The sequence below is a fragment of the Vicugna pacos genome, unplaced genomic scaffold (genome assembly GCF_048564905.1).
Source record: "Vicugna pacos unplaced genomic scaffold, VicPac4 scaffold_20, whole genome shotgun sequence".
NCBI lineage: Eukaryota > Metazoa > Chordata > Mammalia > Artiodactyla > Camelidae > Vicugna > Vicugna pacos.
Genome location: NW_027328741.1, coordinates 46594003 through 46666091, shown reverse-complemented (window position 1 = coordinate 46666091; position 72089 = coordinate 46594003). Strand labels below are relative to the sequence as shown.

Sequence of the window (72089 nt, the reverse complement as noted above, 5' to 3'; positions counted from 1 at the left end):
GGAAAATTATTGCCTGGTCTGATCTTAACATTTTTATAAAAATATTCTTAAATTCACTCTAGATTGAATGTAACTAAGCATAATAAAAGCCATATATTAAAAACCCATTATTTACTTCAATTTCAATGTTAACATACAGGAAAGTTTTCCTCTCGTCCAGTAATAAGTTAAAGATGCTCATTTTCAGAAGTCCTTAATTACACTACTAGAAGTCCTAACCAGAACATCTAGTCAAGAAATAATATAAAATTCATCAAACTTGTAATAAATCAGTGAAGGTTTTACAGATGACATAATTATGCCTAGATAGAAAACTCCATAGACCCCTCCAGTGACTGTTTGAAATAATGAACAAATTTAGCAAACTTGCAGAATATAAAATCAACACACAAATATCTGTTGCATTTTTCTATAGTAACAACACATTATCAGAAAGAGATTTTAGCAAAACAATTGTGTGTAAATTTATACCAAAAAGAATAAAATAGGAATAAATTTGATAAGTGAAATAAAAGTTCTAAACATAGATCTATATATTACAGGTGCAAAAAATATAAGTAAACAAAATAAATAGAAAGATATTCTGTGCTCATGGATTGTATACAATGTGAGGAAATATTTTAATCTATCTTTTACATGTTCAGTCTCCCCAGCAGTAATTATTGAGGAGAATGTCTTTTCTTAATTTTATACTCTTACTTCCTTTTTCATGGGTTGATTGATCATAGGTGTGAGAGATTATATCTGGTTGCTCTATCTATTCACCAACTGGTGTTGGGAAAACTAGATAGCAGCATCAGAGCAATGGATTTATAACACTCCTTCACTCCATACACAAGAATAAACTCAAAATGACTTCAACAATTATATGTAAGTCAAGGCACAGTAAATCTCCTAGAAGGAAACATGCACAAAACACTCTGAGATATATCGCAGCAATGACCTCCTAGAACAGACTACCCAGGTAATGGATGTAAGATCAAAATTAGTGAATAGGACCTAATTAAATATATAAGCTTTTTGACAACAAAGGGAACCATAAACAAAGCAAAATTACAACCGATAGGATAAAGAAAATATTTAGAAGTGATGCAACTGACATAGGCTAAATTTCCAAAATATAAAGAATTCATACAACCTAATAATAATACTTAAAAAAAACAAGAAGCCAATCCGTAAATGGGCAGAAGTCCTAAACAAGCAATTCTCCATTAGAGACATACAAATGACACACAGATATTTGAAAAAAGTATTGCTCGCTATCATTATCAGAGAAGGGCAATTCAAAACTATAATGAAGTATCACCTCACGATAGTCACAATGGCCATCATCCAAAGTCCAGAGACAATAAATGCTGGGGAAGCTGTGGAGAAAGGGAACCCTCCTACAGTGTCAGTAGGAATGTAGTTTGGTGCAGTCACTGTGGAAAACAGATGGGGATTCCTCAAAAGAATAAAAATAGAATTAACATAAGATCCAGCAATCCCACTTCTGGGTATATATCAAAGAGAACCCTAATTCAAAATGTCACCTGCACCCCAAATTTCTTAGCAGTGCTATATACAATAGCCATGATATGGAAGCAACGTTATTGTCCATCAACAGATAACAGTATACAGAATTTATGCCATATGTGCACAATGGAATAATATTCTGCCATAAAAAAAATGATAATACAATGACATTTGCAGTAAAATGGATGTCCCCATATTGTGTCATTCTAATTGAAGTAAGCAAGAAAGAGAAAGAAAAATAATACATGACATGATATATGTAGAACCTTAAAAAAATTTGGATGAGAACACTATGATTTCATCTATAAAACTGAAACACACTAACAGATCTACTTAATAATCTTATGGTTACTGCTAAAAGGGGCTTGGAGAGGATATATTTGGGAGTTGTAGAGTTATAAATGTTATCCACTATATATAAAAATAGATGTTTTCAAAATTTCATTTGTATCACACAGGGCAGTATGTTAAATATTGTGAAGTTAAGTTTAATAAGCACACAAATATATGCATGAAGTGGGACACATTGCTAAACACCACAGATTGACACATTGTAAATGGCAGTACTTCAATGATAAGTAAATGAATAAATACGTTAATAATTAAGTAAATAAATAAATAAATAAATAAATAGTATTTAATAATAAAAGAAATACAAAGATTCACAGTACTTAACTTTACACATCAAGAATCTAGGAGAAAACAGAATGAAGAAGAAAATTGAATGAATGAGAGTAAGGCAAATAAGAAGGGAAACAATTTAAAAGATAAAAAAAAACGAAGCCCGTTTATTTTAAACATAAATTGGACAAACATTTAGGTTGGCTAAGAAAATAAAAACTCAAATAAAATTAGATATAAAAGAGAAGATATTACAACTGATGTTATAGAGATGCATAGCATCATAAGAAATTACCAATACCCAACAATTTGGAATGACCTAGAACTAAAGACAAATTCCCAGAAATATATGTCTTCACATACTGAATCAAGAAGAAATTAGAAAGTTAAATAGAGCACAAGTGTGTATGAGTATATTAGTAATCCATACCTCCCAAGCCAGAAAATATTTACAAGATGAATTTGCTGGTGAAATCTGTGATATATTTGAAGAACCTTTCTCACCAATACTTCCCCAAACCATCTAAGAATTTGAAGGGGGTGAAAGAATCCAAACTTGTTTTATGATTCCAGCTTTATTTGCATAACAATGCTAGAAAGGACATTATATGCAAAATATAGATTATTATTCCTGATGTACATATGTGCCAAAATTCTCAACAAAACAGAAGGAAAATGAATTCAACAACACATTTAACTTATCATACACATACATGATTTAAGGGATTTATCCCTGGGTTTAAGGATACTTCAAAATATTCAAATCAATAAAGGTGACATGCCTCACTAATAGAATGAGAAATAAAACTCACATAACCATCTCAATAGGTGTGGAAAGAGCATTGTATTAATGCAACATCCTTTTAAGATACTCCCAACAAATTAAATTAACCCTTTCAGTGGCACGGTATAATATACACACAAACACTTTGTGGAGAGAAGCGAAGCAGTTCTGTGTTTATTGATTCTAAGAAAAAGGGTTTATATAGGACATGCACAATGCTTCACATATCATCTAAGTTTTAACAATGATAATAATCTTAAGCTATTTATGTCCCCATACTCCTGCAGTAAGCACAGGATGTTAAATGATAAAAGATTGTTTTAAAGTTCACCACGGATCTTCATTAAGTAGGCCATCTCTTATCCAGGCAGCTGTGCCTGTCTTAGATTGTCCTCCTCTGATGATCTTACCCAGCATAGGCTCTCCAGCCATCCATACTGGATACATTGATTATGCCATTTCTTATCCAGCCTGGACATTCCTCACTGCTTGTTTATCAGTTCAGCCCATGGGCTTATACTCTAGAGCCTTCAGACAGGGGCCTACAAACACAATATTCCTTGACAGAAAAATGAATGAAGAAAATTGATGTATATATGCAATGGAATCAACACTTTGCATTCCTATCAAGAGTTTCCACGGCGTTCCCTTTTCTCCTCAATCTCACCAACATATATTTCTTTTCTTTTTGATGAGAGCCTTCTGAGAAGTGTGAGGTCTTGTCTCATTTTTGGCTTATGACTTTCCTAATAATTTATAACTCTGAACACATTATCATGTGTCATATAGCCAAGTGTATGCTTTCTACAGAAAATTGATTCAGATCAATCTATTCAGTTCCTATGGACATTTTTTTTTAATTGTATTGTTTGGTCTTTTTTGTTGTGGTTGTGTATGACTTTGCCATATATTTTGGATATTAACACTTGATTGTAAAATATCACTTGCAAATATATTCTCCCATTGTGTTGGTTGACTTTTCATTTTATTGATCATTTCTTCTGCAGTGTAAATCTGTTTAGACTGATACAATCATCTTTTGTTAGTTTTGCTTCTGCTTCCCTTGCCAGTGAGAAGAATCAAATGAAGTCAAGTGTACTTCTTATGTTTTACCCTAGTATTCTTTGTTTTCAGGTTTTATTTTTTATATGCCCAGGAGTGGGTTTGCTGGGTCAAATGATAGATCTATCTTTATTATTTAAAGGAAATTCCATACTGTTTCCAAAGTGGTTGCAACAATTTTCATTCCCATCAACAGCGTTGGAGAGTCCCTTTTTCTCTACAACCTCCAAAGTCTTTATTATTTGTAGACATTTTGATGAAAACCCTTCTCAATAGTGTGAGATAAAACATTTTATTTTTGTCTTGCCTTTCTATAATGATTAGCAATGTGAGCATGCTTTTATATTCCTGTTTATCATCTGTGTGTCTTTTTTAGAGAATTGTCTTCTGCTCATTTTCTGGTTGAGTTGTTTGTAGATTTTTGAAATGGAGTTGTATGAACGATTTGTGTATTTCAGAAATTAGCCTTTTGTTGATTGCACGGTTTCCTTATGTTTTCTCCCATTTGGATGTTCATCTTTTCATTCTGATTATTTTGCTGTGTAGAAGCTTTTAAGTTTAATTAGGACCTATTTGATTATTTTGCTTTTATTGTTTTCCGCTTGGGAGAGTGACATAGGAAAATTTTTCTACAATTTATCTATTGTTTTGCCTATGTTAGTTTCCAGGAGTTTTATTGTGTTATGTATTAGATTCAGATATTTAAAATATTTTGAGTTTATATTTGTACAGTGTGAGAGAGTATTCTAATTTCATTGATTTACATGTAGATATCTAGCTTTCTCAACATCACTTGCTGAAGGTTGTCTTTTAGGCATTGTATATTTTTGTTTCCTTTGTCATAGTTTAGTTTACCATAGGTGTGATGTTTTATTTCTGCCTCTGCATTCTGTTCCAGTGATATAGATGTTTGTTTTCCAGTATTGTGCTGTTTTGATTACTGTAATTTTGTATTATAGTCTGAGATCTGGGAGGGTTATGGGTTATGCCTCCAACATTGTTCTTTTACCTGATTGTTTCTTTTGCAGTTCTAGTTCTTTTGCTGTTCCATACAAATCATAGGACTGTTTTTATTTCTGTGGAAAATATGATGTAGTTCGATCTGAATCACTTTATATCTGTAGACATATTTTGTAGTATGTATAGTTTAACAATATTAATTGCTCTAAACTAAGACCTTGAGATTTCTTTCCATTTCTTTGCATCATCTTCAAATTTATTTATCAGTGTCCTTTTGATTTTATTATCTTTGTTTTTTCCTAGGTTTTTCATTTTTTGATCTGATTTCATATGGATTTTTTAAAATTATGGAATATTTCATTTTTAGTGTAAAGAAATGTGACAGTTTTTGTTTATTAATCATGAATCAGGCAACTTTGTTAAATGCCTTTATTAGTTTTAGTTGTTCTGGTGTGGAGAATATTTAGCGTTCTCTATATAGATTATTATCTCAATCTAAATTAATAACAGATTTACTTCATTCAATCCAACTTGAATAAATTTTTTTCTATTCCGATTGCTGTTGCTAGGACATCCCATACTGTGTTTAATAGAAATGGTGAAAGTGGGTATCCTTGTCGTATTCCTTAATTTGGCTTTCAGTTTTTAACTTTTGCATATTATGTTGTATATATTTCTGTAATAAATGACTTGAGATATTTTGAGATATATTTCCAGAATCTTTCTTTGGTAAGAGGTTTCTATTGTTGTTGTTGCTGTTGTTGTTCTTGTGTTGTTGTTGTCGCTGTTCTAATTAATAAATGTTGAATTATGTGAAATGCTTTTGATGGGTTTATTGGGATAACCACGTCGTTTTCTCTTTTACTTTTGTTAATGTGGTTTATCAAACTGATTGATTTGTGTATGTTGAACCTCTCTTGTGACCCTGCAAATAATCCAAGTTGATCATGATGTATGATTCATTTTTGGTTTTGCTGGGTTTAGTTTGCTAATAATATTTTGTAGAATATTTGCATTTAAATCAATCAAATATATTTGCTAGAAGTTGTCTTTGCCCATACTTTGTTTTTGACTTTGCTATCAGTGTGATGAAATCTTTATAGAATTAATTTGAGAGTTTCCCACACCTTCACAATTTTTGAATAGTCTGAAGAGTATAAGTTCTGCTTTGCATTTTTGTACATTGCTCCACGGGAGCTGTTTATATCTGCACTTCTATTCAACAATTTTTTTAAATGCAGATTCTATCTTTCTTCTAGAAACAGTTTGTTCAAATTATTTGTTTCTCCTTATATCTGCCTCTTTCTAGACATTTGTCTATTTCTTCTAATTTGTCCATTTTATTGGCAAATATGTGTTAACAAAATGAACACTTTTTTGTATAACTGAGGTAACAATTGTTATTTCTCTTATTTATTTCTGACTTTATTTCTTTGAAGCATCTCTCTTTCCTTCATGATGCACCTGGCTAGAGGTTTTCTGATTTTGCTTATCTTAAAAATAAAACATAAAACAAAATCTTCTGTTTTACTACAATTTTGAAGAATTTTTTTCCTCTATAATTTATATTTGCACCTGTAATATTTAGGATCATGTTTTTTTCTTTTTTTTTACTTTTTTTATTGGTTAACAGTCATTTTACAAAGTTGTCTCCAATTCCATCGTAGAGCACAAATTTTCAGTTAAAATGAACTTATATACATTTGTTGTCTCATTTTTTCTTCTGTGAGCTGCCGTCAGATCTTTTATACATTTCCCTGTCTTGTACAGTACAATCCTGTTTATCTATTCTACAATTTTGACCTCCCAGTCTATCTCTCCCTGCCCTCTGCCCCCTTGGCAACCAAAATATTGTATTCTATGTCTGTGAGTCTATTTCTGTTTTGAAATTGTGCTGTTTGTTTTTGTTTCATTTTGTTTTTACATTCCAATAATGAGCCATCTCATATGGTATTTTTCTTTCTCTTTCCGGCTTACTTCACTTAGACTGATTTTCTCCTGGACCTTCCATGTTGCTGAAAATTGCGTAAGGTTGTTGTTTTATATGGCTGACTAGTATTCATTTGTATAAATGTTCAACATCTTTTTCCAGTCAAATGTCGCTGTACATTTAGTCTGTTTCCATGTCTTGGCTATTGCAAATAGTGCTGGCTATGAACATTGGGGTTCAAGTGTCGTCCTGAAATAGGGTTCCTTCTGGATTTAAGCCCAGGAGCGGGATTCCTGGGTCATATGGAAAGTCTATTCCTAGGCTTTTGTAGAATCTCCATTCTGTTTTCCACAGTGGCTGTCCCAAACTGCATTGCCACCAGCAGTGAAGGACGGTTCCCTTTTCTCCACAGCCTCTCCAGCATTTGTCATTTGTGGATTTTTGAATGATGGCCATTCTGTCTAGTGTAAGTTGAAAGCTCACTGTAGTTTTGATTTGTATTTCTCTGATAATCAGTGATATTGAGCATTTCCTGGTGTGCCTTTTGATCATTTGTATGTCTTCCTTGGAGAATCGTTTGTTTAGGTTTTCTGCCCATTTTTGGATGGCATTCTTTATTTTTTTCTTTTACAGTAGGATGAGCTGCTTATATACTCTGAAGATTAAGCCTTTGTCGGTTTCATATGCAAACTATTTTCCCATTCCATAGGTTGTCTTTTGTTTTACTTCTGGTTTCTGTACTGTGCAGAAGATTGTAAGTTTCATTAGGTCTCATTTGTTTATTCTTGTTTTTATTTCTTCTACAAGAAGATTTTCTAGACGTATGTCAGAAAACGTTTTGCCTATGTTTATCTCAAGGAGGTATTTTATATCTTGTCTTATGTTTAAGTCTTTGATCCATTCTGATTTTATTTTTGTGTATGGTGTTCTAGCTTCATTGGGAGTGTTCTAGCTTCATTGATTAACATGCTGCTTTCCAGTTTTCCCAACAACATTTTCTGAATGGACTGTCTCAATTCCATTGTATTTTCTCGCATCCTATGTTGAAGATTAAATGACCAAAAGTTTGTGGGTTCATTTATGGGTTCTCTATTCTGTTCCATTGGCCTATATGTCTGTTTTCCTACAGAAACATTGCTGTCATGTTGACTATACCTCTATAGTATTATCTGAATCATTAGCGTAAAGATATGCCAGATTTTTGAACCTAAATCTTGTAACCTGCTACCTTTGTGAATTCTTCGATCAGCTGCAGTAGTTTTTATCTGGATCTTGTAGGGTTTTCTATATATAGTAACATATTATCTGCATAGAGTGAGACTTTTACCTCTTCCTTGCGAATTTGCATCCCTTTTAATTGTCTCTCTTGTTTGGTTGCTGTGGCTAGGACTTCCAAGATTATATTGTGTTAGAGTGGTGATAGTGTGCACCCTTGCCTTGTCCCAGATTTTAGTTGGAAAATTTTGACTTTCTCACCATTGTGTTCTATGTTGGATGTAAGTTTGTTTTCTATAGCTTTCATGATTCTGAAATATGTTCCTTCTATGCCCACTTTGGTGAGATTTTTTTTTATCATACTTGGGTGTTGAATTTTATCAAATGGTTTTGCTGCATCTATTGAGATGGTCATGTGGTTTTGGTTCTTTCTCTTGTTGATGTGCTGCATTTCACTGATTGATTTGTGTATGTTGAACCACCCCTGTGTCCCTGGCATTATCCCCAGTTGATCATGATGTATAATCTTTATTTGTGTTGTTGTATTCTATTTGCTACTATTTTGGTGAGGATTTTGGTGCCTGTGTTCATAAGTGATATTGGCCTATAATCCTCTTTTTTGGTAGTGTGTTTGCCTGGTTGTGGTATCAGGGAGATTGTGGCTTCATAGAATGACTTTGGGAATATTCCTTCCTTTTCAATCTTCTGGAAGAGTTTGAGAAGGACTGATATGAGTTTTTCTTTATATGTTTTGTAAAATTCCTCAGTGAATCTGTGCGATCCTGGATTGCTATTTGTAGGGAGGTTTTACATTACTATTTTGATTTCATTTCTAGTGCTCTGCTTGTTCAAGGGTTCAGTTTCTTCTTGTTTCAGTCTTGGTGGGCAGTATGTTTCCAGAAACTTTCCCATCTCCTCTAGGTTATACAGTTTTTTCAATACATTTTTCATTATATTTTCAAATGATATTCTGTATTTCTTTTTTATTTGTTGTTATTTCTCCGTTCTCCTTCCTTATTTTGCTAATTTTTGCTCTCTCTCTTTTCTTTTATTGGAGTTTTGACAGATGTTTGCTGATTTTACTTATTTTTTCAAAAAACCAGTTTTTGCATTCATTGCGTATTCCCTACGGTGATTTTAATCTCTATTTTACTTATTTCTTCCCCAATACTTATGATTTCCTTCCTTCTGCTGCCTTTTGGGGTTTTTTGTTCTTCTTTTTCTAGTGCATTCTGCTGGTGGGTTAAATTGTTTATTTGTGATTGTTCTTTTTTGAGGAAGGCCTGTATCACTATAAACTCCCCTCTCAACACTGCTTTTGCTGTGTCCCCTAAATGTTGTGTGGTTTTGCTTTCATTTTCTTTAATCTCAAGGTACTTTTTCATTTCAGCTTTTATTTCTTCATTGAACCATTGGTTTTATAATAAAATATTGTTTAATCTCCATGTTCTCCTTTTGTTATCATTTGTTTCTCTGTTGTTGATTTATAGCTACATGGCATTGTGTTTGGTAAAGATGGTTGAGGTAATTACTATCTTCTTAAAATTGCTGAAGTTTCTTTTGTGCCCAAGTACATCATGAATCCTGGAAAATATTCCACGTGAACTTCAAAAGAATGTTTATCCTATTTTGGGGGGTGCAATGCTCTGAAGATATGCACCAAGTTTATTATTTTTATTGTATTATTTAACTTCTCTGTTGCCTAATTTATTTTCTGTCTCGATGATCTGTCCAGTGATGTTAATGCAGTGTTGAAATCTCCAAATATAAATCCCCCTTTATATCAGTTAGTAATTATTTTATGTACTGAGGTGCTCCTGTATTTGGTGCATATGTATTAACGAGTGTGCTATCCTCATATTTTATCACTCCTTCAGTCATTATATAATGTCCTTCTTTATCTTACTTTATGGCCTTTGTGTTAAAGACTATTTTGTCTGCAATCAGTACTGCAACACCTGCTTTTTTGGCTTTTCCATTTGTTTGGAATATCCTTTTCCATCCTTTCACTCTCAATCTATTTGTGTGCTTCTCTCTGAAGTGGATCTCTTGTATGCAGCATATTGAAAGTTCTTGCTTTATTATCCAGCATGCAACTCTATGAATTTCGACTGGAGCATTTAGTCCTTTAACATTTACATTATTTGATGATAGGTTTGAGTTTATTGCCATTTTAACCTTAATTTCCATTTAATTTAGTATTTCCTCTTTGTTCCTTTCATCTTCCTTTTATGGTTTTGTAATTTTCCTTTGTAGTATCATGAATTTTATTCAGTTTTAGTGACTCCCTGGTAAGTTTTTGTCTTCTTGTCACCCTTTTTTATGTCTTATAGACCTTTATTATAACTGCTTTTATTAAAATGATAGTAACCGAGAACTAAAATTTTGAAAGGAAAGACCAAAAAAAAAAATTCTCTATTTTCCTGCCACACTCTCCCACTCTCAATGATGTGTATGTCTTTTTTAAAAGTTTTGTGTTTATTTTGTTTGTAATTCATGAATTATCACCTTTCCAGCTGTGAGCTTCACATTTCTGTAGCATCCTGCTTCTTTTCTTTTCAGGGAACACATTTCAATATTTCTGTTAGCAATGGTCTAGAGTTGTTAAACTCTTGAAGTTTTTCTTGTCTGTGAAATTATTAATGTCTCTTTCTACCATAAAGGGTAGACTTGCTGGTCAAAGTATCCTACAGTATATCATTTTTTTCATTCAGTACTTTGAATATATCTTGCCACTCCCTTCTGACCTGTAGTATTTCTGTAGTGAAATCAGCTGGGAGCCTTATGGTGATTCCATTGTAACTCACTCTTTGCTCTACTCTTATTACTTTAGGATCATTTCTTTATCCCTGACTCTGGCCATCATAATTATATGTCTTTGTGTGGGTGTATTTGGGTTCTTCTTGTTTGGAACACACTGAACGTCCTGTACTTGTATATCTGATTCCTTCTTTAAGTTTGGGAAGTTCTCAGTCATGAATTCTTCAAACATCTTTTCAATCCCCTTTGATCTTTCCTCCCTTTCTGGGGCTTCTATCAAGCCAAGATTGGCATGCTTTCTATTATCCCATAAGTCCCTTATGCTTTTTTCATTTGTTTCTCATTGTTTCTCTTGTAGCTCTTCTGATTTGGTGCTTTCTATTGTACTGTCTTCTAAGTCACTAATTCATTTCTCTGTGTTATCTAGTCAGATTTGCGACGCCTTTAGATCATTCCTCATCTCAGTTAATGTGTTTACCTATTCTTCTCTGCTCTTCTGTATATCTTCCATTTCATTTTTGACATATTTTATATCTCTAAACACTATCTCTTTTATTTCCTTCAGTACTTTGATCACTCCTTTTTTGAAATCTAGACCTATTTGGATATCATTGTCTATTTCACTGATCATTCTTTCAGGGGATTTCTCTTGTTGTTTTAATTGGGAATGGTTTCTCTGCTTCTTCAGCTTGCTCCTACCTCTCTGGCATTTTGGTTTTTGGAGTTTCAGTTATCTACTCTGGTCATAAAGGAGTTTATCTACCTAATGCCTATGTAGCAGTACAACTTACAAAAGAGAAAAGAGAGAGAGAGATAAAGAACTATAAGAAGGGAGAAATAAAGGTTTGAAGACATTGTATAATGAGTAATATTAAAGCAAGTTGAAACAGAGTTTTGAAAAATAATAATAATAAAATATTTTCAAAAATTTCAAAGGGATTAAAGTGGGGGTATATATAATTGCAGATGATGTAGAAGTTAGGAGGGTAATTGAAAATGGAACCGGAAAAACAGATTAAAACAAGGGGATGGTCAGTGTCCTCCTGGAGACTCTGTACTTTTAATGTGAAATCTTTCTGTATTCATCCTGATTTGGAAGCTCATCTTGCTCTTTCCAGAGGCCCTCCATTGGAGACCTTATCTGTGCTGCTCCCAGGGCATGTCGGTAAGCAGTTCGCTCCTACACCCAACACTAGGTCAGGTGCAACTCTCTTTTCTCTGGGCTGGCTTGTCACTGTCCTGCATGATGCTGCAGTCAGATGTTGCAGACTGACCAGGCAGGATTGGGCATCATGTCCTCTAAACACCATGGCCAGGGGCTGCATTCCAGCCCAAAATATGTGGGCCACCATCCCCCTCAGTGGGCCAATCACTCAGCTGCTCTGTGCCACTGTACGCTCTGCCTCGTTTATGCACACTGGAAGTGGGGTCAGGGAAGTATGAGGAACTGCCCTGTCCCTGGTAGGAGCCAAAATCCAACTCCTTATTTGTCTTGGCAGACAAGTTCCCTAAGGAACCATTACAGTAGGATCCTATCTGCCTCAGGATGTAGACAAGTCTCCGTGTGGCCCTTGAGGTTTCTAAGTCCTTAGGTGTAGATGCAGTTTTTGCCATGACTGCCACCTGAGTGCAAAGCACCAGAGGGTATGGTGGCTGTGTCTGAGCCCCAGCTCTCTTTACCTAGAAAATATGTGGATTTTCAGAGATGGGGAATGCACCCTTCCACCCACAGGGCACATCTGGGCTGTTGTTTTATGGAGGGCCCAGGTTGTTCTGCCCTGTGCACCCACAGCCATGTCACAAAGCCCACTCCATTTCCCTGGGATGCCGCATTGCAGCCATCCCCATCTACCAACCAGTTCTGGCAGCGTGGCCCTGCCCCCAGCTTCCAGGCTGCATCATTTGCTAGGATTCACAGGGATCCTCTGTGCCTGTTTAACTTAGTTCTGTCAGTCAACTTATACTTTGTACAGGTCCAAGCCTTGGAGGCTCATCCCCCTTCCTGCTGAACTCTCAGTTGGAGAGGGAAGACGCAGTGAATGAGCACCAGTCCATCTCTGCTGATCCCTCCCAGTGGTACCTGGCCCACTCTGTTTTGCCTTTTCTTGTTTCTTTCTTCCTCTTCTACTACCAGATTTTTCGCATCTTTATCTATTGAAGAGTACAATGTTCTGTCACAGTTCTGCATGTTCTCTGGTTAGCTGAGTGTATCTGTGGATGTGAGTCTTTGTGCATTTGTGGGAAAGGGTGACCTACAAACATCCTTCTGCTCCAGCATCTTTGCCTCCACCCCAAAAATTCTCACTTTATGGTGGAAGATAAACATAGTCTTGAAATAAATGAATAAGTTATTCCATGGAAATGAAAAGAAAGTGCAGATTGTAATGCTCTACTCATACAAAATACGTTTTAAAATAAGGGCCAAAATGAAAGAAATATGAGATTGTATAGAGAAAAAGACATCAATTAAAAAAATTGGGAATTACACTCATTAAATTATATATGGCCCAAAACCATAGAGCTTAAGTATAAAAAGAAATTTTAGTAGAGATGAAAGAATTAATTCATTATAAAACAATAATAGTAGATGAGTTTAACACCTCATTATTGTGATGATCAGATCATTCAGAAAGACTATCTGTAAGGAAACAGAGGTCTTAATAGCATATTAGATCATTTGAACCTAACTGAGCTATTGGACACTGCATCAGAAAAGCAGAACACATTAACTTTTCAAGTGTGCACAGGATGTTATGTAAGGAATTAACCACATATTATGTCATGAAATAAGCCTCAGGAACTTTAAGCAAATATAGATAATAGCAAGTATTTTTCCATACATAAAACTATGAAACTATGCATCAACTCTTGAAAGAAGAATAGGAAAAGCACAAACATGAGAGAAAACCACATCTTTTAAAAAAATACAATTAAACAAGGTCAATGATGAAATCAAAGAAGTAATAAAATCATACCTGGAGACAAATTACAAAGAAAACACAGCTTCATAAATGTATGGGATGCAACAAAGGCAAATCTACAAAGTAAGTTTTGAATAAATCAGGCCTTCTACAAGGAACAAGAGATATCTCATACAAAGGACCAAGCATAACACCCAAAATAACAAGAAATAAGAACAAACAAAACCCAAAGGCAGTAGAATGAGAAATCTTGAATGATTAGGTTGAAAATAAAATAAAATTTGAAAAATAAAATACAAATCATAAAATCAGCAGTTTTAATTTTCTTAAAATATTAACAAACAGAAAAGCATTTAGCCAGGCTTATAAAGAAATACAGAGACTAGACCCAAACAAAATAAGAAATGAAAGAGTAGAAATAATATCTGATATTACAGAAATAGAAGAAAGATTATGAAAGCTCTATGAGCTGTTACATGATGACAAACTGGACGACCTAAAAGAAATGGATACATTTCTAAAAACGTACATCCTGTCAAGACTGAATATAGAGAAAACTGAGAACTTGAATAGAGCAATCAGTATAAGTTAAATAAAATGTATAATTTTAAAAACACCACTTGAATAAAATTCCTGGATTTCTTCACTAAAATCACTTTCCCCCCAAGTATTTTAAAAAAAGGAGGAAGGACTATTCCCAAAGTTATTCCATGAGGCCACCATTACCCTGATAACAAAACCAGTCAAAGACACTACCAAAAAAAAAAAAAAAGAAAATGAAAATCCTATATCCTTGATGAATATAGATTCAAAAATACTCGAAAAACTTCAACAAATTAATCCAGTAATATATAGAAAGGATTATACACAATGATCATTTGGATGCCTTCCAGAGTGACAAGGATGGTTCAACATACACAAGTCAAGCAGCATGACACATATCTAATAAAGGAAGGACAAAATTCACAAGACCATGAAAATACACAAAGAATAAGCATTTGACAAAATTCAACATGCATTCATCATCAGAATTCTCATGAATGTGAGTACAATGGGAACATTTCACACCATACTAAAGTCCATTTATAACAATTTATAATACTCAGGGGAAAGACTGAAAGCCTTCTGGGTAAATTCGGGAACAAGGCAAGGATACCTACTGTCACCACTTCTGTAAAATAGTAATAGAAGAAAGGAAAAGGAAAAGAAAAATAAGTAAAAGGAACACAAAACGGAAACAAAGAGAGAAAATTGTCACCAGTATTGAAGGCATAAAAATCTACACAAAGAATCCTAATGGCTCCAAACTGACTAATATGAACAAAAAAATAATTTCATCAAGGAAGCAGGGTACAAGATTAATGTAAAGACGTCTCTTGCATTTGTCCACATTGATCATGAGATACCCTAAAATGGACGTTGAAAGCAATAATATTTAAAACCCCATTCCCCCGAATATCTTGGAATAAATGTAACCACATATGTGAAAGAGCTACTCACTGAAAATTATAAAACATTGACAAGGAAATTAAAAATGATTCAAAGAAATGGAAAGATGTCTTGTGGTCTTGGATTGAAACAGTTCATATTGTTAACATGTCTGTACTACACAAAGAAACCTAAGGATTTAGTGCAATTCTTGTTACGAAGCTGTAGTATTTTCCACAGAACCAAGAAACACATAACTGTAAGCTTTTCATGAAACCATTAAAAATTGCCAAAATGACCTTTAGAGAAAACATCAAATCTGGAGGTATAACCCTCCTGGATACTTTACTATACTACAAACCTACAGTAATAAAAACAGTATGGCATTGGCACAGAGATATAATTAAAAAAAAAAACAGATAGAGAGCCTAGATTTAATTCCACAAACCTATGAGTAATGAATCTATGATAAAAGAGGCAACAGTTCACAATGGAGAAAATACAGCCCCGTTAATGGATGGTGTTGGGAAATCTGGACATCTACAAGTAAAACAGTGAAATGAGAGCATTCCCTGACATCATATACAAAAATAAACTCCAAGCGTATTAAGGACCTAAATGTAAGACCTGATAATATAAAATTGTTAGAAGGGAATATAGGTGATACACTATTGGATATACATCATAGGAATATTTTCTTGTATCAGTCTCCTAAGGCAAAAGATATTAAAGCAAAAATAAGCAAGTGGGACTTAAACAAACTTGAAAATTTCTGCACAGCTAAGGACACTATCAATGAAATGAAAAGACTGCCTGTGTAACTCGAGAACATATTTGCAAACAATGCAAGTGGCCAGGGGTTAATAGATGTAGGGTAATAGATGTAACATGGATTTAGGTTACACAACTCAAGGTGAAAAACAATAACCCAATCAAAAACTAGTGCAGAGTACCTGAGTTAACATTTTTCCAAAGAAACATTCAGATGAGTAACAGGCAAGTGATAAAATTTCACAACATTACTAATTATTACATAATTGCAAATCAAATCCACAGTGAGTTATCACTTCATACTTGTCAAACGGCTTTTATCAAAAGGTCTACAAATAGTAAGTGTTGGAGACGATGTGGAGGTAAGAAATCTCTTGTATACTCTTGGTATTAATGTAAATTGGTAAAACTTCTTTGGAAATCAGTATTCCGATTTGTTTAAAAACTAAAAAGTTAACTACCATATGACCCAGTAATAACTCTCCTAAAAAAAATCTGGGGAAAACACCCTAAATTGAGAAGAACCAATGTTCACAACAGCACAGTTTATAATATGCAAGAAAGGGAAGCAATCCAATAGTCCACAGCAGACTATGGACTTAAAAAGAAATGATGTTTCTATAAATATGCAATGGAATAATACTCAGCCATGAAAAAGTATAACACATTGCTATTTCAGCATCATGAAAGGACCAAGTAAATATTGTGCTTAGTGAAGTAACTTTGACAAAGACAAAAGAATATAATTTAATTTATCTGTGGAATCTAAAGAATAACAAATATCTGTGTACATCTTTGATTATTGACAGATGACAGATAAATAGATAGAAGGATAGATACATACGTACATGATAGATAGACAGATAGATAGATACATAGATACATAGATACATAGATACATAGATAGATAGATAGATAGAGACATGATGGAGAGGTAAAAAGATTATATAGACAAGACTTGAGAAGACTCAAAGAAATGGGAAAAAATTTATGTTTACCAAAGTGGAAGGGAAAGAGAATTTAATTGTAGGACATTGAAAGATAGAAAGAAGTATACATTAAGTAGAGTAGCAACAATGATAATCTGCATATATAAGGGAATTATAAACAATAGCTTAAAATAATTCTATGTTACAAGTATTGTAATACTTCATAATGCAATATAATCTGCAAACTGGTTAGAATCACTATGCTGCACATCTGAAATTACACAATATTATACATCTAATGTACTTCAATTAAAAATAAAACATATCATGTATAATTTAGTCCTTTTTCCGCTGATAGCATCTTCCTTTAATATTGTTTCATTTTACTCTTCAGTTTTTATGATTACTGTTTCAAATAATTTCTTTTACTCTTGTGAAAATGATACCAGTTTGAAGTATCTATATTTATTGCACCTTATTTCCTCTTCTTCTCTCTTTAATCCATAAAGTATAGTAGCATTTAAGAACATACCCAAAGAAACAGTTGCAACTTTCTCGTGGTCTCTCCTTAGCATTTTGGTCAATGTTTTGCATATTTTTGCCATTTTATATTTCTTAGAAGACTTCTTTTCTACACCTCTTTTAAGGTGTCTCGGTTTTGTTTTTTCATCTCATTCAGGTTTGTTTGTTAAAGTCTTCACTTTCGCTTTACATCTAAGTGATAACTGTGTAAATATTATTCGGTGAGTGATTTCTTATTTCAGTAGTTTGAAAACACAATTTTATTTACCCTTGGCATATGTTTTTGCTCAGAAATCTGCTGATAGCCTAATGGTAGTTCCTTTGTAGATTATCATAACTTTATTTGGCTGCCTTTAAAATTTTACTTTGTCATTTTCTTGTCAATTTGCATATGATGTATCTTGAAGGAGGTCCATTTGTCTTAAAGTTATTGGTGTTTTGTTGGCTCACGGACTTGTACATCAGTTCCTTACACAGTTTCGTGGAGTTATCAACTATTACTTCTTTAAATAAACCATCAGCTGCCTTCTAACTTTCTGCCCCCTACAGGATTCCACTCTAATGTGCACTTCCTGAGGAAGTCTGATGGCTACTGTAGAATTTCCTCACATTTTAATATCTTGAATCTCTGCCATCTCCTATCATTTCTAGTTTTGTATTGGTGAGTTTGCTAATCTCTCTTCCACAAAGACAGTCTACTACCAATGCTTTCTGTTGCATTCTACATCTCATTTATTAAGTTCTCCTGGTCCTCTAATAATGTTTGGTTATTTTATAGTTTCAGTCTCTTTGGTAATGTATTCCTTTTCATCATTTCATTTATTCCTAAGCTCACTAAACTGCTTTCTTAGTTTTGTATTTTGTATTGAGTTTCTGTATGACACTTATTTGGATTCTCTATTAGTTATATGGCAATATAGCATGTCTTTAAGTTTGTTTGCTGCAGGGTTGACACTGTGTGTGTGTGTGTGTGTGTGTGTGTGCAGGTGCGTGTGCATGTGTGTCTGTGTCTGTCTCAGTGTCTGTGTGTGTCTATCTGTGTGTTAGCGTGCCCTATAATGTTACTGAGATTGGTCATGATCTTGATAAATTATTTCTCTGATTACACTAAATAACAGATTGGGAGTTGGAGTCCTTGCATATGTTTTCTGGTAGCTTGCATTATTTCACAATTTTTGGTTTGCTTACCTGAGCTACCTCTGATAATATTTCAAAATGGCACTTTGCGGTCGCTACTGTCTGGATAAAAGATGTACTTTCATTGTCACTTCTTAGAATTCTCTGGTAGTTAATGCCACTGGGACAGCGAACCCTTCCTTTTATCTGATATCCCTTGAGAATCAGTGTACACATTGAGGAAAGTTGTAAAGACAGGTGGGTATTTGGAATCAGACAAGTGCCCTTGACATGTCCAGTGTTGCAATGTAACTTGTTTCCACCACTGTGAATGGGGATTAAGGACAGTTTCATGAATGTCTGATTGTCTGAAATATGGAAATTCTGTCTCCATTGTGGCTGCCTCCTGGTTACTTTTGACCATGAGTTCTGGTGCAGTTGGAGGCTGAAGCTGTGTGAACTGATGAGACCCTGTTTCTACTGGGTTCTCTGAACTTGTGGACTCAGATATCCTGTTTAGTTGGCCTTGGTTGCAGACACCAACACTGATCTTTCCTCAGTTCAGTCTCCTTTTTGTGTTTTAGTCCACCAAACTTCACCTGTTCACATGCGTTCTGGAGTATTGTTTTGTGTTGTAGTTGTTCTTGTTCAGATGTGAACGTTTTACTGACTGTAGATGTAAGGGGAGAGACAAAAATAGTTTAAACTTATTTCAATTTTAAAATTATATACTTTTTCAATTAAAAGCTTAAATACTAATTAGGACATTATAAGAACACTAAAGAAAGTGAACAAATCTCCTCCCTTAATGTCATAGTACTACAAAATATTTTGATTTCCTGGGTTCTTTTATTCAATGTTTTTCCCATCTACATGCACATTTTACTAAAATTTATCCCTATAATCTCTTTAAAATAAATTAAATTATTAAAATAATTCTCTGTGCTGTAAATATAGTCCTTTTGATTCTCAAGTTTATTACTTGTAGCTTGCGCATTTCTGTCTTCTCCATCCTTCTTCCCTTTCCCCACAGGAAACCACTACTTGTTACACTACACATATATATGTGATTCTTTTTCTGTTTTTTTAATGATTATTTCTCTTATCTCTTTATTTTCCTCATTTAAGTGACAACTTATAGTGTTTTTCTCTGTATGACTTATTTTCCTATGTGCAACACACTCTGGATCCAGTCACATTGTTCCAAAGTGCAGAATTTTACTTTTTAATATACAATGATGAAGTATTTATTATGTTATCAATATCTCACATCTATTTCAGCCAATCAACTGTTGATGGGCAGTTGATTTGTGCTTCTACCCTTGGCTTCTAAATGATGATGTTAAGAATATTGGGGGTAATATATCTTTTAACTTAATCTTTTCTTTTTTTCTCTGATTTATAACAAAAACAGGAATTGCTGCAACATATAATGCATCTATTTCTAGTTTTCTGAGCACTGTCCACAGTTTCAGAATAGTGGATGCATCAATTTATGTTTTCACCATCAGTGTACCTGGGTTCCCTCTTTTCAACATTCTTATTAATGTTTGTCATTTGTAGACTTTTTGTTAATGGCCATTTTGGTTGCTGTAAGATTATATTTCATTCTGGTTTGGATTTATGTTTTCCTAATGAATAACAACGTTATGTTTATTTTTATGAGCATGAAAGTCATCCACATGTCTGTTTTCGAAAAGTTTCCATGAAGATTCTTCAACTGTTTTTAATTTGGGGTCTTTATTTTTTAAATATTGAGTCTAATATGCTATATATATATATATATATATATATGGATATTATGGATATTAACATCTTGCTGGTCTCATTGTCTGAAATTTTTCCTTCTCTTCTGTCTGTCATCATATGTCTTGTTGAAAGTTTCCTTTGCTCTGCAAAAGTTTTTGCACTTCACATTTTTCCAAGAAATAGAATCCCTGAATCGCAGAGTACATCTATTTTTTCCTCAGTAAACAAAAAACTGTAATTGCTACTTTTCCTTTTTTTTCAATTTGGAGACACAAAAAACTATTGCTATGATTTATCTCAATGTCAGTTCTGCTGCTGTTCTATGTCAGAAATTCTATAGTTTCGGGCTTTGCATTTAGGAAATCAATCCATTTTTATCTCATTTTTTATACTATGGAAGGAAGTGCTTTTACATCTTCCTTTTACATGTACTGTCCTGTTTTCTCAGAACTACTTGTTGAAGAGTCTGCCTTTTTCCCATTGTATACTCTTGCCTCCATCTTTGTAGACTAACTAACCATATGTGTGTGGGTTTATTTTCGGACTCTTTATTTTGTTCCATTGATCTATGTGTTTTTATAAGTGCCATATCTTGAAGTATTGATTACTATATCTTTGTAGTATGTTCTAAACTCAGAGAGGGTAATACCCACAGCTTTGTTCATTTTTAAAAATAATTTTAGAAAATTTGGGTCTTTCACATGTATGTATAAATTTTATTATTTTTCTCCTTGTGTGAAGAAACTTATGGATTCTGTGAAAATAGAAATTTACTAAAAGAAAAAACCTCAGAAAAATACTAAAGTGTGGAGGATAAATCAAACATTATTAACAACAACTAGATAGCTGTATAAATCAAAAAAAAATATATAAAGAAAAATGACAACAAAAACAAAATCCATGGGGTATAACAAAAGCAGTATTAATAGGGATGCTTATAGCAAAAGAATCCCACATATCCAAATAAGAAATCTCTCTCTCTTATAACATACTCTTACCACCAAGGAAGTAGCAAAATAATAAATAAAACTTGTTAGTAGAAGGAAAGTCACCTTAAAAAACAGAACATTATTAAATAAGATAAGGAATAAAAATGCAAACATTTAATCAATCTAAATAATGGCTTTTGAAAATAAATAAAGTTGATAAACTTTAACCAGACACATGAGCAAAAAAGAAGGTTACAGATTAATAAGCTCAGAAACTAATTAGAAGTTACAGCTTATATTAAAGGAATACAAAGCATCATAATATGATACAACAAATTATATGCGAATAAAATGGAAACCCTAGAAGAATCGGACCATTTCTAAGAAAGACTTAATCTCCAGAATGGAATGCGAAAGAAAATATGAACAGATTATCACTAAAGAAATTGAATAAGTATTTAAAAAAATCTCACAAGAAACAAAATTCCAGTCCTAGACAGCTTCACACGTGATTTCTGCCAAACATTTAGAGAAGAGATATCATCTATACTTCTCAGTGTATTCCAAAAAATTCAAGAGGAAAGTAGGCTTTCTACCCCACATTTCTGTATCACACTTCAACTAGAATTGGAACAAATACCTCAAAAAATTACAGGTTAAATACTACTGATAAGCATAGATGCAAAAATCACCACTAAATTGTTAGCAAATCCAACAATACATTAAGAGGACTATACATTATGATTAAGTCCATTTATTCCAGGGATGCAAAAGTGATTGAATACCCACAAATTAATCAGTATGATACACCACACAAACAACCTGAAGAATAAAAATTATATGGTCACCTCTATAGAGTCATAAAATGTTTTGACAAATTCAGTATCTATTTATGAATATATTCCTCCTCATAGTGGGCATGAGGAAACATACCTCAACACAGTTAAGGTCATATATCACAAGAAACTCACTAACATGACACTCACTGATTAAAAGCTTAAAGCATCTTCAATAAGAGCAGAAAGAAGAGAAGAATGCTCACACTTACCACTTTTATTCAGTATAGTATAGAAATTCTAGCCATAGCTATTCAAAATAAAAGTAAATAAAATATAGCTAATTAAGAAAAGGAGTAAAAGTATCTGTTTGCAGATGACATACTTTAAACAGAAATACTAAAGAAGACGCCACAAACCTACTAGGGCTTATCAATGCATTAGGTAAAATTTTCGAATGTAAACTTAACGTAGAGAAATCTTGCATTTCTACACACAAAGAACAAGCTAACAGAGAAAGTGAGGGAACTGTCACATTTACAGTTGCATTACAAAAAAATATCAAGAAATGTATACAACCAAGGAAGTAAAAGACCTGTACTCAGAAAACTATAAAATATTTACAACAGAAATTGAAGTTAATGCAAACATATGAAAGTATATAATGTGTTCATAGATGAGGAAATACTATTGTTTAAATGATAATATTAGCCATCAAAATACACAAATTTAATTCAGTGCCTATCAAAATACCAAGGGCATTTTCAGACACTTACAAAAAATAATTCTAAAATTTACATGTAAACACAAAAGAGATGAAATCACTAAAAAAGAGAAAGAAAGGAAAGAAAACAAACAAACTAAAAACACAAACAACTTTAACAAAGTACAAAGAGGATGTGTTAATGTCCCTTATTTTAAACTATAACACAAAACTACAGTATTAAAAAGAATATGGTAGTGGCAAAGAACAAACAGAATAATGGAACACAACAGAATGCCTGAAAATGAAATCAGACACTTATGGTCATTAAGCCCATTCCAAAAAATGAATAAACAGTCGGGGAAAGGTAACCACCAGGCACATGAAACCGATCAACATCACTGACAATCAGAAAAATGCAAGTCCAAAACACAATGAGATTTTACGTCACTCCTGTCAGAATGACTATTATCAAAAAGATAACAAACATAAGTGTTGGTTAGGATGAAAGAAAAACAACCCTGATGCACTGCTGGAGTGAATGTAAATATGTGATGCCACTGTGGAAAACAACATGGAGCTTTGAATAAAAATTAATAATGAAATTTAATCCAAAGTATACATATCAGGATACTTATTCCAAGAAAATAAAAACACTAATTAGAAAAGATAAATTCAACCCTATATTCACTGTAGCATTATCCACAATAGACAGAATATAGAAGCAAATATATTGCTCATCAATAGATGATGGATAAATAAGATGTGTGTTTATAGTATATATATCTACCCATCTTAAGTACAGATTAATCTCTCTCTATATATACACATACACACTTTATATATATATGCATTATATATATATACACATGTATAGGTATATATATATATATATATATATATATATATATATATATACATGTACACACACACATAAAAATACAATGGGATATTACTCAGCTCTAAAAAGAATAAGTTCTTGCCATTTGCAATAAATGGGTTGACCAAGAGTGTAATATGCTACGTGAAATAAGTCAAAAAATGATGACAAATGTTGAATGATTTTACTCATATTTGGAATTTAAAACAAATGGACATAACAACTCAGAAAATTAATTATAGATATAGAAAGAAACAGGTTGTTCAGAAGAAGGAGGGAAATGGGGTGAGGAAAAGAAAATTTGAGGAATTTAAGGGAGAAAGTTTTCCAGTTGCAAATTAAATGAGTCAGGGACAAGAAATGTACTGTATGGGAAATAGCCAATAACTATTAAATATCTTTAAATAGCAACATATCATAACTAGATATATTCTGGTGATCTGTTTGAAATATATTAAAAACAGCAAACAGTATGTTGTATAAGAGAAACTAACACAGTGTTATAGATAAAAGTACACTTCAAAAACAAACAAACATACACATAGAAAAAAATTAGATTTGTAGTTAACAGAGGCAGGGGTTGGGAATGGAGGATTTGATTAATGCACTCAAAAGCTTTAAACATCCAGCCGAAAAATAATCGTGTTCTAGGGATGCCCCATAGTAACATGAAAATTTCAATTAATACTGCTTTATGTTCAATATCAATGTTGTTAAGAGAGTAGACCATAATGTTTCTCATCACAACCAAAAGAGAAATTGTATTTCTTTACAATTGTATCTAAATGAGATAATGAAATCTCCCTAAAGTTGCTATGATATTTATATCATGATACTTGTAAATCAAATCACTATCCTGTGCCCCTAAATTTACAGAGTGTTTTATGCCTATTATATCTCAATAAAAGCGGAAGAAAAAATGGAAAGTCACTGGTCACTTTTTCCCATGTCATTTCTCATGATTGTTTTTGCAGCAAGTTAATTTTAGTCATGATATACTTATCCTAGTTAAGATACAATTAAAAAAGTGATTCCACTAAATTATACATAAAGATATGAATAAAATTAGTGTTTTACCATGCCTTAAACTTTCATCATGTTAGCCCACTGCTTCTGTAGGCAACAAAATTTCATTTTGTGTCTTCATCTGAGATTAGGGAATGGATACAAATTTAAAACTGACTGCTCTTGCTGTGAATGCAAAAGTTCACTGTCTCAGACCGAAAGTCTCATTTCCACGAGAGCATCTGTAAGAAATAAACATGCTAGGTTGCTAAAAATCTCAGAATGGTAAAATCTCAGAACTCCTTTAATTCTTAACTCTTTTGCAATGGGAATGCAATACTGACAAAAACTTGATTTGGGATAAAAATGTGCTGTTTTCTCATGGTTGCATTATGGGATGTGAGGATAATTCCTCAGATCCACAACAAACATTATCGCTGAAGAGCTGGGCAAAGAAGTGTAAAGGTTCTGCATTTTTAGTACTGAGGACTGCTTTCAAAATGATGACTACGCTCACTCTAATCCAGGTAGTCAAGGAAAGAAAGGTTATTGCAATTTGTAGCTTAAAGGGAATAAATCAGCAGTTCAGCCTCAATAAATTAGTCAAGGAGTGTTCAAAGACAAAATAAGTTGTGTCAACAATGAGAATTAAAAGAAAAAAATTTGACATAAGCTTAAATTAAAAAGGAGACACTGTCCTGTGCTGGGCTCTGGGGACTGGAGAATGTATATGCCTCTGTCCAATTCAAGGGTTCAGTGGCTTGGCCCTAGCATTAGCTTGGGATTAAGTGAACAGGTAAAAATTAGTATACTGGGAGAAATATAATCTACCTCTCCCTGATCGGAAGAAAATCTGGTGTCTCAATGAAACTCTTAATTCACAGAGATTCTGCCAGATGCAGAGGAATAATTCACTGGTGACTCAAGTAAGACAAACTTAGTTACAGCTTAACAATTCATCTTCACACACACACACAGTGGTACTCATATTTGTAGTATTTAGTGGGAAGAATTCAGTGGCCAGAGCTCAGAGAATAGATTTCAAACACCAGCCAACTTTTGTAGTTTTGCCAATAGTTTAGGTTTTCCCAGGTAGAAAACTACAGATGGACAAACAAATAATATTCTTTTTAGTATTTCTAATTTTGAAATTAAATTGAAGAGTTTGAATTATCAGTATAGAAACTTGTTATTATGATCACAGTAAGACCCACTGTGTGATAATAGAACTGGAAAGTAGCTGTTTAACCAGCCCATCTGAACCCCAGTCTGCTAATGTAGCAACAAAATATTCACCATCAGATTTGAGCTGACAAACTTAAAAGTTTGATATTTCTGTTTTAGGAAAAACCACTGCTGTCCAGACACAGATCTCCTGCTGCAAGTGGGCTCTTTTCTTCTCTTGATAAAAGTCATATTGGTGGGATGATGCTAGAGTTAACCCTGGCCCATTTGCCCATTCTCCAGATTATCAAAGGCTTTTTCACAAATGGTGACACATTTTCAGGACTCAATGTTGTCATTCCAGTCTTATCAGCTGACACTGGCTGCATGATTGTGAGCAGAAGCCTTAGGCTCTATGAACTTGCCTACAATTTTCCAGCATTACATGGTATTTCACATTCTGAAAATGCTCCACATTTTATTTTAAATTAATGGGATATAAACAAAGTATTCCATGAATATTTTATATTTCCTAATATCTGTATAAATTTGGCATTCTTGCAGTTGGACAAATTTTTAAATATACCACCCTCACCTCTTTTTAGTCCACACATTTAAGATTGCAATTTGGTTACTGAATATGACCACCACAACCAAGCGTCTAGTACCACATAGATACTTACTGTGTGAAGGTTTGAAATGGCACAATTTATGTGGGGTGTATATTCCTGCATTAAATGTTTGCAATGACACTGTCTCTTCTGGACAAATCTCTGATTCTAAAAAGTAAATTAATTAGAAGACTATATTTATTGATAAGGGGAAGAGAATCAGCTATTTTGGGGTGGGTGGGTGATGAAGAGACAGGAAAAAAAATACAGCAAGTGTGAATGGAATGCTTTAGGCCTCTGGAGGCTTGAGTTAAGAAGAAAATAATACTTTGTCTCCTGTACCTACCTTAAATTACTGTCTTGAGTGACTATTCCTTGCGATATGAAAACAGCTAGTTTGTGGTGAAGACTAAAGTCCATAACGAAATAGTTTGAAAACCATGAGAGTTTTGTTGTTTCAGGAAAGTAGATTTTGCTTAAAGTCAACATGTATTTTTCATTCACTAAATAATAAAATGTATCCTGTGGCAAGTGATGTGCTTACTGTGCTGGTATCCAAGTTAGACAAGGAAAGGGTGATACACAGAAAACATCTGGAGGTGGTGGTTTCTGTGCTGAGACTGGTAAAATCTAAGTAGGTAAAAGGAGGACATCCTAAGTCCAAGGATTACCTGGAGCAAAAGTTGTGAATTTGGGGCTAACTCTGTTGACAAGCAGTTGCCTGGATATATCTCCAGAAACAGTGAAACATAAAGATATGTGAAGGTAGTCAGATGCCAGATCTATTAAGAAATGACTAAACTATGTTGAGTTTGTGGGCTTAGAGTTGGAAAGGCATTAAAGGCCACCCTGAGGATACAAGCTTGACTTTGGCTGGAACATAAAAGCAACGTAAAGTATTGACTACAAAATATAGCGTAGATTTTTCAGGGCAGGAATAAAAGCACCAATTGAAATGCTTTGAGAACAGCACAAAGAAGACCATAGATAAAAATACTTATTAAATTCTACCACATGCTGAATGTCCCATCTGAGACTACATCATGTGACCCTTATGATTCCAGGGATGAGATAATAGAGACCGTGAATCCTGGCTGCTTCCTGTATTTATCTTCTGTTGCAACCTATCCTGACTTAACATGTTTAATACTTTCCAGGATGAACCAGAAACCACTTAGTACTTTTCCCTCTCTACATATTTTAGTCTTTTTCTAAATTCTTCCATTTTCTCTTCTTCCTTTAAAGAAATTATTTAAATTTACAGCCAAATTTTTCCATCAAATGATCATATCAAACAAATATCTCTTTTTTCTTTAAATGGTAACTTAGTCTCCCGTTTAACTCTTTACTCTATTTTAAAAAAAATATAGGAAAATGCAGGTACACATCTATGTTTGTTGTTCAAATAAGAAAATTGCAGATAGTTGTTGACATTTGCCAACATTAATATTAACCTTTGTTATCCTGCATAATCTGGTTATCCTCTGGTAGATCAGTTGTAATTAGGATGACGTTCATAACCTGAAGATGGCTGATGAGTTGGCCTTTAAAGAGTAGTAGTTGATGTATCAGCTATCACTGTCACTGGAAACTGTTGGTTCTCCCTGGTTGAAGTTTAGAAAAATGACCTTCATTGGCAGATATGTAGTGATAACTTTTTGGAAAATTAGAAGGATCCACCATTAGTACAAAATAATTGGTCTGTATGGGAGACAAGTTGCTGTTCTGAGAAGTAGAACTTGTAGTTGTAATGAAGTTCACAACACGGCCATTTGCTTCAGTGTAGCTGCTTTGAGAGTGCCCGTGGACTGTGGTCAACTGATTTAAAATAGTACGTTGATCCACTGCAATTTGTTCTGTTGGTCTAAATGACATTGATGATGGAGGAGAAAAACCACCTCTGATCAGGGTAGTTGTATCATCATTTATGTGGCTAGTAGAGGGCTTTCTTATTAGAGGCATGTTTAAATTTGCTGAAAGTAAAAGTGCACTTTCTCCACTAGTGTCAGCCAGAAAATCAAAATTGTGATTATGCACATTACTCCCTGCTTTATAGTGCTTCTTTTTGAAATCTTAAGCCAATGAAGACACCAGAGATGCATTTTTAATCCCAACTCTTCTTTTTATTCTCACTACAACCTGGGGACAGCCTCGTTTAAGATTTGGATTATAGCAGAACTGAAGCTAAAATAAAAGGAGAAAAATTTTAGTAATATTTCAAACCAAAATAAAAGACTACAATAAGCCTAACCTATAAAACCTCAGATTTCAAGGTTACTATGCAAAGATAATATCATCAAAATATGTACATTGCTGACTATTTTTTCAAATTCCTTATTTGGAATATACACATTGAAATAGTATAGTCATCAAGTTTAAAAAGTTAGCATTTGCAGTAATGGTGAAATCCACTTTTTAAAAGCAGCTTTAATACCTTTATTTAGATTTCTCTTAAGTTTCATAGTTGCTAGGAAAATTTCTCATAATCTTGATTACTTAAGGCACTGTCCTCATATTTAGAAAAAATAAAGAGTTTTAGCTTTTGCAGTTGTATACAATTTTCAAAATCTAGCTTTACATTTATATTACCATAGTTTGATGTACAAAATAAAATTTTATATATACTTTACCAAGTCATAACTACAATCACTGAATTTCTTGCTTAAAATAGAGACTTCATTTTCTTCTGCCAGAAAGACAGCTAGACAAACAGATCTTTGAAAACTCTGCCGCACTTTACTAAACCCATAAATGTTAAGCTGTCTAAGTTAACTTTTCATACTTTCAGTTTCAAATATTCTGAAAGAGGCCTTTCTTTCCAAAACTTCCTTCTTAAAGACATCTTCATCAATCACTATGGAAGTTCCATTATCATCCCACCAGATGGATTTAAATTTGTCACTCCCAGCCATTTTCCAGAGTTTTCTTGGAAATGTCAGGGAACGAAAATCATTATCTTCATCTGCTTCAGAGATACAATGTATGCAACATGGTGTTTTTATCAAGGATTCTTCAGACAAATTCTGAAAAGCATTTACTTCAATCATAGACATCAAGACAAGTCCCCAGAGAATGTTTGATCACACAGTAGCGATCTACCAGAGTTTCCTGAACCAGTTGGTCCATCTTTACAAGACACATCTTGAATTTCTGAAGAAATATGTTCCATCACAAATAACTTTTTCTACAGCTAATTTTCTAATCTGCAAGATTTTGGGCACTGCAGCTTCAAATGCTGCTCTGGCAGGCCTGCACATATAAACTGCTAGGCCTTCACAATGGTTCTCAACTTCAGTAGATGTGACATCACAAAACGACTGGTCTCCTTGCAACTCAAGTGTAACATTCAGTCAGTGTTTACTTCTCATTCATACAGTTAAAATGAAACATATAGGATACTTATTTATATAGTGTGATCTGCAAATATTATCCCCCAAAACTCTTTTTAAATAATTTAATTTGGTGGTCTATGAAATAAAACCAATCTCCATCCTTTTGTACACAAATTTATACCAGATTGGTGAACAGAGAATAAATAATGCACAAAATGTAGAAAGTAATTTTAAAGTTATGGAAATTTAAGTGAAATTTTTGTAAAACCTGTACTGAAAATTTATAACTATTACATTATAATTTGTAATTAAGGTGAATCTTAATTTGATTTGGAAATGGAAGCAGTTATTTATCTGTTCATTTTACAATAAGTAGCTCTTTATTCAAAATATGGGTAAAATACTTATCAGTGTATTTGGTATGTTTATGAATAAATGGTAAATATTTATGAAATAAAACTAGATTAAAATAATGAATCAAATTTAAGAAATCTCAAAGGGGGTAATTTTTGTTTTAAATTATATTTCAGTGCTATAAGTAAAACAAATGTAATTTAGTATTCCTCTTTAAAATTACTAACAGAAAATCATATTGTATACTTACAAAAGTTTACTTTTGCCATTATTTCATTCAGAGGTTTTTCAGTCCCTAGAAGGAATAAATTTTCTTGTCATCTTTATAATCCATACTCTTGGGGCTTCTGTTAAGTGTTCCAAAATGATGTTGATAAATACACGTATAAACAAGATCCTGGGTTCAATAAACAGTGACTCCATTAAGGGGCAAACAAGCAATCAAAAACAAAGTAATAACAGTATATGTGGGTTGGGGAGGAAAAGATCAGGTAATGCATTTTAGGAAGCAATATGTTTCTCAGACATGAAACAATTGGCATTGTTTGTATAATGCGGCATTTTAAGGCAAGTGTTTTGTACATTAATTGTTAATAATAGCTAGATTCTGTATCACTAATCTGTAGTAAATCCAGCACTACCAAAAGTTGTATTCTTTATTTTGACATAAATTCCTTTAAACATAAGCCAAATTCAAATGGGAGATAAATTTTTTAAATAAATAAATATTCACTCAAGCTACAATGTAATTTTGCCTTCAGTATGTGTGTATTCCATTCTAAGTAAATATTAGCAAGCTGAATTCATGGCATACTATAAGTATTATAAAGTATAGTTAAGTTGGCTTGGTCCTGATACATAAATTTTATTTAACATACACAAATCAACAAATGTGATACCAACCATTATATAACAAAGAATTCAAAAACAACAATCTCAAAATATGTAGGAGAATTATTCACAGATCTGGTCTTAACTTAAAAAAAATTCTTAACATATTCGCTCTAGATAGAATATGACTAAACATAATAAAAACCATATAAAAAAACCCATGATTATCTTCAAGTTCAATGTTAACATACAGGAAGGTTTTTCCCTGGTCCAGTAATAAGAAAAAGTACCTCATTTCACAAGTCCTAAATTACACTACTTTAGTTCTAGCCAGAACAACTAGTCAAGAAAAAATATAAAAGGCATTCAACTTGTAAGCAAGCAGTGAAATTTTTATAGATGACATAATTATACATAGATAGAAATCTCCATACACTCCTCCAGTCACTGTTAGAAATAATGAATAAACTTAGTAAACTTGCAGAATACAAAATCAATATACAAATATCCATTGCATTTTTATATAGTAAAAACACATTATCAGAAAGAGAAATCAGGAAAAGAATTTTGTGTAAATTTATACCAAAAAGAATAAAATAGGAATACATTTGATAAGTGAAATAAATGTTCGAAACATAGATCTGTAAATTACAGGTGCAAGAAATATAAGTAAATATAATAAATAAAAGAAATTCTGTGTTTACTGATTGAATACAATGTGAGGAAATACACTAATCTATATTTCGCTTGTTCAAACTCCCCAGCACTACGTATTGAGGAGAATCTCTTTTCTTGTTTTCATACTCCTGCTTCCGTTTTCATGGGTTAAATGATCATAGGTAAGAGGGATTATATCTGCTTGCTCTATTCTCTTCTATTGATTGGTGTCAGTTTTTGAGACAGTATCATGTTGTTTAAGTTACTAAAGCTTTGTAGGACTGTTTAACATTAGAGAACATTACACTATTATATTTAATACTCTTTTTCAAGATTATTTTGGCAACTCAAGATCTTTGTGGTTACATATAAATTTTGAAATTATTTCTTCTTATTAATGGAAAAATCTCATGGGTATTTTGACATGAATCACATTAAATGTAGATTCCTTTGGGTAGTATTTCAACCACATTGTTTCATAACATTAACATAAGAGTTCTTTTCATTTCTTTGCATCAATTTTAATTTCCTTCATCAATGTTTTCTATTTTTTAAAGTATAGGTTTTCATCTTATTTGTTAAATTCATTTGAAGGTATTATTTACATATATATAATTATATATATTATATTTTTAAACACGTTTCCCACACAAATACAACAGGCAGAAGGCAGTGGCAAGACATATTCAAAGTCCAGAATGAAAGAAATATGTTATCTAAGATAATATATCAAGCAAGGCTACCCATTAGAATAGAAGGAGAGATAAATGAACTCCACACAAGCAAATACTAAAAGTATTTAGCAACAGAAAAAGAAATAATGAAGCATCAACCCTAAAAATAAAGAAGCAGGATGCTATAGAAAAGAGAAAAGCATAATTAGAAAGGCAATAGCTAAAATGACTTAAAACATTATAAACATGATGTTGTAAAACAGGACATCAAAATATTTAAGTGTCAGAACATGAAACAGGACAAAACAGAGTATTTTATTCTTGTTTCTGTTCTCTGTATTATGCGTTTGACTTTGTATTCATTTCAGTTAATATAAACAGATATAATAATGGGTCAATATAAATACAAAACTGGGTAACCATATGTCAAAATCTAATAATGAGGTCACAAAACCAGAAAAAAACCAAGATAATAAAAGAAAACTTATAAAGCCACTAATAGATAAAGAAATGAACATAAAGGAAATACCAAATTAATTGGAAAATGAAGTTCAAAATGGAAATAAACACCAGTTTATCAATAATTGGTTCAAATGTTAATGGAATTAGTGCTTCAATCAAAAGATTTATATTGCCAGATGGGATAATATAACAAGACCCTACATTATGAAGCATACAAGAGCCCCGATTTAGAAAGAGTAACGCACATCAATTCAAAGTAAGAAGATGAAAAAATATATTCCATGTAAATGCACAAGACAAGAAAGCAGGACTAGCAGTACTGACTTCACACAAAATAGACTTTACAAGAAAGGCCATAGAGAAAGATAAACAAGGACATGATATAATGATTAAAGGAGCAATACAAAATGAGTATATTATACTCATTAATATATATGCCCTCAATATAGGAGCAACTAAATACATAAAGCAATTACTAATAGATAAAAAGGAGAAATCAATGGGAGCACAATCACAGTAGGAGAATTAAAATCCCCATTACCATTACTAGACTGGTCTTTCAAACAGAAAATTATTAAGGCAACAAAGATGCTAAAAGTTATGATAAAATAATTGTATTTGGTTGATATTTCCATAACACTACTTCTCTCCAAAACAGAATATACATTATTTTCCAATGCACATGGAACATTTTCTAGGAAAGTTTATGTACTGAGGCACAGAAGAAGCCTCAACAAATTTAAGAAGATAAAAATTATTTCAAGCATCTTTTCTGAGTATAATACCAAGAAACTACAAATCAATCACAGAAATACAGGGAAAAAAATGACAGCATATAAATTAAAAAACATGGTTCTATAACAAGTGGGGGAGGTGATGAATTAAAAGAAGAAATAAAAAATATCTTGAGAAATATGACACAACACTAAACATAGTCTATGGAATACAGTTAAAGCAGGCTTAAGTGGGAAGTTCATAGTGACAAGGTCCACCTAAATGTCGAAGAGAAATTTCAAATAACCAATCTAGCATTCTATGTTAACTAATCATGAAGAGAAGAGCAAACAATACCAAAAGTCAGCAGAAAGTGGGAAAATAAAGATCAAGGGAGAAAGAATTGAAATAAAGATTAAAAAATAGAAAAAATCAATCAAACTGTTTTTTGAAATAGTCAACAATACTGACAAAACTCAGGACAGTCTCACCAATAAGAAAAGATAGAGAACACATGTAGCATAAGAAATGAAAATGGGGAAACTACAAAGAGTACATCAAATTTGCAAAATATCATAAGAGAATACCATGAGCAACTGCATGGAAACAAACTGGATAACCTAGAAGAAATGGAGAAGTTTCTGGAAACATTCATCCCACCATTATTGCATCAAGAAGAAATTGACCATTTGAACAGACAGATCACCAGAAATGGAAGAGAATTATCAATAAAATAAAAAATATCTGCAAAGAAAAATTCAGACCCAAATAGCTTCACTGGGGAATTTGACCAAACATACAAAGGAAAATCCATACTAGTCCTCCTCAAACACTTCCAAAAGATTGATAAGGAGAGAGTACTCCAAAACTCACACCATAAGGCCAACATCAACCTGATAACAAAACGAGACAAAGACACTACCTAAAAAGAAAATTGTAGGCCAATATCATTGATAAACATAGATGTAAAAGTCCTTAAGAAATTATTAACAAACACAATCCAACAGCAGTTAAAAAAAGATCATACAGCATTATCAAGTTAGGTTCATCCCAAGAACACAAGGATGGTGTAACGTATGCAAATTAATCAATCAATTGTGATACACCTTATCAAATAAAGAGAGGACACAAAACCACATGATAATCTAAGTAGATGCAGAAAAAACATTTGATAACATTTAAAACCTATCTTCAAAAAATGTTCTTATCACAGTGGGTACAGAGGGACCAAATCTCAACATAATAATAGCTATTTATGACAAATATGTAGCCAGCAAAATAATCAATGGTGAAAAACTGAAACCCTTCTCACAAAAACCTGAGACAAGACAAGGTTGCCCATTCTCACAATTTCATACAATATCGTTTGGAAGTCCTAGCCACAATGATCAGGCAAGAAAATTTGATTTCCTATCAAATTATGCAAAACATTTCTTTTTAGGACTGAAACAATTGATACTAAGATTTACATAGAATCATAAAAAATCCATAGTTTCCAAAGAAATATTGAAGTAAAAGAAAGAGGCTGGAGGAATACCCCATCAGGTCTCCAAACCCTATTGCAGAGCTACAGTAATGAAAATGACATGATATTGGTACAGAAAAAGGCATATGGACCAATGGAAGAAAATAGAGAGCCTTGGAATAAATCTACAGGCCTATGTTCAATTTATTTTTGACAGCGTAGCCAAGAATATGACAGAGAAAAGACCATCTCTTCACCAACTGGTGGCAAAACTGGATAGCAGCATGCAGAGCAATGGAGTTAGAACACTCCTTCAATCCATACACAAGAATAAACTCAAAATAGCTTGAAGACTTAAATATAAGCAAGACACAGTAAATCTCCTAGAATAAAACATAGGCAAAACACTCTGAGATAAATCTCAGCAATGATCTCCTAGAATAAACTACCCAGGGAAGGGATGTAAGAGCAAAATTAATAAATGGGACCTAATAAAACTTATAAGCTTTTGCACAGCAAAGGGAACCGTAAACAAAGCAAAATGACAACCTGCAGGTTTAAACAAAATATTTAGAAGTGATGCAACTGACAAAGGCTAAATTTCCAAAATATAAAGACTTCATACAACCTAATAATAATAAAAAAAAAACAAGAAACCCAATCTGAAATTGTGCAGAAGCCGTAAACAAGCAATTCTCCAATAGAGACATTCAAATGCCACACAGATATATGAAAAAAAATTGCTCACTATCATTATCAGAGAAGGGCAATTCAAAACTATAATGATGTATCACTTCCCATTAGTCACAATGGTCATCATACAGAATTCCACAAACAATAAATGCTGGGGAAGCTGTGGAGAAAGGAAACCATCCTGTACTGCTGGTAGGAATGTAGTTTGGTGCAGTCATTTTGGAAACCAGGATGGATTTTCCTCTAATGGATAAAAATAAATTTAACATATGATCCAGCAATTCCACTTCTGGGTATATATCAAAGGGAACCCTATTTCAAGAAGACACCTGCACCCCAATGTCTTTAGCAGTGCTTTATACAGCTGCCACAACATGGAAGCAACCTAATTGTCCAACAAAAGATGACAGTATACAGAAGTTATGCCATATTTACACAATGGAATAATATTCTGCAATAAAAAATGATAAAACAATTACAACTGTAGCAAAATAGATTTCTCCAAAAAGTGTCATTCTAATTGAAGTAAGCCAGAAAAAGAAAGAAATATAATACATGACATTACATATGAAGAAGCTTAAAATAATATTTGGATAAGAACACTATGATTTCATCTACAAAACTGAAATACACTCGCAGATCTACTAAACAATTTTATGAAAACTATGGAAAGGGGCTGCGAGAGGATATATTTGGGAGCTGTAAATTTATAAATGTTATCCACTATATATAAAAATAGAAGTTTTCAAAATTTTTTTGTATGACACAGAGCAGCATGTTAAATATTGTGAAGTAGAGTTTTATAGGCACAGAAATATATGCATGTATGGGGACACTATGCTATACATAACAGATTGAAACATTGTAAATGGGATATTTCAATGATAAATAAATGAATAAATATGTAAATAAATAAATAAATAAATAATATTTAATAATAAAAGAAATACAAAGATTCACAATACTTAACTTTATACATCAAGAATCTAGGAGAAAACTGAAAGAATAAAGAAGAAAATTGAATCAATGAGAGTAAGGCAAATAACAAGAGAAAAAATTGAAAAGATAAAAAACATACGAAAGTCTTTTTCTTTTAAACATAAAGTAGACAAACGTTTAGGTTGGATAAGAAAATAAAAACTCAAATAAATTCAGAAACAATAGAGAAGATATTACCACTGATGTTGTAGAGATGCATAGCATCATAAGAAATTAACACTAGCCAGCAATTTGAATGACCTAGAACAAAAGACAAATTCCCAGAAACATATGTCTTCCAATACTGAATGAAGAAGTAATTAGAAAGTTAAATAGGGCAAAATTGTGTATGAGTAAATCAGTAATTCAAACCTCCCAAACCAGAAAAAATTTACAAGATTACTTTGCCTGTGTATTCTGTCATACAGTTGAAGACAATTTTTCACCAATTCTTCCAAAAATCTTCCAAGAATTTGAAGGGGTGAAAGATTCCATACGTGTTTTATGATGCCAGCTTTATTTGCATAACAATGCTAGAAAGGACATTAGATGCAAAATATGGAATATTATCCCTGATGAGCATATGTCCCAAAATTCTCAGCAAAACACAAGCAAAATGAATTCAACAACACATTTAATGTATCATACACATACATGAGTAAAGGGATTTATTCCTGGGTTTAAGGATACTTCAAAATATTCAGATCAATAAATGTGACATGCCACACTAATAGAATGAGAAATTAAACTCACATAATCATTTCAATAGGTGCAAAAAGAGCATAGTATTTAATGCAACATCCTTTTAAGATACTCCCAACAAATTAAATTAACCCTGTCAGGGGCACGATATATTATACACACAAACACTGTGTGGAGAGAAGTGGAGCAGTTTTCTTTTTAATGATTTTTAGAAAAAGGGTTTATATAGGACATACACAATGCCTCACATATCATCTAAATTTTAAGAATGTTAATAATCTTAAGCTATATATGTCACCATACTCCTGCAGTAGGCACAGGATGTTAAATGATCAAGGATTGTTTTAAAGTTCACCACGGATCTTCATTAAGTAGGCCATCTCTTATCCAGCCGGCTGTGCCTGTCTTAGGTTGTCCTCCTCTGGGGATCTTACCCAGCATAGGTTCTCCAGCCATCCATACTGGATGCAATGATCAGGCCATTTCTTATCCAGCCTGGATATGTGACATTCCTCACAACTTGTTTATCAGTTCAGCCCATGGGCTTATTCTCTAGAGGCTTCAGACAGGAGCCTACAAACTCAATATCCCTTGATAGAAAAATGGATGAATAAATTTTATGTATATATGCAATGGAAACAATACTTTGCATTCCTATCAACATTGTCCACAGTGATCTTTTTCTCCTCAATCTCACCAACATTTATTAATTTTTTTTTTGATGACAACCTTCTGACAATTGTGAGGTCTTGTTTCATTTTTGGGTTATGACTTTCCTAATAATTTATAACTCTGAACATATTTTCATGTGTCATTTAGCCAACTGTATGTTTTCTACAGTTAATTGATTCAGATCTATCTATTCAGTTCCTACGGACATTTTTTAAATTGGATTGTTTGGTCTTTTTTGTTGTTGTTTTGGGGTAAGAGTTTGCTATATATTTGGATATTGACACTTAATTGGAAAATATCATATTCAAATATATTCTCCCAATGTGTTGGTTGACTTTTCATTTTATTAATCATTTCTTCTGAAGTGTATATCTGTTTAGAATGATACAATCATATTTTGTTAGTTTTGCTTCTGCTTCCCTTGCCAGAGGAGACATATGTAGAATCAATTTAAGTCCAATGTCAGAGTGTACTTCTTATGTTTTACCCTAGGATTCTTTGTTTTCAGGGTTTATGTTTTATATCCCCAGGAGTGGAATTGCTGGGTCATATGATAGGTTTATTTTAATTATTTAAAGAAACTTCCATACTATTTCCAAAGTTGTTGCACCAATATTCATTCCCACCAACAGCGTTGGAGAGTCCCTTTTTCTCCACAACTTCCCCAGTCTTTATTATTTGTAGACATTTTGATGATGGCCCTTCTCACTAGTGTGAGGTAAAACATTATTTTATTTTTGTCTTGCATTTGTATAATGATTAGCTTTGTGAGCATGTTTTTATTTCTCTGATTTTCATCTGTGTGCCTTCTTTAGAAAATTGTGTTCTGCTCATTTTCTGGCTGAGTTGTATGTAGATTTTTGAAATGGAGTTGTATGAACGATTTGTGTACTTTAGAAATCAGACTTTTGTTGATTGCATTGTTTCCTAATGTTTTCTCTCATTTGGAATTTCATCTTTTCATATTGTTTATTTTGCTGTGTAGAAGGTTTTAAGTTTAATTAGGACCTATTTGTTTATTTTGCTTTTATACTTTTCAGCTTGGGTGATTGACATAAGAAAATTTCGCTACAATTTATGTCTTGTTTTGCCTATGTTAGATTCCAGGGGTTTTATTGTGTCATGTATTAGATTCAGATATTTAAAACATTTTAAGTTTATTTTTGTACAGTGTGAGGGAGTGTTCTAATTTCATTTATTTACATGTAGCTGTCTAGCTTTCTCAACATCACTTGCCGAAGAGTGTCTTTTAGGCATTGTATATTTTTGTTTCCTTTGTCATAGTTTAGTTGTGTTCTGTTCCAGTGATATAGATATTTGTTCTTTTTCCATTATTGTGCTGTTTTGATTACTGTTTTTGTAATATAGTCTGAAATCTGGGGGGGATATGTGTTATGACCCCAACTTTGTTCTTTTTCCTCATTGTTTCTTTTGCAGTTCTGGTACTTTTGCAGTTCCATAAAAATCTTAAGATTGTTTTAATTTCTGTGCAAAATATCATGTATATCGATCTGAATCACTTTATATCTGTGGACATCTTTTGTAGTATGTATATTTTAACAATATTAATTCCTCTAAACTAAGACCTTGAGATTTCTTTCCATTTCTTTGCATCATCTTCAAATTTATTTATCAGTGTCCTATAGATTTTATTATCTTGGTTTTTTCATAGATTTTTCATTTTTTGATCTAATTTCATATGGATTTTTAAAATTATGGAGTATTTCATTGTTAGTGTAAAGAAATGTGACTGTTTTGGTATATTAATCATGAATCATGCTACTTTGCTAAATGTCTCTATTAGTTTTAGTTGTTTTGGTGTGGAGAATCTTTTGGGTTCTCTATATAGATTATCATGTCATCTAAATTAATAACAGTTTTACTTCATTCAATCCAACTTGAATAAATTTTGTCTTCTCCAATTGCTTTTGCTAGTTTCTTCCCATACTGTGTTTAATAGAAATGGTGGGAGTGGGCATTCCTTTTTATTCCTTAATTTGCTTTTCAGTTATTCACTTTTGCATATTATGTTGTCTGTGTGTCTGTTATTAATGACTTTATTTATGTTGAGATATACTTCCTGAATCCTACTTTGGTAAGAGTTTTCTGTTGTTGTTGTATTTTCTGATTTTTTTGTTGTTGGTGTTGTTGGTGTTGTTGCTGCTATTTTAATGAATAAAAGATGAAGTTTGTGAAATGTTTTTTATCAATTTATTGTGATGACCACGTCATTTTCCCTTTTTCTTTTGTTAATGTGGTGTATCAAACTGATTGATTTCATGTATGTTCCACCTCTCTTATGACCCTGCAATGAAGTAAAGTTTATCATGATGTATAATTCATTTTATGTATTGCTGGATTTAGTTTGCTAATAATATTTTTAAGAATTTTTGAATCTATATCAATCAAAGATATTGGCTTGAAATTCTCTTTGCCTGTACTTTGTTTGTTGGCTCTGCTATCAGGGTGATGAATGCTTCACAGAATTAATTTGTGAGTATCCTACATCTTCACTATTTTTGAATGTTTAGAAGAGTATAAGTTCTGCTTTGTATATTTTCCACTGGAGATGTTTAAATCTGCACTTCTACTTAACGATTTTTTAATGCAGATTCTTTCTTTGTTCTATTAATGAATTTGTTCAAATTATTTGTTTCTCCTTATCTCTGTCTCTTTCTACACATATGTCTATTTCTTCTGAGTTGTCCAGTTTATTGGCATGTAAGAGTTGACAAAATGATCGCTTTTTTGTATATCTGAGGGAACAATTGTTATTTCTCCACATTTATTTTTGACTTTTTTTCTTTGAAGCATGTCTCTTTTCTTCATGATGCACCTGGCTAGAAGTCTTTTGATTCTGCATATCTTAAGAAGAAACCAAAAACAAAATCTATGATTTTACTGCTCTTTGGCATAGTTGTTTTTCTCTCTAATTTATATTTACACCTGTAATATTTAGGGTCACTTTTTTTAACTTTTTTTTAATTTTTAATCATTTTAAATAGTTGTCTCCAAATTCCATTTTAGAACACAATTTTTTAATTACAATGAACATTTGCTGTCACATTTTTCCCCGTGAGCAGCCTTAAGAAGTTTTATATATTTCCCTGTGCTATACAGTACAATCCTGTTTATCTATTTTACAATTTTAACATCCCAGCATATCTATTTCCACACCCCACTGACTTGGCAACCAAAACTTTGTATTCTCTGCCTGCGAGTCTATTTCTGTTTTGTATTTCTGCATTTTTTGTTTGGTTTGAAATTGTTTTTAGATTCCACACATGAGCCTTCTCATATGGTATTTTTCTTTCTCTTTCTGGCTTACTTCACTTAGACTGATTTTCTTCAGGAGCATCCATGTTGCTGAAAATGGCCTTATGTTGTCAGTTTATAAGTCTGACTACTATTCCATAGTATAAATATACCATCTCTTCTTTATCTAGTCAACTGTCAATGGACATTTAGGCTGTTTCCATGTCTTGGCTATTGTAAATAGTGCTGGCTATGAACATTGATGTGCAGGTGTCATCCTGAAGTAGGGTTCCACCTGGATTTATGCCCAGGAGCAGGATTCTTGTGTTATATGCTAAGTCTATTCCTTGGCATTTGAGGAATCTCTATCGTGTTTTCCAAAGGGGCTGCAACAAACTGCATTGCCACCAGCACTGAATGATGGTTCCCTTTATTCCGCAGCCTCTCCAGCATTTGTTATTTGTGGATGTTTAAATGATGGCCATTCTGACTGGTGTGAGGTGATACCTCATTGCAGTTTTGATTTGCATTTCTCTGATAATAAGTGTTATTGAGCATTTTCTGATGTGCCTTTTGATCATTTGTATGTCCTACTTGGAGAATTGCTTGTTTATGTCTTCTGCCCAATTTTGGATTGGGTTGTTTATTTTTTCTTATTCAGTTGGATGAGCTGCTTATATACTCTGGAGATCAAGTCTTTGTTGGTTTCATTTGCAATTATTTTTTCCCATTCCGTTGTCTGTCTTTTTGTTTTACTTCCGGTTTCTTTACTGTTCAGAAGCTTTTAGGTTTCATTAGGTCTCATTTGTTTTTTCTTGCTTTTATTTCTTCTACGAGAAAATTTTCGAGACTTATGTCAGATAATGTTTTACCTATATTTTCCTCTTGGTGGTTTAGTGTATCTTGTCTTATGTTTAAGTCTTTGATCCATTCTGAGTTTATTTTTGTGTATGGTGTTCTAGCTTCATTGGGAGTGTTCTAGCTTCATTGAATTTCATGCTGCTTTCCAGTTTTCCAAACACCAGTTGCTGAAGTGTCTATCCCTTTTCTATTGTAATTTCTTGCCTCCTTTGTCTAAGATTGGTTGACCAAACGTTTTTGGGTTCATTTCTAGGCACTCTATACTGTGCCATTGGCCTATATGTATGTTTATCTACCAATACAGTGCTGTCATGTTGACTGTAGATCTATAGTATTATCTGAATCATTAGCGTTAAGAAATGCCACCTGATATTTATATGTTAATCTTGTAACCTGCTACCTTGCTGACTTCTTTAATCAGCTGTAGTAAATTCATTCTGAATCTTGAAGGGTTTTCTATAAATAGTAACTTATTATCTGCATATAGTTTGACTTTTATCTCTTCTTTCCAATTTGCATCCCTTTTACTTCTCTCTCTTATTTGATTGCTGTGGCTAGGACTTCCAAGACTATCTTGAGTAGGAGTCGTGATGGTGTGCATCCTTTTCCTGTCCCAGATTTTAGCAGGAAGAATTTGACTTTCTCACCTTTGAGTACTATGCTGGCTGTAGGTTTGTTATCTATAGCTTTCATGATGGTGAGATATATTCCCTCTATGAACACTTTGGTGAAAGTTTTTATCATACGTGGGTGTTGAATTTTATCAAATGCTTTCCATGCATCTATTGAGATGATCATGTGGTTTTGGTCCTTTCTCTTGTTGATGTGCTGTATTACATTGATTGATTTGCATAAGTTGAACCACCACTGTGTCCCTGGCATAATCCCCACTTGGTCATGATATATAATCTTTTTTTCTGTGTTGTTGCATTCTATTTGCTACTATTTTGGTGAGGATTATGGTGTCTGTTTTCATCAGTGATTGTGGCCAATAATCCTCTTTTTTGGTAGTGTCTTTGCCTGGTTGTGGTTTCAGGGTGGTTGTGGTTTCATAGAATTTCTTTGGGAGAGTTCCTTTGTTTTCAATCTTCTGGAAGAGTTTGAGAAGGACTAGTATGAGTTCTTCTATGATTGTTTGGTAGAATTCCTCAGCTTATCCATCCAGTCCTGGACTGTTATTTGTATGGAGGTTTTATATTGCTATATTGATTTCATTTCTAGTGCTGTTTGTTCAAAGGGTCAGTTTCATGTTGATTCATTGTTGGTGGACAGTATGTTTCCAGAAACTTGTCCATCTCTTCTAGCTTATAAAATTTGGTTCCATATAGTGTTCATAATATTCTCGTATGATATTCTGTTTTTATGGGTTTTTTTTTGTTGTAATTTCTCCATTCTCCTTTCTTATTTTGCTAATTTGTGCTCTCTCTCTTTTCTTCTTTTTGAGTTTGGCCAGAGGATTGTCGAATTAACTTACTTTTTGGACATAGCAGCTTTCGGTTTGGTTGACTTTTTTCCTATGGTCTTTTTAATCTCTTTTTTTTTATTTTCTCCCCAATATTGATGGTTTCTTCCTTCCGCTGCCTTTTGGTTTATTTGGTCTTGTTTTTCTACTTCATTCTGCTGGTGGGTTAAATTGTTTATTTTTGTTTGTTCTTCTTTTTTGAGGAATGCCTGTATCGCTATAAACTCCCCTCTCAGCACTGCTTTTGTTGTGTCCCATAAATTTTGTGTGGTTTTTCTTTCATTTTCTTTCGTCTCAAGGTACTTTTTCATTTCAGCTTTTATTTCTTCATTGCCCCATAAGTTTTTGAATAACATATTATTTAATCCCCATGATTTCTTTGGTTCTCCTGTGTTTCTCTATTGTTGATTTCTAGCTTCATGGCATTGTGGTCAGTAAAGATGCTTTAGGTAATTTCTATCTTCTTAAAATTGCTGATTTTCTTTTGTGCCAAAGTACATCATGAATCCTGGAAAATATTCCACGTGCACTTGAAAAGAATGTATATCCTATTTTGGGGAGGTTGCAAAGTTCTGAAAATATCCACCAAGTGTAAAATTTCTTTTGTATTATTTAATTTTATTGTTGACTAATTTATTCACTGTCTCAATGATCTGTCCGTTGATGTTAATGCAATGTTGAAATCTTCAATTGGGACTCCCCCTTTATATCTGTTAGTTATTATTTTATGTACTTAGGTGCTCCTGTATTTGATGCATATGTATTAACGAGTGTGCTATCCTCATATTGTATCACTCCTTAAATCATTTTAAAATGTCCTTCTTTATTTTCTTTATGGCCTTTGTTTTAAAGACTATTTTGTCTGAAATCAGTAATGCAACAACTGTTTTTTGGTTTTTCCAATTGTATGGAATACCCTTTTCCATCCTTTCACTATCAATCTATATGTGTCCTCTCTGAAGTGGGACTCTTGTATGCAGCATATTGAATGTTCTTGCTTTATTATCCAGCCTGCCACTCTATGACTTTCGACTGGAGCATTTAGTCCATTAACATTTACAATAATTGATGATAGGCTTGTGTTTATTGCCAAATTTACCTTATCTTTGCAGTTGATTTGGTGTTTCCTCTTTGTTCGTTTCATCTTCCTTTTTTGGTTCGGTCATTTTCCTTTGTATTATCATGAATTTTATTTAGTTTTAATGACTCTGTGATAAGTTTTTGTCTTCTTGTTACCCTTATTTATAAGTCCATTAGACCTTTACTATAAGTGCTTTTATTAAACGGATAGTTAGATGATCTCAAACCCATCCTACCGAAAACAAAAAATTTTAAAATGAAAGACCAAAAAAAAAAAAGAAATTCTCTATTTTCTTGCCTCCATCTCCACTCTGAATGATTTGTATGTCTTCTTTTAAAATTTTGTGTTTATTTTATTTGTAATTCATGAATTATCACCTTTCCAGCTGTGAGTTTCACATTTCTGTAGCATCTTGCAGCTTTTCTTTTTAGAGAAGACCTCTCAATAATTCTTTTAGCATGGGTCTAGTGTTGATTACTCTTGAAGCTTTTTTTTGTCTGTGAAATCCTTTATTTCTACTTCTACCAAAAATAACAACTTTACTCGTCAATGTATCCTACGGTATATAATTTTTCTCATTCAGGACTTTGAATATATCTTTTCACTCCCTTCTGGGCTGTAGTATTTTGCAGAGAAATCAGCTGTAAGGCTTATGGGGATTCCCTTGTAACTCACACTTTACTATTCTCTTGCTGTCTTTAGGATCATTTTTTATCCTTGATTCTGGCCATCTTAATTATATGTCTTGGTGTGGGTGTATTTGTTTTCTTCCTGTTTGGCACACGGTGAGCTTCCTGTACTTGAATATCTGATTCCTACTTTAAGTTTCGGAAGTTCTCAGTCATGATTTCTACAAAAACTTTTGCAATTCCCTTTAATCATTGTTCCCCTTCTGGGACTTCTATCATGCCAAGATTGGCATGCTTTGTATTATTCCATAGGTCCCTTATGCTTTTTTCATTTGTTTCTCATTGTTTCTCTTGTAGGTCTTCTGATTGGGTGCTATCTATTGTCCTGTCTTCTCAGTCACTAATTCATTTTTCTGCATTATCTAGTCAGATTTGCTACACTTTAAATCATTCTTCATCTCAGTCAACGGGTTTACCTGTTCTACTCGTCTCTTCTTTATAGCTTCCATTTAATTTTTGACATATTTTGTATCTCTAAACACTATCTCTTTTATTTCCATCAGTACTTAGATCACTCCATTTTTGAAATCTTGAATTATTTGGCTATCAATGTCTATTTCACTGATCGTACTTTCAGGGGATTTCTTCTGTTCTTTAATTGGGAATTGTTTCTCTTCTCCTTTGTCTTACTCCTTCCTCTCTGGCACTGTGGATTTTGGAGTATCAGTTATCTACTGTGGTATTAAAGGAGTTTAATCTACCTAATGCCTATGTAGCTATACATCTTAGAAAAGAAAAAAAGAGAGAGAGATAAAGAATTTTAAAGAAGGGAGAAATAAAGATTTGAAGACATTGTATAATGAATAATACAAAATGGATTTGAAGCAGAGTTTTGAAAAATAATAATAATAAAAATATTTTAAAAAGTTTCAAAGGGATTAAAATGGGGGTAATTATAATTGTCTAAGAAGTAAAAATTAAGAGGGTAATAGAAAATGGAACTGGTAAAAACTGATTAATACAAGGGGGTGGTCAGTGTCCTCCTGGAGACTGTGAACTTTTAATGTGAAGTCTTTCTTTTTTCATCCTGATTTGGAAGCTCAGTTTGTTGTTTCCAGAGACCCTCCTTTGGAGCCCTCATCTGTGCTGCTCCCAGGGCATGTCAGTAAGCAGATCGCTCCTACACCCAACACTGGGGCTGATGAAGTTCTCCTTACTCTGGGCTGGCTTGTAAATGCCCTGCCCGATGCTGCAGTCAGATGTTGCAGACTGTCTAGGCAGGATTGGGCATCATGCCCTCTCCAGCACCATGGTCAGGGGCTGTATTCCTGCCCAAAATTTGAGGGGCCAACCTCTACCTATGGTTGCCGATCACTCTGCTTCTCTGTTCCACTGTGTACTCTGCCTAGGGTTTGCACAAGAGAAGTGGGTTCAGGGAAGACTGAGGAACATCCCTGCCCCTGGTCTGGGCCAAAAACCAGCTCTATGTTTCTTTTGTCCGACAAGTTCTCTGAGGAACCGGACAGAAGTATTCAATATGCCTCTGGCTGTAGACAAGTCTCGGACTGGTCCTTGAGGCTGCTAATTCCTTAGGTGTAGATGCAGGTTTTGTCCCCGCTGCCACATGGGTTTAAACCACCAGAGGGTATGGTGGCTGTGTCTGAGCCCCAGCTCTCTTCACCTAGAAACTTTTGTGGAAATTCAGAGATGGGGAATGCACCCTTCCACCCATAGGGCACATCTGCTCTGTTGTTTTATGGAGGGCCCATGTTGTTCTGCCCTGTGCACCCACAGCCATGACACAAAGACAACTTCATTTCCCTGGGCCAACGCAGTGTAGCCATCCCCATCTACCACCCGGGTCGGGCAGCATGGCCCTGCCCCCAGCTTCTGGGCTGCATTTTCTGCTGAGTGTCACAGGGATCCTCTGTGCCTGTTTAACTTAGTTCTGCTAGTCAACTTATACTACATACATGTCCAAGACTTGGAGTCTCCCCCACCATCCTGCCTGCTCCCTCCCTGTCTGACCTGTCCCAATGTGTTTTGCCTTTTCTTCTTTCTTTCTTACTTTTCTCCTACCGGATTTTTCACATCTTTATCTATTGAAGAGGAAAATGTTCTGTCAGAGTTCTGCAGGTTCTCTGGTTAGCTGAGTGGGATTGTGGATGTGAGTCTTGGTGCATTTGTGGGAAAGGGTGAGCTACGAGCATCTCTCTACTCCACCATCTTTACCTCCCCCCAAAAAATTCTCACTTTATGGTGGAAGATATACATAGTTTGGAAATAAGTGGAAAAGATATCCCATGGAAATGAAAAGAAAGTGCAGGTTGCAATGCTCAACTCATGCAAAATACATTTTAAAAGAGGGGCCAAAATGAAAAATTTGAGGGTATATAAAGAAAAACAGATCAATATTAAAATAGGGTATTACACTCATTAAATTGTATATGGACCCAAAAAAATAGATCCTAAGAAGTTTTAGTAGACATGAAAGAATTAATTCATTATAAAATAATAACAGAAGATGAGTTTAACACCTCACTATTCTGATAGCCAGATCATCCAGAAAGAATATCTGTAGGAAACAGAGATCTTAATATCATATTAGATCATTTGAACCTAAGCTAGATATTGGACGCTGCATCAGAAAATCAGAACACATAAAGTTTTCAAGTGTGCACAGGATGTTTTCTAAGGAATTAACCACATATTATGTCATGAAATGAGCCTCAGGATCTTTAAGCAAATATAGGTTACAGCAAGTATTTTTCAATACACAAAAGTAAGAAACTGTGCATGAATTTTTGAAAGAAGAATAGGAAAAGCACAAACATGAAGTTAAAACACATTAATTAAAAAAATAAAATAAAACAAGGTCAATGATGAAATCAAAGAGGTAATAAAATCATACCTGGAGACAAATTACACTGAAAACACAACTTCATAAAATGTATGGGATGCACCAAAGACAAATCTAAGAGGGAAGTTGAGAACAAATCAGGACTTCTACAAGGAACAAGAAAAACCTCATAGAAAGGACAAAGCATGCCACCCAAAAGAACAAGAAATAAGAACAAACAAAACCCAAAGCAGTAGAAGGAGAAATATTTAATCATTATGTTGAAAATAAATAAAATAATATTTGAAAATCAAATTACAAATCATAAAATCAAAAGCTTTACATTTTTTAAAAAATATTAACAAACAGGTAAGCATTTAGCCAGGCTTATCAAGAAATACATAGAATGGACCCAAATAAAATAAGAAATGAAAGAGTAGAAATAATATCTCTTATTACAGAAATACAAAAAAAGATTATGGAAGCACTATGAGCTGTTATGTGACAACAAACTGGACGACCTAAAAGAAATAGACAAATTTCTAGAAAAGTACAGCCCGCCATCACTGAATAAAGAGAAAATTGAGAACATGAAAAGAGCCATCATTATAAGTTAAATTAAATGCATAATTTTAAAAACACCCCTTCAACAAAATGCCTGGATTCCTTCACTAAAACCCCTTTTCACAAACTATTTTAGAAAATGAAGGAGGAACGAATATTCCCAAAGTTATTCTATGAGGCCACCATTACCCTATTAACAAAACCAGTCAAAGACACTACCAAAAAAATAAATGAAAATGAAAATCCAATATCCTTGATGAATGATGATATACATTCAAAAATCCTCGAAAAACATCAACAAATGAATCCAGCAATACATAGAAAGGATTATACACGATGATCAGTTGGATTCCTTCCAGTGTCACAAGGATGGTTCAACATACACAAGTCAATCAGCATGACACATATCTAATAAAGGAAGGACTAAATTCACAAGACCATGTCAATACACAAAGTATAAGCATTTGACAATATTAAACATACATTCATCATCAGAATTCTCATAAATGTGAGTACAATGGGAACATCTCTCAACATACTAAAGGCCATTTATAACAAATTATAATACTTAGGGGAAATGGTGAAAGCCTTCTGGGTAAATTCGTGAACAAGACAATGATTCCTACTCTCACCACTTCTGTTCAATAGTAATAGAAGAAAGGAAAAGGAAAAAAAAAGAAGATAAAGTAACACAAAATGGAAAGAAAAAGGCAAAATTGTCACTAGTATTGATGGCATAACAATCTACATAGACAGTCCTAAGGGCTCCACACTGACTATTATGAACAATAAATAATTTCATCAAGTGAGCAGGTTACAAGATAAATGTAAAGAAGTCTCTTGCATTTGTACACATTAATCATGAGATACCATAAAATGGACGTTGAAAGCAATAATATTTAAAACCTCATTCCCCCGAATATCTTGGAATAAATGTAACCACATATGTGAAAGATCTAATCACTGAAAATTATAAAACACTGACAAAGAAATTAAAAGTGATTCAAAGAAATGGAAAAATGTATTGTGCTCTTGGATTGAAAGAGTTAATATTGTTAACATGGCCGTACTACACAAAGAATCCTACAGATTTAGGGCAATTCCTGCTACGAAGCTGTAGTATTTTCCACAGAACCAGAAAATAAATAACTCTAAGTCTTACATGAAACCATTAAAAATTGCCAAAATGATCTTGAGAAACAACAACAAATCTGGAGGCATAACCCTCCCAGATACCTTACTATACACGAAACCTACAGTAATAAAAAGAGTATGACATTGGCAAAGAGATATAATCAATAAAAACAGATAGAGAGGCAAGAAATATTTCCACACACTTATGAGCAATGAATCTATGATAAAAGAAGCAAGAGTACACAATGGATAAAAGACAGTCACATCAATGGATGGTGTTGGGAAAGCTGGACAACTACATGTAAAACAATGAAATGAGAGCATTTCCTGACATCATATACAAAAATAAACTCCAAGTATATTAAGGACCTAAATGTAAGACCTGATACTATAAAACTGATAGAGGGGAATATAGGTGATACCCTATTGGATAAAATCATAGGAATATTTTCTTATATCAGTCTCCTAAGGCAAATGATACAAAAGCAAAAATAAACAAGTGGGACCTAAATAAACTTAAAAATTTATGCACAGCTTAGGTCAGAATCAATGAAATAAAAAGACTGCCTGTGTAATTGGAGAACATATCTGCAAACAATGCAAGTGACCAGGGGTTAATAGATGTAGGTTAATAGATGTAACAAGGATTTAGGTTACACAACTCAAGGTGAAAAACAAAAATCCAATCAAAAACAAAAACAGAGTACCTGAGTTAATATTTTTCCAAAGAAAACATACAGATGAGTAACAGGTAAGTGATAAAATTGCTCAACATTACTAATTATTAGGTAATTGCAAATCAAAACCAAAATGAGGTACCATTTCACACTGGTCAAATGGCTATTATCAAAATGTCTACAAATAGTAAGTGTTGCAGAAGATGTGAAGGTAAGAAATCTCTTGTATACTCTTGGTAGTAATGTAAATTGGTACAACTTCTTTTGAAAAGAGTATTCAGATTTGTTTAAACACTAAAAAGTTAACTACCGTATGACCCAGTAATACCTCTCCTAGGAAAAATTTTGGGAAAACACCCTAAATTGAGAAGAACCAATGTTCACAACAGCACTGTTTATAATATGCAAGACAGGGAAGTAATCCGAGTACACAGAAGAGTATGGACTTAAGAATATATGATGTTTCTATAAATATGCAATGGAATAAAACTCAGCCATGGAAATGTATAACACATTGCTATTTCAGTATCCTGAGTGGACCAAGTAAAAATGTGCTTAATGGAGTAACTTAGACAAAGACAAATGTATATAATATTATTTATATGTGGAAACTAAAGAATAACAAAAATATGTGTACAAATGTCTATAGCTTTCTATTGATTGATGACAGAATAATAGATAGAAGGATAATACATGATAGATAGAGAGATAGATAAATAGATACATAGATAGATATATAGATAATTAGATAGATAGATAGATAAATAGATGATAGATAGATAGATAGATAGATAGATAGATAGATAGATAGATAGAAACATGTTGTAGAGGTAAAGAGATTAGATAGACAAGACTTAAGCAGACTCAAAGATATGGGAAAATATTTCTGTTTACCAAAGTGGAAGGGAAAGAGATTTTAACAGAAGAATATTGACAGATAGAAAGTAGTATATATAAAGGAGAGAAGCAACATTGATTATCTGTATAGATCATCGAATTATACACAATATCTTAAAATAATTGTTTGTTACAATTATTGTAATAATTCATAATGCATATAATCTACAAAGTGATTAGAATAACTATGCTGTACATCTGAAACTACACAATATACTACATGTACTGTACTTCAATTATAAATAAAACATCTCATGTATAATTTAGTCCTTTTTCCGCTGATAGAAGCTTCCTTTAATATTGTTTTAATTTATTCATTACCTTTAATGATTACATTTCTAATTATTTTTTTACTCTTGTGAATATGTTACCAGTTTAATTATCTATATTTATTGCCCCTGATTTCCTATTTTTCTCTCTTTAATCCATTTGGTATAATAGCATTTAAAAACATACCCAAATGAACAGATGCAAATTTCTCGTGGTCTCTCCTTAGGATTTTGGTCAATGTTTTGCCCATTTTTGCCACTTTATATTTCTTAGAAGACTTCTTTTCTGTACCTCTTATAAGGTTTCTTAGTTTTGTTTTTCTGTCACATTCAGGTTTGTTTTTCTGGTAAAGTCTTTATTTTCATTTTATATCTAAGTGATAACTGTGTAAGTATTTTTGGGTGAGTGATTTCTTATTTTAGATGATTGAAATTTAATGTTATTTACCGTGGCCTGTGTTTTCTTCTCAGAGGTCTACTGATAGCCTAATGGGGTTCCTTTGTAGATTATCATAACTATTTTTGGCTGCCTTTAAAATATTACTCTGTCATTGACTTGCCAATTTGCATATGATGTATCTTAAAGGAGGTCCCTTTGTCTTAAAGTTATTGGTGTTTTCTTGGCTCACGTACTTGTATATTAGTTCTTTACACAGGTTTGGGAAGTTATCAACTATTACTTCTTTAAATAAACCATCAGCTGCCTTCTAACTTTCTGTTCCTTACAGGATTCCACTCTAATGTGCACTTCCTGAGGAAGTCTGATGGCTACTGTAGAATTTACACACTTTTTAATATCTTGAATCTCTGCCCTCTCCTATCATTTCTAGTTTTGTATTGGTGAGTTTGCTAATCTATCTTCCACAAAGACACTCTACCCCAATGCTTTCTGTTGCATTCTTCATCTCATTTATTAAGTTCTCATTGTCCTCCAATAATTTTTGGTAATTTTATAGTTTCAGTCTCTTTGGTAATGTATTCCTTATCATCATTTCATTTATTCCTGAGCTCATTAAAATGCTTTCTTAGTTTTTTTTTGTTTTGAATTTCTGTATGTCACCTATTTGGATTCTCTATTAGTTATATGGCGATGTACCATGACTTTATGTTTGTTTGCTGCATGGATGACAATATGTGTATGTGCGTGTGCTCAGGTGCATGTGCGTGTGTGTCTGTGTATCTGTGTGTGTGCGTGCCCTATAAAGTTAGTGTGATTGATCATGATCTTCACAAATTATTGCTGTGATGACACTTAATAACAAACTGTGAGTTGGAGCCCTTGCTTTTGTTTTCTGGTAGTTTGCTATATTGCACAATTTTTGGTTTTACTTACCTGAGCTACCACTGATATTTCAAAATGGCACCTTCCTGTAGATACTGTCTGGATAAAAGATGTGCTTTCATTGTCACTTCTTAGACATCTCTGGTAGTTGATGTCACTGTTCTCACTGGGACGGTGAACCCTTCCTTTTATCTGATATCCCTTGAGACTCAGTGTACACATTGAGGAAATGTGTAAAAACAGGTGGATATTTGGAATCAGGCAAGTGCCTTTGCTATGTCCAGTGTTGCAAGGTATCTTTTCTCCACCACTGTGAATGGGGAGTAGGGACACTGTCATGAATGTCTGAGTGTCTGAAGGATGGAATTTCTGTCTCCATTGTGGCTCCCTCCTAGTTACATGCGACCATGAGTACTGGTGCAGTTGGAGGCTGAAGCGGTGTGAACCACTGAGACCATTTCTACTGGGTTCTCTGAACTTGATGACACATACAACCTAGTCAGGGGGCCTTGGTTGCAGACACCAACTCTGCTCTTCCTTCAGTTCAGCCTCTTTTGTGTGTTTTAGTCAACTAAACATTACCTGTTCACATGCGTTCCAGGGTATTGTTTTGTGTTGTGTTTTTTTGTTGAGATGTGAACGTTTTATTGACTGTACATGTAAGGGTAGAGACAAAAATTGTTTAAACTTATGTCACTTTTAAAGTATATACTTTTTCAATCAAAAGCTTAAATTCTACTAAGGACATTATGAAAACAGTAAACAAAGTGAATAAATCACCTCCCTTAATATCAGAGTATTACAAAATATTTTGATTTTCCTGGGTTTATTTTTTTAACGTTTTTCCCACCTACGTGCACATTTTACTATAATATATCCCTATACTCTCTTTAAAATCAATTAAATTATTAAAATATTTCTCTGTGCTGTAAATATAGCCCTGTTGTTTCTCTAATTTATTACTAGTAGCTTGCACATTTCTGTCTTCTCCATCCTTCTTCCCTGTCCCCACAGGAAACCACTTCTAGGTACACTACACATATATATGTCATTCTGTTCCTGTTTTCTTTATGATTATTTCTCTTATATCTTTATTTTCCTCATTTAAGTGACAACATAGAGTGTTTTTCTCCGTATGACTTATTTTCCTATAAGCAACACTCTCTGGGTCCAGTCATATTGTTCCAAATGGCAGAATTTTATTTTTTAATATGACAATGACTAATTATTTATTATGTTATCTATATCTCACATCTACTTCAGCCAATCATCTTTTGATGGGCAGTTGAACTGTACATCTTTCCTTGGGTAATATGAATGATAATGTTAAGAACATTGTGGGTAATAAATCTTTAAGTTAATGTTTTCATTTCTTTCAGATTTATACCAAAAACTGGAATTGCTGCAACATATAATGCTTCTATTTCTAGTTTTCTGTGCACTGTCCACAATTTTATAATAGTGGATGCATCATTTTTTTTTCCACCAACAGTGTACCTGGGCTCCCTCTTCTCAACCTTCTTATTAAAGTTTGTCATTTGTAGACATTTTGTTAATAGCCGTTTTGGTTGCTGTGAGATTATATTTCATCCTGGTTTTCATTTATGTTTACCAAATGGATAGGAACATTATGTTTCTTGGTATGTGCATGAAAAATATCCACAAGTCTTATTTTGAAAATTTCCATTAACATCTTTCAACTGTTTTTAAGTTGGAGGTTTGTTTTTTAAATACTGAGTCTAATATTATATATATGTAATATGGATATTAACGTCTTATTGGTTAAATTGTGTGAAAATTTTCCTTCTATTCTGTCTGTTATCATATCTCTTGTTGAAGGTTTCCTTTGCTCTGCAAAAGGTTTTCCACTTCACATATATACAATAAGTAGAATCCCTGTATCGCATAGTACATCTATTTTTTCCTCAGTAAACTAAAAACTGTAATTGTTACTTTTCATTTTATTTTTTAATTTGGAGACATATCAAAAATAAACATTGCTATGATTTATCTCAAAGTCAGTTCTGCTCCTTTTCTTTGTCTGAAATTGTAAATTTCGGGCTTTACATTTAGGAAATCAATCCATTTTTATCTTATGTTGTATACTATGGAAGGAAGTGCTCTTACATCTTCCTTTTACATGTACTGTCCTGTTTTCTCAGAACTACTTGTTGAAGAGACTGCTTTTTTTCCATTGTATGCTCTTGTATACTTCATATTAGACTAATTGACCATATGTGTGAGGGTTTATTTTAGGACTCTTAATTTTGTTCCATTTATCTATGTGTAGCTTTAAGTGCCATATTTTGATGCATTTATTACTGTATCTTTGTGTTATGTTATAAATTCAGGGAGGATAATACCCACAGCATTGCTCATTTTTAAATATAAATTTAGAAAATTTGGGTGTTTCAGATTTTTGTATAAATTTTATTATTTTTCTCCTTGTTTTGAGAAGAAACTAATGGAATCTGAGTGAATAGGAATATGCTAAAAGAAAAAACCTGAGAAAAATTCTAAAGTGTGGAGGATAAATCATACATTATTAACAACAACTGGATTGCTGTATAAATCAAAGAAAAATATATAAAAAAAGACAACAAAAACAAAATCCATGGGTTATAACAAAAGCAGTATTAATAGGGATGCTTATAGCAAAATAATCCCACTTATACAAATAAGAAACATGTCTGTCTTGAAAAATATTCTTACAAACAAAAGTTGTAGCAAAATAGTAAACAATCACTTTAGTAGAAGGAAAGACAGCTGAAAGTTCAGAACATAATTAAATAAAATAAAGATTAAAGACAGAAACATTTAATCAAACTAAATAATGGATTTTGAAAGATAAATAATGTTGATAATCTTTAACCAGGCACATGAGCAAAAAAGATGGTACAGATTAATAAGCTCTGAAATAAATGAGAAGTTACAGCTAATATCAAAGAAATACAAAGCATCATATAATGATACAGCAAATTATATGCTAGTAAAATGGAAACCCTAGAAGAAATGGACAATTTCTAAGAAAGAACTTATCTATAGAATGGAATGAAAAAGAAAATATGAACAGATTATCACTAATGAATTTGAATCAGTAATTAAACAAAATCTCCCACGAAACTAAATTCCAGACCTAGACAGATTCAGAGATGATTTCTGCCAAACATTTATAGAAGAGCTATCACCTATACTTCTCAGTGTATTCCAAAAATTTCGAGAGGAAGGGAGGCTTCCTACCCCAAATTTCTGTATCACACTACTACTAAAACAGGAACAAATACCTCAAAAATTACAGGTTACATACTACCAATAAGCATAGATGAAAAAATCATCATTAAATTGTTAGCAAGTCAAACAATACATTAAGAGGATTATACAATAAGATTAAGTCCATTTTACTCCAGGGATGCCAAAGTGATTCAATACCCGCAAATTAATCAATATGTAACACCACACTAAAAACAGGAAGAATATAATTTATATGGTCACAACAGTAGAGCCATAAAATGTTATGACAAAATCAGTATCTATTTATGAATAAATTTCTCCTCAAAGTGGGCATGAGGAAACATACCTCAACAAATCTAAGTTCTTATATGACAAGAACTAAGCTAACATGACACTCACTGATTAATAGCTGAAAGAATCTCCAATAAGAGCAGGAAGAAGACAAGAATGCTCACTCTAACCACTTTTATTAATTATAGTATTGGAAATTCTAGCCATACCTATTCAAAATAAAAGTAAGTAAAATGTAGGTAATTAAGAAAAGGAGTAAAAGTATCTGTTTTCAGATGACATAATTTAAACAGAAATCCTAAAAATGGTGCCACAAAACTAGTAAGGCTTATCAATACATTTGGTAAAATTTCCGAATGTAAAATTAACATACAGAAATCTTGCATTTCTACACACTAACAAAAAGCTAACTGATACAGAAAGTGAGGGAACTGTATCATTTACAGTTGCATTACAAAAAAAATCAACAAATATACCCAAACAAGGTGGTAAAGGACATGTACTCAGAAAACTATAAAATATTTATAACAGTAATTGAAGATAATGCAAACAGATGAAAGGACATACTGTGTTCATTGATGAGGAAAATATATTGTTTAAATGACAGCATAAGCCAAGAAAATACACAAATTAAATTCAGTGCCTAACAAAATACCACAGGCATTTTCAGACACTTACAAGAAATAATTCTAAAATTTACATTTAAACACAAAAGAGTTGAAGTCACTAAAAAAAAAGAAAAGAAAGAAAACAAACAATAAACACAAAATATTTGACAAAGAACAGAGAAGATGTATCACTTTCCCTAATTTAAAACTATAATACAAAGCTACAGTAATAAAAATATTATGCTAGTGGCACAGAACAAACAGAATAATGGAACACAAATAATGCCTGAAAATGAAATCAGACAGTTATGATCATTTAGCCCATTAGAAAAAATGAATATACAGTGGGGGAAATGTTACCAACAGCACATGAAACCAATCAACATTACTAACCATCAGAAAAATGCAAGTCCAAAACATAATGAGATTTTATGTCACTCCCGTCAGAATGACTATTATCAAAAAGACAACAAATATAAGTGTTGGTGTGGATGTAAGAAAAACAACCCTGATGAACTGCTGGAGTGAATGGAAATATGTGCTGCCACTGAGGAAAGCAACATGGAGATTTATCTAAAAACAAAAAATGAAATATAATTCTACATTCCATATCTGGATACTAATTCCAAGAAAATAAAAACACTAATTAGTAAAGATAAATTCAACCCTATATTCACTGTAGCATTATTCACAATAGATAGGATATAGAAGCAAATTAATTGTTCATCAAAGATGATGGATAAAAAGATGAGTGTTTATAATATATTTACCCATCTTAACTACAGATTTATCTATATTTATATATATATATATATATATATGCACACACACACATAAAAATACAATGGGTTATTATTCAGCACCAAATAGAATAAGATTTTGTCATTTGCAACAAATAGGTAGACCAAGAGTGTAATATGCTAAGTGAAATAAGTCAGAAAGAGAATGACAAATGCTGAATGATTTTAATCACATTTTGAATTTTAAATAAATGAAAATAAGAACACAGAAAAGGAGTTATACACATAGAAAGCAATAGGTTGTTCACAAGAAGGAGGGAAATGGGGTGAGGAAAAGAAAAATTTGAGGAAAATTAAGAGAGAAAATTTTCCAGTTGCAAATTAAATGAATCAGGGACAAGAAATATACTGTATGGGGAATAGTCAAAAACTATGAAATATACTTACATAGCAACATATCGTAACTAGATATATCCTGGTGAACAGTTTGAAATTTATTAAAAATAGCGAACAGTATGTTGTGTAGGAGAAACTTACACAGTGTTATAGATTAAAGTACACTTCAAAAACAAACAAAGATACTTATAGAAAAAGAAATTATATTTGTAATTAACAGAGGCAGGGGTTGGAAAAGGAGAATTTGATTTTGCACTGAAAAGCTACAAATTTCCAGCCATAAAATAAACGTGTTCTAGGGATGCCAAGTAATAACATGAAAATTAGAATTAATAATGCATTATGTTCTATATCAATGTTGTTAAGAGAGTAGACCATAAGGTTTCTCAGCACAACCAAAAGACAAATTGTATTTCTTTAAAATTTTAGCAAAATGAGATAATGAATTCTCCCTAAAGTTGCTATGATATTTATTTCATGATAGTTATAAATCAAATCACTATCCTGTGCACCTAAACTTACACAATGTTTTATGCCAGTTATATCTCAATAAAAGCGAAAGTGAAAATGGAAAGTCAATGGTCATTTTTTCCCTTGTCATTTCTCATGATTGTTTTTACAGCAAGTAAACTTGACACATGATATACTTAACCAAGCTAAAGATACTAATAAATAAGTGATTATAATAAATTATGCATAAAGATATGAATAAAATTATTGTTTTACCATGCCTAAAAATTTCTTCATGTTAACAGACCAGTGCTTCTGTAGGCATCAAAATTTCACTCTGTGTATTCATCTGAGATTAGGGAATGGATACAAATTTAAAACTGGCTGCCCTTGCTGTCAGTGATAAAGTTCACTGTCTCTGACCGATGGTCTCAACTCCCCGACAGCATCTGTAAGAAAAGAACATGCTAGGTTGCTAAAAATCTCAGTATGGTAAAATCTCAGAACTCTTACAATTCTTAACTGTTTTGCAATGGGAATGCAATACTGACAAGACTTGATTTTGGATAACAATTTGGGGTTTTCTCATGGTTGCGTAAGGGAATGTGAGGATAATCCCTGAGATCCACAACAAACATTCTTGCTCAAGTGCTGGGCAAGCAAGTGTAAAGATTCTGCAATATTAGGACAGAGGACTACTTTCAAAATGATGAGTGTGCTCACTCTGTTCCAGGTAGACCAAGGGAAGAAAGATTATTGCAATTGCTTGGTGAACGGGAATAAGTCAGTTGTTCAGACAATATAAATTAGTCAAAGTGTGTTCAAAGCCAAAATAAGTTGTGTCAACAATGAGAATTAAAAGAAATAAATCAGACATAAGCTTAAATTAAAAAGGTGATACAGTCCTGTGCTGGGCTCTGGGGACTGGAGAATGTATATGCCTCAATCCCATTCAAGGGTTCAGGGGCTTGGCCGTAGCATCAGCTTGGGATTCAATGAACATGTAACAATTAGTATACTGGGAGAAATATAATCTACCCCTCCCTGATCGGAAGAAAATCTGGTGGCTCAATGAAACTCTTAATTCACAGAGATTCTGCCAGATGCAGAGGAATAATTCACTGATGACTCAACTAAGACAAACTTAGTTACTGCTTAACAATCCATCTTCACACACACACACAGTTGTACAGAGATCTGTAGTATTTAGTGGGAAGAATTCAGTGGGCAGAACTCAGAGAAAAGTTTTCAAAGCACCAGCCTACTTTTGTAGTTTTGCCAATAGTCTAGATTTTCCCAGGTAGAAAACTACAGATGGACAAACAAGATTCTTCTTTAGGATTTCTCACTTTGAATGTAAACTGTAACTTTTGACTTATCAGCATAGAACCTTGTTAAGATGATCACGGTAAGAACCACTGTCTGATAAGAGAGCTGGAAAGTAGCTGAACCAGCCCATCTGAACCCCAGAATGCTAATGTAAGCAACCACATAGCCACCATCAGAATTTTGCTGACAATCTTAAAGCTTGATGTTTCTGTTATAGGAAGAACCACTGCTGTGCAGACACAGTTCTCCAGCTGTAAGTGGTCTTCTCTTGGTAAATGTCATATTGGTGGCATGTTGCTAGAGTTCACCCAGGCCCATTTGCCCTTTCTCCAGGTTATCAAAGGCTTTCTTTACAACAGGTGACATGTTTTCAGAACTCAAATCTGCCATTCCAGTCTTATCAGCTGACACTGGCTGCATCATTGTGAGCAGAAGCAGTAGGTTCCTTGACATTGCCTACAATTGTTCCAGCAATTTAGGGCATTTCCAATTCTGAAAATGCTTCACATTTTATTTTAAATTAATGGGAAATAGTCAAAGACTTCCATGAATATTTTATATTTCCTAATATCAGTATAAATTTGGTATTCTTGCAGTTGGACAAATTTTTAATTCTACCACCCTCACCTCCTTCTAGTCCACACATTGTAGATTGTAATTTGGTTACTGAATACGACCACACCAACCAAGGGGCTATTACATTTTATATACATCCTGTGTGAAGGTTAGAAGGGGCACAGGATATGTGGGGTGTATAAACCTATATTAAATACTTGCAATGGCACTTTCTCTTCTGGACAAATCTCTGATTCTAAGAAGCAAATTAATTGGTAGTCAGTATAGTTATTGGTATGGGGAAGAGTATCAGCTATTTTGGGATGGGTGGGTGATGAAGAGACAGGAAAATATCCAGCAAATGAGAATGGAATATTTTAGGCCTCTGGAGGCATTAATTAAGAAGAAAATAATAACTTGTCTCCTGTACCTACCTCCAATTACTGTCTTGAGTGATTAGTCCTTGGGCTATGAAAAGAGCTTGTTTGTGGTGAAGAGTATGTACCATAACGAAATAGTTTGAAAATCATGAGAGTTCTGTTGTTTCAGGAAAGTAAATTTTGCTTAAAGTCAACAGGTATTTTTCACTCACTAAATACTAAAATGCATCCTGTGGCATGTGCTGTGCTTACTGTGCTGGTATCCAAGTTAGACAAGGAGAGGTTGAGAGACAGAAAACATCTGGAGGAGGTGGTATCTGTGCTGAGACCGGGATAGTCTAAGTAGGTAAAAGGAGAACAACCAAAGTCCAAGGATGAGCTGGAGTAAAAGTATTGAGGTTGGAACTAACACTGTTGACAAGCATTTCCTTTAATGTACCTCCAGATACAGTGAAACATAAAGATATGCTAAGGTAGTCAGTTGCCAGATTTATAAAGAAATGACTAAACTATGTTGAGTTTGCGGGCTTACATTTGGAAAGGCATTAAGTGCCACCCTGAGGATGCAAGTTTGTCTTTGGCTGGAATATAAAAGCAACATAAATTATTGACTAGAAAATGTAGTGTAGACTCTTGAGTGCAGGAAATGAAAGCACCAATTGGAATGCTTTGAGAACAGCACAAAGAAGACCATAGATAAAATTACTTCTTTAATTCTACCACATGCTGTATGTGCCATCTAAGACTACATAATTTGACCTTTTTGATTCCTGGGATGACATAATAGACCACGATCCCTGGGCCGGTTCCAGCATTTATGTACTGTCCAACCTATCCAAACTTAACACATTTCATACTTTCCAGGTTGAACCAGAAACCAATTAGTAATTTTCCCTCTCTCCATGTTTTATTCTTTTTCCAAATTTTTCCATTTTTTCTTCCTCCTTACAAGAAATTACTTAAATTTACTCCCATAGTGTTCAATAAAAAGATCATAACAATCAAATATCTACTTTTCTCTTTTAATGGTATCTTAGCCTCTCATTTAACTCTTTACTATATTTTAAAAAAATAAGGAAAATACAGGTACACATCTATGTTTATTGTTCAAATAAGAAAATTGCAGTTATTTGTCAACATATGCCAACATCAATTTCAATCTTTATTATCCTGTATAATCTGGTAGTCCTCTGGTAGATCAGTTGTAATTAGGATGACATTCATAAACTGAAGATGTCTGATGAGTTGGCTTTGAAAGAGATGTAGCTGATGTACCAGCTATCACTGGCACTGGAAAGCGTGGGTTGATCCCTGGTTGAAGTTTAGGAAAACGAATTTCATTGGCAGATATGTTGTGATATCTATTTGGAAAAGTAGAAGGCTCCAACATCAGTCCAAAATAATTGCTCTGTATGGGACAGAAGATGCTGTACTGAGAAGTACAAGTTGTAGTTGAAATGGAGTTCACCACATGGCCATTTGTTTCAATGTAGCTGCTTTGAGAGTGCCTGTGGACAGTGGTCAACTGATTTAAAATAACTCGTTGATCCACTGCAATTTTTTCTGATGGTCTAACTGACATTGATGACAGAGGAGAAAAATCACTTCTGATCGGGGTAGTTGTACCACCAATTATGTGGCTAGTAGAGGGCTTTCTTATTAGAGACATGTTTAAAATTGCAGAAGGTAAAAATGCACTTTCTCTATTAGTGTCAGCCACAAAAACAGAATTATGATTATCCATATTGCCCCCTGCATTAAAGTGCTTCTTGTTGAAATCTTCAGCAAATGAAGACACCAGAGAAGAATTTTTAATCCCAACTCTTCTATTTATTCTCACTAAAAGCTGGGGAAAGCCTCGTTTAAAATTTGGATTATGATAGAAATGCAGCTACAACAAAATGAGAAACATTTTAGTAATATTTTAAACCATAATACAAGACTACAATAATCCTAACCTATAAAACCTCAGATTCCCAGTTTACTATGCAAAGATAATATCATCAAAATATGAACATTGCTGACGACATTTTGAAGTTCCTTATTTGGAAACTACACATTTAAATAGTATACTGATCAAATTTAAGAAGTTAACAATTGCTTTAATGGTGAATAGCACTTTTTAAAAGCAGCCTTAATACCTTTATTTAGATTTCTGGAAAGACTCATTGTTGCAAGCATAGGTTCTCATCATCTAGACTACTTAAGGCACTGTCCTCATTTTTTAGAAAAAATAAATTATTTTAGTCTTAGTAGATTTATAAAATTTTGAAAATCTAGCTTTACATTTATATTACCATTGACTGATGTGCAAAATAAAATTTTATATGTAAGTTACCAAGTGGTAACTAAAATTTCTGAATACCTTTCTTAAAACAGAGACTTCTTTTTCTTCTGTCAGAAAGTCAGATAGACAAGCAGACCTTTGAAAATTCTGCCACACTTTCCTAAACCCATGAAGGTTAAGCTGACTAAGTAAACTTTCCATTCTTCCAGTTTCAAATATTCTGAAAGGGGCCTATCTTTCCAAATCTTCCTTCTTAAAGACATCTTCATCAATCACTATGAAAGATTCATTATCATCCCAACAGATGGATTTCAATTGGTCACTCCCAGCCATTTTCCAGAGATTTCTTGGAAATATCAGAGAACGAAAATCATTATATTCACCTGGTTCAGAAACACAATGTGTGTAACATGGTGTTTTTATCAAGGATTCTTCAGACAAAGTCTGAAAAGCATTTTCTTCAATCATAGACCTCACGTCCAAGTCCTCAGAGAATGTTTGATCACACAATAGAGATCTACCGGAGTTTCCTAAACCAGTTGGTCCATCGTTATGAGACACATCTTGAATTTTTGAAGAAATATGTGCCATCTCAAATAACTTTTTCTACAGCTACATTTCTAATCTGCATGATTTTGAGCACTGCAGCTTCAAATGGTGCTTTTGCAGTCCTGCACAGATAAACTGCTAGGCCTTCACAATGGTTCTCAACTTGAGTAGCTGTGACATCACAAAACGACTGGTCTCCCAGCAACTCAAGTGTAACTTCCAGTCAGTGATTATTTCTCATTCATCCAGTTAAAATGAAACATATAGTACATTTATTTTTACAGTGTGATCTCCAAAAATTTTCCCAACAAAATCTTTTAAAATAATTTAATTTTGGGGTCTATGAAATTAAACCAATCTCCATTCTTTTGTACAGAAATTTATACCACATGGTTGAACAGAGTATAAATAATGCACAAAAAATATAAAATAAATTTAAAGTTTTGGAATTTAAAGTTAAATTTGTGTAAAACCTGTACATAATATGTATACCTATTTCAATATCATTTGTAATTAAAGTGAAACATAATTTGATTTGGAAATGGAAGTAAGTATTTTTCTGTGTACTTTATAATAAGTAGCTCTATATACAGAACATGAGCAGAATAAATATCAGTTTATTTGTTTTGTATATAAATAAATGGTAAATAATTAGATAAAAATAATGAATCAAATGTAAGAAATCCCAAGGGGCAGAAATTTTGTTTCAAATTGTAATTCAGTTCTATAAGTAAAACAAATGTAATTTTATATTCTACTCTAAAATTACAAAAGAGAAAATCTTATTGTATATTTACAAATATGTATTTTTGCTATTCTTTCACTCAAAGGGTTTTCAGTCCCTAGAAGGAATAAATTTTCTTGTCATCTTTATAATCCATACTCTTGTGGCTTTTGTTTAGTATTCCAAAATGATGTTCATAAATACACTTATGCACAAGATCCTGGGTTCAATAAGCAGTGCCTCCATTAAGGGGCAAACAAACAAACAATCAACAAACTAAGAAATAACTTTATATGTGTGTTGGGGTGGAAAAGACCAGGTAATGCATTTTAGGAAGTAATATGTATCTCAGTCTTGAAACAGTTTATATTGTTAGTAAAATACGGCATTTTAAGGCAAGTGTTTTGTTCACTAATTGTAAATAATAGTTATGTTTTGTATCAGTAAACCGTAGAAGATCCAGTTCTACCAAAAGTTATATTCTTTATTTAGAAATAAATTCCATTAAACATAAGCCAAATTCAAAATGAGGGAAAAAAATTTTTAATAAATAAATGTACACTCAATTTACAATGTAAATTTTTCTTTCATTATGTGTACATTCCATTCTAACTAACCATTAGCAACCAGAATTAATTGCATATTATAAGTACTGTAAACTATAGTTTAGCTGGGTTTAGTCCTAATTCATAAATATTACTTATCAAATGCAAATCAATATATGTGATACAATCCCTTAAAAAGCAGAGAATTCAAAAACAACTTTCTCAAAAAAGTAGGAAAATTATTCACAGATCTGATCTTTACTTTTTTATAAAAATATTCTTAACAAATTCACTTTAAATAGAATGTAACTAAACATAATAAAAGCCATATATGAAAAATCCATGACTAACATCAACTTCAATGTTAACATACAGGAAGGTTTTTCCCTGGTCGGTCCATTAATAAGAAAATGTAGCTCATTCTCACAAGTACTAAATTACACTACTTGAAGTCCTAGACAGAACAACTAATCAAGAAAAATTATAAAAGGCATTCAACTTGTAAAAAAGCAGTAAAATTTTTACAGATGACATAATTAGGCATAGACAGAAAACTCCATAGACTCCTCCAGTGGCTGTTTCAAATAATGAACAAACTTAGTATACTGGCAGAATACAAAATCAATATGCAAATATCTGTTGCATTTTTATATAGTAACAACAAATTATCAGAAAGTGATATTAGGAAAAATATTGTGTGTATATTTATACCACAAGGAATAAACTAGGAATACATTTGCTAAGTGAAATAAAAGGACTAAATATAGACCTATAAATTACAGGTGCAAGAAATATAAGTAAACAAAATAAATAGAAAGATATTCGCTGCTTATGGATTGTATACAATTTGAGGAACTATTCTAATCTATCATTTACATGTTCAGTCTCCCCTGCATTACTTATTGAATAGATGTCTATTCTTCATTTTATACTCTTGCTTCCTTTTTCATGGGTTAATTGATCATAGGTGTGAGGGATTATATCTGGTTGCTCTATCCTCTTCTATTGATTGGTGTCTGTTTTTGAGCCAGTATCATGTTATTTAAATTACTAAAACTTTGTTGGACTGTTTAACATCAGAGAACTAGTCACTATTAGATTTAATACACTTTTTCAAGATTATCTTGGCAACTCATGATCTATGTGGTTACATATAAATTTTGAAATTATCTGTTCTATTTAATGGAAAAATCTCATGGGTACTTTTACATGAATCACACTAAATTAGATTGCTTTGTGTAGTATGGTTGTTTCAACCACATTGTTTCACATCATTAACATAAGAGATCTTTTCATTTCTTTGGATCAGTTTTAATTTCCTTCATCAATATTTTCTATTTTTTAACGTATACATTTTCCCCTTACTTCTTAAATTCATTTTTATATATTCTATTCATATATATATAATTATATATATTATATTTGGAAACACATTTCTTACACAAATACAACAGGCAGAAGGCAGTGGCAAGACGTATTCAAAATCCTGAATGAAAGAAACCTGTAATCTAAGATAATTTATCAAGCAAGGATATCCTTTAGATTAGAAGGAGAGATAAATAACTTCCACAAAAGCAAATACTAAAAGAATTTAGCAACAACAAAAAAAAATGTAATATTTACTCTGAAACAAAAAGCAGGATGCTGTGGAAAGGAGAAAGGCATAATTAGACTGGCAATATCTACAATGTATTACAATAGAATAAACATGATGTTGTAAAACAGGACATCAAAATTTTTATGGGTCAGAGAGTGAAACAGAACAAGACAGAGAATTTTCTTCTTGTTTCTGTTCTCTATAGGAGGGGTTAGAATTTCTATTCCTATCAGTTAAAATAAAAAGATATAGTAATATGTCAATATACATACAAAACAGAGTAACCATAATTCAAAATCTTACAATGAAGTCACAAAGCCAAAAAGAAACCAAGATAATAACAGAAAACTTATCAAGCCACAAAAAGAAAAAGAAATGAACAAAAAGGAAATATCAAATCAACTGGGAAATGAAGTTCAAAATGTAAATAAACACGTCTATCAATAATTATCACAATTATTAATGGACTTAGCACTTCAATCAAAAGATATATATTGTCAGATGGGATAATATAACAACACTCTACATTATGATGCAGAGAAGAGACTCACTTCAGTAAAAGGAACACAGATTAATTGAAATTCAGAAGATGGAAAAGTATATTCCATGCAAAGGGACATGACAAGAAAGCAGGACTAGCAGTACTGACTTCACACAAAATAGACTTTACAACAAAGGCCATAGAGAAAGATAGACAAGGACATGACACAATGATTAAAGGAGCAATAAAATATGAAGTTATTAAACTCATTAAGATATATGCACTCAAAATAGGAGCACCTAAATACATAAACAAATACTAATAGATAAAAGGGAGAAATGGATAGGAACACAATCACAGTCGGAGAATATAACTCCCCATTACCATCAATAGACTTGTGTTTCAGACAGAAAATTAATAAGGAAACCAAGATACAAAAATATATGATAAAATTATTGGAGTTCGTTGATATTTTCAAAACAGAACTCCTCCCCAAAGAGAATATACATTCTTTTCCAGTTCAGATGGAATATTTTCTAGGAAAGATTATGTACACAGGCACAGAAGAAGCTTCAACAAATTTAAGAAGATAAAAATTATTTCAAGCAACTTTTCTGAGTATAATAGCATGAAACTAGAAATCCTTCACAGATAAAAAGGGAGAAAAAATTACAGCATATAAATTAAACACCATGGTACTATAACAAGTCGGGGAGATGAAGAAGTAAAAGAAGAAATTAAAAAATATCTTGAGAAATATGTCAAAACACTACACAAAGTCTATGGAATACAGTAAAAGAATGCTTAAGAAGGAAGTTCATAGTGACAAGGCCCTCCTCAATGTAGAAAATCAATTTCAAATAAATAATCTAACATTCTATGTAAACTAATCATGAAAAGAAGAGCAAAGAAAACCAAAAGTCAGCAGAAAGAGAGAAATTGGAAAGATCAAAGAAGAAAGAATTGAAATACACATTAAAAAATAGAAAAAATCAATCAAACTATTTTTTGAAATAGTAAACATAATTGACAAAACTCTGATCAGTCTCAACAACAAGAAAATGGAGAGAACACAAATAACATAAGAAATGAAAATGGAGAAACTAAAAAGAGCAAAACAATTTTGCATAGTATCATAACTGAATACCATCAACAACTGTATGGAAACAAAGTGGATAACAAGGAAGAAATGGACAAGATTTTGGAAACATTCAGCCCAACAGTATTACATCAAGAGCAAATTAAACATTTGAAGATACAGATTACCAGAAATGGAATAGAAGTATTAATAAAATAAAAAAAAATTCTGCAAATAAAAATTCAGACCCAAATATCTTCATTGGGGAATTTGACCAAACATACAAAGAAAAATCCATACCAGTCCTCCTCAAACTCATCCAAAAGATTGATATGGAGAGAGTACACCCAACCTCACACCGTGAGGCCAACATCAACCTGATACCAAAACCAGACAAAGACACTACCCCAAGAGAAACCTACAGGCCAATATCATTGATAAACATAGATGTAAATTCCCTTAAGAAAGTATTAACAAACAGAATCCAACAACATGTAAAAAAGATCATACACCATGGTCAAGTTAGGTTCATCCCAGGAACACAAGGGTGGTTAAACTTATGCAAATCAATCAATAAATTGTGATAAACCATATCAATAGCAGAGAGGACAAAAACCCACATGATCACCTCAGTAGATGCAGAGAAAGCATTTGATAAAAATTAACACCTATTTGCAATAAAATTCTTATCACAGTGTGCATAGAGGGACCATATCTCAACATAATGAAAGCTATTTATGACAAACATATAGCCAGCAAAATACTCAATGGTGAAAAACTGAAACACTTCTCACAAAAACCTGAGACAAGACAAGGTTGCCCATTCTCACAATTTCAATTCAATATAGTCTTGAAATTCCTAGTCACAGCAATCAGGCTAGGAACAGAAATAAAAGGATACAGACTGGAAAAGAAGAGGTAAATTTGTCATGATAGGCAGACATGACACCATATGGAGAAAACTGTAAAAGCTTCACAAAAAAAAAACTTAGGCTAAAAATGGAACTGGGCAAGGTACCCAGAGTAATGTACAAAAAACCAATTGCATTTCTGCGGGGGGCCACTCATGACCTGAGGGCTGCCGAGCACAGAAACTGGGCCTAAACTCCCAGAGTGCGGGGTGTCAGGCTCTCAGGTGCCATTGAGTTATTAAGAACAGGGGCTTCTGGAAAGAGAGATACAAGTCACACAAGTTAGTGATCTTAGTAACAATCACCTGAGTTACTAATACACAAGTCACACAAGTTAGTGATCTTAGTAACAATCACCTGAGTTACCAATACACAAGTCACGATGTTAGCCTAGAGGAACAATAACCGTAATTAATGATGTTGGCTCTTGGGGAACGGTTAGTCTTGATTGATGAGAACTATAAACAATAATGATGTATGTAACAATACACAAGTTAATGATTTTAGTACACATTGTTAATAGATCATAAAAACAATACCGTTGCCTACGATACCGTTGCCTATGGTTAATAGATCATAAAAACAATACCGTTGCCTATGATACCATTGCCTATGGGTTAAAAGCATATAAATTAACTGCTGGAAATAAACTCGAGGTCCACTCTTGACCTAGCATCTTGCGGGCTAGAGTGAGACCCTCTCAGCCCCACCTTTTAGTCTTGTCTTTAGTCTTGTCTTTCTTTTCTCAGTCCTGCAGCACAGGTTTCTGGACCTGATCGATTGTCGGCTGGCTCCGACACATTTCTTTACACTACCTTTGAATCAACAGGAAAACAAATTATAGAGACAACCACTTTTATAACTGCACCCAAAACTATAAAATGCTTAAGAATAAATCTGACCATGTAGGTGAATGAATTATACATGGAGAACTAGAAAACTTTGATTGAGGAAATCAAAAAAGAATTGAAAAGATACCCAATGATCTCATAATGGAAGAAACAAAATGGTTAAAATGGTCATACATCCAAAGGCAATCCCCAGACTTAATGGGATTTCCTATCAAATTATGCAAAACTTTTCTTTTTGGGACTGTAACAAATGATCCTAAGATTTACATAGGGTCATAAAAGATCCATAATTTCCAAAGAAATATTAAAGAAAAAGAAAGAGGCTGGAGGAATAAACCACCAGGTCTCCATACACTATTGTAAAGCTACAATAATCAAAATGACATGATATTGGTACAGAAACAGGCATATGGACCAATGGAACAGAATAGAGAGCCTAGGAATAAATCTAAATGCCTATGTTGAACTAATCTTTGACAGAGTAGCCAAGAATATGACAGAGAAAAGACCATCTCTTCACCAACAGGTGTTGGGAAAACTGGATATCAGCATCAGAGTAATGGAGCTAGAAAAATCATTCACTCCATACACAAGAATAAACTCAAAATGGCTTGAAGACTACAAGGTAAGGCAAGACACAGTAAATCTCCTAGGAGAAAATATAGGCAAAACACTCTGACATAAATTTCAGCAATGATCTCCTAGAATAGACTACCCAGGTAAGGGATATAAGAGCAAAATTAATAAATGGGACCTAATTAAACTTATAAGCTTTTGCACAGCAAATGGAACCACAAACAAAGCAAAAAGACAACCTAGAGTTTTAAAGAAAATATTTTGAATTGATGCAACTGACAAAGGCTAAGTTTCCAAAATATAAAGAGTTCATACAACCTAATAATAATAATACATAAAAAAACAAGAAACACAATCTGAAAATGGGCAGAAGAACTAAACAATCAATTCTCAAATAGAGACATACAAATGCCACACAGATATATGAAAAAAATTGCTCACTATCATTATCAGAGAAGTACAATTCAAAACTCTAATGAAGTATCACTTCCCAATAGTCACAATGGCCATCATTCAAAAGTCCACAAACAATAAATGCTGGGGAAGCTGTGGAGAAAGTTATCCCTCCTACACTGATGGTAGGAATGTAGTTTGGTGCAGTCACTGTGGAAAACATGATGGGGATACTTCTAAAGTATAAAAATAAACTTAACAAATGATCCAGCAATCCCACTTCTGGGTATATATCAAAGGGAACCTTATTTCAAAAAGAAACCTGCACCCCAATGTTCTTAGCAGTGCTATATACAACAGCCACGACATGGAAGCAACCTAATTGTCCAACAACAGATAACAGTATACAGAAGTTATGCTGTATTTACACAATGGAATAATATTCTGCAATAAAAAATGATAAAACAATGACATTTGCAGCAAAATGGATGCTCCAATAAGTGTCATTGTAATTGAAGATAGCCAGAAACAGAAAGAAAAATAACACATGACATGATATATGTAGAACTTAAAAAAAAAATTTGGATGTGAACACTATGATTTCATCTACAAAACTGAAACACACTTGCAGATTTACTTAATAATCTTATGTTTACTGCAGAAAGTGACTGGTAGAGGATGTATTTGGGAGCTGTATATTTATAAATTTTATCCACTATATACAAAAATAGATGTTTTCAAAATTTCTTTTGTATGACACAGGGCAGTAAGTTAAATATCGTGAAGTAACGTTTAAGAGGCACAGAAATATACTCTTGTACGGGGACACTGTGCAATACACAACAGATTGACACATTGTTAATGGCATAATTCAATGATAAATAAATGAATAAATATGTAAATAAAGAAATAAATAAGTAAATAAATAATATTTAATAATAAAAGAAATACAAAGATTCACACTACATAACTTTACACATCAAAAATCTAGGAGAAAACATAAAGAATAAAGAAGAAATTTGAATGAATGGGAGCAAAGAAAATAACAAGAGAAACAATTGAAAAGATAAAAAAAATTATACCTAAGTCTGTTTCATTTCAACATAAAGTGGACAAATGTTTTGATTGGCTAAGAAAATAAAGACTCAAATATAATTAGAAATAAAAGAGAAGATATTACTCCTGATGTTGTAGAGGTGCGTAGCATCATAAAAGATTACCACTAGCCAACGATTTGAATGACCTAGAACAAAAGACAGATCCCCAGAAACATATGTCTTCC

General features: G+C 33.0%; 1 long non-coding RNA gene and 1 pseudogene across 3 annotated transcripts; both read right to left on the bottom strand.

Moving 5' to 3' along the window:
• Window positions 1-28464: 28464 nt before the first annotated feature.
• LOC140693722 (uncharacterized) lies at window positions 28465-63742 on the bottom strand. 3 transcript variants are annotated; one of them, XR_012069422.1, is made up of 4 exons: window positions 63486-63742; window positions 58828-59000; window positions 30288-30332; window positions 28465-28535 (listed from the first exon to the last, which is right to left on the bottom strand). It is a non-coding gene; the product is annotated as an uncharacterized lncRNA (long non-coding RNA). The 3 variants fall into 3 exon arrangements; XR_012069421.1 differs by lacking the exons at window positions 28465-28535; window positions 30288-30332 and adding an exon at window positions 30373-30434; XR_012069423.1 differs by lacking the exons at window positions 28465-28535; window positions 30288-30332 and adding an exon at window positions 53456-53486 and having other exon boundaries at window positions 58833-59000.
• On the bottom strand, window positions 61907-63471 carry LOC140693660 (heat shock transcription factor, Y-linked-like; annotated as a pseudogene).
• Window positions 63743-72089: the final 8347 nt, after the last annotated feature.